Below are 72,089 nucleotides of genomic sequence, written 5' to 3' on the forward strand. Positions count from 1 at the left end.
TTCATCGCGATTAGGAGCAATTATATTCCAGTCGAAAACTGGTTTCCAATTAAATAGGTGTTTTATATGTTATGCTAAAATGACAAGTTAGTATGCTATTCTGGACAGGCAAACATATAACTTAATCCAAATATTGAATTTGTTTCCAAAAAATTCCTTTAGGCTTGTATATAATAGATTAATATATAGATCTCCAAGCACAAGTAGATCATAAATCTATGCTTCTTCACATATGTCAATGGTTGAGGCATCTTTATGTTAATAAGATTTCAATAACATTCGCAACCGTGTGGAAAGCCTTCCTAGAAGAGTTGAAGCTGTTATAGCTGCAAAGACCAGGCCAGCTCCATATTATATCCATGTGCATGTAAAGGCAGACGTCCCAGTTTTGGCCTGGCTCACAGTCTCCGCTCTAATTCATCCCAAAGGTGTTCTATCAGGTTGAGGTCAGGACTCTGTCAAGTTCAGCCACACCAAACTCACTCATCCATGTCTTTATGGACCTTGCTTTGTGCAATGGTGTGCAGTCATGTTGGAACAGGAAGGGGTCATCCCCAAACTGTTCCCACAAAGGTGGGAGCGTGAAATTGTCCAAAATGTCTTGGTATGAAGCTGAAGCATTAAGAGTTCCTTTCACTGGAACTAAGTGGCCAACCCCTGAAAAACAACACCTGAATTCACTGATTTGGATGGGTGTCCCAAAACTTTTGGTGATATAGTGTAAATGCAGATGTTCACCTATTTGCTTTTTTCATTTTGCTTTTCTTTTCTGGGTGTGTTTATATTCTTGGGAATGAAAAGCTTCTCAGCTAGAAAACTGACCTTTCTGATATGCATCAAACCTAAGCTAGTAATACATTAGACACTGCTCTGAGAAAGAAACCACGCCCCCTCATTAGCATATAAGACATTAGGAGACTAGTAAAAGTTGTGTGAGTTACGCAAATCATTATTTTGTTTGTTGTCATCAAGAAGAAATTAGTAAGGAAAAGAGAGGAACAGTCTGGGAGACATGATCAATATAATATGAAGTTAAAATCCAGACACAGATACAGGCAAAATTGTTTCGGTTTGGGACGGACGATATACTTTCTATTCCCTGTCAATCAAAGTGACACTGTCCAATCATGGCCATCATTGAGCTCATGTATGTGGAAGAGGGCCGAGAGCAGTTTTGTCCTGTGATGCAGCATGAGCACCATTAAAAACAAAGCAGTTGACTTGCTGAGATAATGAGAGAAGAGAGCTGGCTAGGAATCAGCTGAAGACCAAATTAGACAGCAAATTAAATCATATTATTCTATCTTAGCTCATGCCAACTTATAAGAGAGAAAGAGAAATCAGTGTAGCACTCCAACGTCCTATTAACACTAATCACACAGCAGACAAACTGCACATGATCCAGTGTTATAATAATACAATCTTACAAAATAATGAAATAGTATACTAACAATGGGTTATTACTGAGTATAGTGTGCGTATAGAACAGTGCATAGTGCTATGAGTAAACTTGGGCGACTTAAAAGTGTGCAGAACACACCTAGATAGATAAGTACACACCTAGATAAATATATGCACATGTATTATGTCAGACCTGTAGGTTGTGAGAGGATCTGCAGAGCAAATAAGTTTGTTTCCAGCAGGATGGAACTAGTGTAGCATGGGACAGTGCTGTGCTGTTCATCCCACAGCAAGACACTATAGTTTCTTACTATAGTTAGTTTCTATTTATAGCATTTCTAGTTTTTTGTTTCTTCTCAATTTGTATGTTTTTCAAAAGAAACAACATATTTCCTATATAAATAAGGTCTCATGTAATTATGCATTGCATTTAATAGAACCATAAATCTAGTTTTTGGATGATGTTGGAGTTACAACGTTAATAAATTATAGTGTCCATCTATCCATCCATTTTCTATACCCGCTTTATTCCTAATTAGGGTCACAGGGATCTGCTGGAGCCTATCCCAGCACACATCGGGCAAAAGGCAGGGGTACACATAGGCCATCACAGGGCCACACATAGACAGACAACCACTCACACTCACTCCTATGGGCAATTTAGAATTACCAATCAACCTAATGTACACTATATTGCCAAAAGTATTCGCTCACCCATCCAAATTATCAGAATCAGGTGTTCCAATCACTTCCATGGCCACAGGTGTATAAAATCAAGCACCTAGGCATGCAGACTGTTTTTACAAACATTTGTGAAAGAATGGGTCGCTCTCAGGAGCTCAGTGAATTCCAGCGTGGAACTGTGATAGGATGCCACCTGTGCAACAAATCCAGTCGTGAAATTTCCTCGCTCCTAAATATTCCACAGTCAACTGTCAGCTGTATTATAAGAACGTGGAAGTGTTTGGGAACGACAGCAACTCAGCCACGAAGTGGTAGGCCACGTAAACTGACGGAGCGGGGTCAGCGGATGCTGAGGCGCATAGTGCGAAGAGGTCGCCAACTTTCTGCAGAGTCCATCGCTACAGACCTCCAAACTTCATGTGACCTTCAGATTAGCTCAAGAACAGTGCGCAGAGAGCTTCATGGAATGGGTTTCCATGGCCGAGCAGCTGCATCCAAGCCATACATCACCAAGTGCGATGCAAAGCGTCGGATGCAGTGGTGTAAAGCACGCCGCCACTGGACTCTAGAGCAGTGGAGACGCGTTCTCTGGAGTGACGAATCGCGCTTCTCCATCTGGCAATCTGATGGATGAGTCTGGGTTTGGCGGTTGCCAGGAGAACGGTACTTGTCTGACTGCATTGTGCCAAGTGTAAAGTTTGGTGGAGGGGGGATTATGATGTGGGGTTGTTTTTCAGGAGCTGGGCTTGGCCCCTTAGTTCCAGTGAAAGGAACTCTGAATGCTTCAGCATACCAAGACATTTTGGACAATTCCATGCTCCCAACTTTGTGGGAACAGTTTGGAGCTGGCCCCTTCCTCTTCCAACATGACTGTGCACCAGTGCACAAAGCAAGGTCCATAAAGACATGGATGACAGAGTCTGGTGTGGATGAACTTGACTGGCCTGCACAGAGTCCTGACCTCAACCCGATAGAACACCTTTGGGATGAATTAGAGCGGAGACTGAGAGCCAGGCCTTCTCGTCCAACATCAGTGTGTGACCTCACAAATGCGCTTCTGGAAGAATGGTCAAAAATTCCCATAAACACACTCCTAAACCTTGTGGACAGCCTTCCCAGAAGAGTTGAAGCTGTTATAGCTGCAAAGGGTGGACCGACGTCATATTGAACCCTATGGATTAGGAATGGGATGTCACTTAAGTTCATATGCGAGTCAAGGCAGGTGAGCGAATACTTTTGGCAATATAGTGTACATGTTTTTGGACTGTGGGAGGAAACTGGAGTACCTGGAGTAAACCCATGCAGGCACAGGGAGAACATGCAAACTCCACACAGAAAGGCCCCTGCCTGTTTGAACCCAGGACCTTCTTGCTGTGAGGCAACAGTGCTAACCACTAAGCCACCATGCTGCCCTAAATTATAGTCTGAAAACTATAAATATACACTATAGTGTGAATATATTGTACATTGGGCCATTTTGTAGTACTATACAATCCTATACTTATAAATTGTTTGGATGCCTTCCTCTGTCTGTATTATATTCCTAAATCAGGTCAGGAATGTACACCCATACATGTAAAATGTATTTACATAAATTATATAGTTATAAAAAAAGTTATATTACAGACTAGTAAGTGTTTGCTTTCAGTTTGTTTTACTTATGTCAAAAAATGTCATAAATTGCTCATGTAAAGCGTTTAATGTGCTTTTCATAGATACATGATACATGATTGTGTTTAGTGGGCGGAGCTAAGCCTTTTTTGGTGTTGATAACTCTGACATTGAGAAATAAAAATATTTAGCAATATTTAATAATAGATTTTTATTACTATAGTCAACTGTAGATGTGTTTTAGATGCAGATTATATGAAAAAATCTGTAAACGATTGCCGTCCTCAGCATTTCTGTCTTTAGTGTCTTGACTCTATATTTAGCATCAGCAGCCTCCTCGACGCAGGGGGAAATAAAATCCTTTGGTTGCACTTAAGTTGATTGCGTGTGACTGTGTTAGTTAATCCTAACAGTGTGAAAGGATCTAGTTTTTGAGGAGAGAACTTTCCAATAAAGGAATTAGGTCTCTCTCTCTCTCTCTCTCTCTCTCTCTCTCCCCCTCACGGTTCACTTCAGTAAGATTTATTATTGACATGACAATATAGATGTACGGCATTGCCAAAGCATTACAGGACTGTTAATAATAAAAGTACTACTTTTAACACTGAGTGTATCTTAAGAAACATGGAGATGTGAGAATAGAAATGAAGCATTAATACAAATACTGGCAAGACAAACAAGTCTGTGGGATAGTGTGTATGTTAGTCCAGGTGTGTGTGTGTGTGTCTGGGTCTGGGTGGGCTACTCACTGTCCCTCAGGCAGATGCATACTAGTCTTCTAAAAGCTGTCCTTCATTTCTGTCTCTCTCTCTCTCTCTCTCTCTCATATAAACAAACATGCAGAAACAAAGCCACGTGGTGTTGGCAGGAACTAAGGATCCGAGGCCATATTACTGCACAAAGACGTGGTGGTGCGGTCTGGTGTTGCTGCTGATCGGAGAAGGATCCCTGTTTGCGTCCTACGCCTTCGCTCCGCTCGCTCTCATCGCCCCCCTCAGCGCTGTGTCTCTTATAGGCAAGTATTGTTCTAACATCTGTCTCAAAACAATTTACAACGCACAGAATAAATTATGACATAACTCAAGCATGAATCCTTAAGTTATATAATACAACATAAGCTGTTTTGTGTGTTTATATATTTCCTTCACAGCCAGCTGTATTTTAGGATTTCTGTATCTGAGAGAAAAATGGAAGCCGAAGGAGTTTCTGAGTAAGTGCTTCATCTTTGCTTAGCTTTCCGCTACAGGATACCAGCAGGATGGTATGCGGACTATTGTGTTATTAAATACTGACAAGTTCTCCAAGTTCTTGTAAGGAAAAGCGGCAGAACTGAGCAGCTTTGCTTCACAGCTCATTTCAGGGCCAGAAATATGTCAAAAGAATTCTGAAACAAAGAATCTAGCAAAGCCCATGATGATACATGGATAAATATATTATCCATGATGATACACTTATGGCAAATATGTTTTTTTTTATATTATTATTATTATTATATAAAGATATTTAACACTTAAACATTGTAATCTGCATTTTTTACATTTTTAAGCACTGAAAGGGTTTAGGGGTTAGATGTAACCTGAAGCGCACTAGCTCCTGTTTTTAAAAACACTGGAGTATTTAAAGAAAGCACAATGAAGACATTCACCCATAATTCCCTGCACCTCTTTTTGTTTTTTCAGAGCGCTACATTTTATCGTTCCTCGGCTGTGCCTTGACTATAGCAGGCACGTACCTCTTTGTCACGTTCGGGCCAAACTCTCACGAGCAACTGAACGCCGAAAACATCGTCAAGCACCTGATTGGCTGGCCAGTCCTCCTGTACCTGGTGAGACTTAACCTCAACGTCCGAAAGCATTGCTGCTGTTGACGTCTCAAATCTGTTTGATTGTTTTGGTTGAATGGTACAATATTGTTTTCTTTTCTATTCCTTAGCTACTAGAGATCATCACGTTCTGTCTGGTGCTGTATTTTTACAAACACCACCACGCAAACTTCCTGGTGCTCATCCTGCTGCTAGTGGCACTGCTGGGTGAGAGACATTCATTTTTTTATTTATGTGTTATTTATTTATTTATTTATTTATTAGTCAGAATGCACAGTTTGCTTATAAAAAGCAAATGGGAACCAGTTCAACCATTTCATTTGCATGATGCTCACCAGCTCTTGTTGTCCTTCATGTGTTGTTAGCATTTTTTTGGATGTATGAAATATTTTTATTTGTAATAACAGATATCAGATTTAATCTTTTGGAATTGCTTTTTAAATTAAGTAATTGTTTAACCTAGTTTTATTTATTTTATTATTTTATTTTTTTTACACGTTTAATGAAATTTCTCCACATGCCCATTCCTCATTCACTGCATTATCTTCCATTAAGACATTTTCATCCTAACCCCTGGAGACTCCAGAGCCACTCGAGTATTATTAATAATATCTGTGTGTTTGTGCATTTCTGTGTGTTCTTTACCCTTCAGGCTCAGTGACGGTCATCACAGTGAAGGCGGTTGCAGGAATGGTGGTTCTCAGCATTCAGGGCTCTCTCCAGCTCAGTTATCCCATCTTCTACGTCATGTTTGTCTGCATGGTGGCCACCATCGTCTTTCAGGCATCGTGAGTCTCTCTCTCTCTCTCTCTCTCTCTCTCTCTCTCTCTCTCCCCCCCTCTCTCTCTTTCACTCTCTCTCTCTCCCTCTCTCTGTCTCTCACTCTCTGTCTCTCATTATCTGTCTCACTCTCTTTCTGTCTCTCTGTCTCTCTCTCTTTCTTTCTTTCTGTCTGTCTCACTAACATCCTAGTTAGTGTCCTGAGATCATGTTTACTGATAGAATGATCCTTTTTGCTAACAAATGAACAGTTAGCCAAAATCTCTCTCTCTCTCTTTCTTTTTGTCTGCCTGTCTGTCTGTCTCTCTCTCTGTCTCTGTCTCTCTCTCTCTCTCTCTCTCTCTCTCTCTATGTCCCCCTCTCTCTGTCTCTCATTATCTGTCTCACTCACTCTCTCTCTCTTTCTGTCTCTCTTTCTTTCTGTCTCTCTCTCTTTTTCTTTCTGTCTCTCTCTCTTTCTGTTCCTCTCTCTTTCTGTCTCTCCCTCTCTTTTTTTGTCCCCTTCTCTTTGTCTTTCTGTCTCTCACTCTCTCTCACTCTTTTTGTTTGTCTGTCTGTCTCTCTGTCTGTCTCTACAAAGAGGATTATTCCAAACAGTAGAAATAAAAAAGACAGAACAAATTGAAATGAAATACAAAGAGAGAACAACAAATAAAATAAAAAATCAATCTACATAAATCCAGGACAATATAAAGGCACTAAACACTGAATATTTTTAGTTTTGAATAAATTTAATATTTTGTTTATTGCAATGTTGCAATAGGAAATACTGGGAAAATTGCTATATTTAAGATTTTTTCACGTGCTAAGATGTGATTTTTTTTTAAATTTTTTTTTTGTTATTTTATTTTTGTTTTTGGACTAAATGTTTTAGAATCTTTGATCTGTCCCTGATTTAGTTGTACAGTTTAACAGTTTAAGTCGATGTATAATGTGTGTTGCTGAAAACACATTCCATGATCTAGCAGCATGAAGTGTCATTATTTATTCATGGTTTATTTGGAATTGCGTTTTTTTTCCTTCAGATTTCTAGCTCAGGCATCCCGTTTGTACGATTCCTCCCTCATCGCCTGCGTTAACTACATCTTCTCTACCGTGTTTGCTGTTGGTGCAGGTAACACACACACACACATCATGAAGCCTAACTGGTTCTAGTGCTTGTTTTCTGTATATTCTGTTTTTATTTATTAGTTTCATAGTTTTATTGTAATCATCTCGTGCACCTTTTTCATCTAGGGGCCATATTTTACCTGGAGTTCAACCATGAGGATGTTCTGCACATCTGCATGTTTTTATTAGGGTGAGTTTGATATCTGAGTGGTGTTCATTCCACATACCCTCCTTTTCTCCAGAAGAGGATTCATCTACATCATCTACATCACATTTGCATGTATGGCATTTAGCAGAGGCCCTTATTCAATTAAAGTCAATTCAATTTTATTTGTATAGCTCTTTTAATAGTGGATATTGTCTCAAAGCAGCTTTACAGAAAATAAGAAACATCCAAGAAAAGTCCAAGATTAATGTTAGTCCAAATCATTCCTTATCCAGAGTAATGTACAACAGTGCTTTGGAGTCTCTATCAGTGAATATCAAGGATAGCTTCAGTCTAAATCTAGGGAAGTGGTAAAGATGATAGACGACTGATCAGAAGGTTATGAATTCAAATCCCAGGATGACCCATTTGCTACTGCTGGGCCCCTGAGCCAGGGCCCTTAAGCCTCAAATACTCAGTTGTATAAAATGAGACAAATGTAAGACACTCTGGATAAGGTGGTAATGTGAAATGCTGTGAATGTAAAACTCTGGGAGGAAATACAGCAAGAAGAGCACACAGACAAGTGATTCAGCAAGAGGTAGGTCTTTACTCGTCATTTGGACACAGCCAGTAACATGGCTGTCCTGACATCTACAGGAAGTTCACACCACCAAGCTGCCAGAACAGAAAGAGTCTTGATGCATACGTACTATGTATCCTGAGAGATATTTGGACCAGTGGAGCAGTGTTGGAGTACCAGAGACAGCATGATGCAGGGCAGGGAATATTTAAAGTTTCTCATTGCTATGTTTTTTTTCCTGTATGGTGTTCTTTCCATCATCGTTGCATCTTGCTTAGTCAGGATTTAATCATATGAAATATTGTCACAGCTCATCATTAGTTCATTGGCACATACAATATACATTCACTCTCCAGAAAAGAATATTAGTTGTATGGACTGTATTGCACTGGTGAGAAATATGAACCTTACAGTGGAACTTCGGCTTATGAATTTATTTCGCTCTGGAGGCGAGTTCTTAAGGCGAAAATTTGTATTGCGATCCCAAAAAACCACCCAAAAATATGACCAATATTACCAATTTCAAAGGGTCAAGTCGTGCCACCAAGCTTGGGCTATAAATAGAACAGACCACCCACAATGAATGATAATGCTGTCTATTTCAAGCATCAATAAAATTAAATGTTAAATATTTTTTATAGTTGAAAAATAATAGAAAATATCATTTACCTACACAAACTGCCTACAAATGAAGGCTAATAATTAAATAATCACTGATTTTTTTTAATGACGCTTGGAAATAGCAGCAGCAGCAGGAAGTTTAATCACATTTGCTTAACGTATGAATGAATATGTTTTTGTTTATGGTGTGTTTTATCAGGCATCTTCGCAACATTTACATCCCAATGTTTGTCTCTTTCTACAGATGCGCTGTGTGCTTCCTCGGCGTCTTCCTCATCACCAAAAACAAGAAGAAAGCCAAACCGTTTGAGCCGTACGTGACCATGGACATGGTGAAAGGTGGGTGAATGACACCCATGATCATCCAGGAACATGCAGTATAAAACTAATAATAATAATAACCTGAAGCATGATGCATTTAATGCATACAGTATAACTTATTAAAGGAAATAATCCATGAGAGAGTCATGTCAAGTCTGTGTTGATGTGAATCACATTTTTATTTTAAAGTTGTTTCAGATCAGTAGATCATTCACAGGGGGTTGATTAATTTTCTATAATAGCAGCTCTGACAGTAGACTTGTATGAAGAATATGCCCTAAACCTAAGGCTAAACATGTAGCAGAAAAGGTATAATTATGTGAATATGTAACATATGTAATAACACATTCATTACGTATGTGTTTTGACACGTATATAATTAGCCAAACTCATGCATGAATTGATGAGAGCTTTGGCTGAATGCGTGGTGTGATGATGCCACTCAACACGCACAAGTCTGCAGAAAATCTGCTGTCATTTTGAAAAATTGCAAGTTCCTGTGAATACTGTTGAGTTCCTTGATTTTGGATTCATTTCTGAATAAATCGAATGAATGAATTTCTTTGTTTTAACACAGGTATTCCAACGATCCATGAAAAAGGCTGGCCTGTTCAGCCGGATTATAACGGCTCTTTCTCCTACGGCACCCTGAACAATGATAGCATCGCACCTGCAACTCTCCCAGTGGTGCATCAGGATACGTCTGTATCTCCCAGCACGGGTCACCCGTACCCGGCAGACGAGATCAAAAAAGACTAGTACAACCTCTGACACCTGAAACAGGAGCTGAGATGAAAAAAGCTGCATCTGACCTTGTTACTCACTTCAAGCTTTCAGTTCTATAGAATACTGAATGACTTGCTGGTCCAGGAAAACTGAATCACAACAATTCCAGAAGATTCTGCAGCAGCTCCACGCCTTTAAAGACATTTCCAGAGATGTGAGGAAACTCTAAAGCATCCCAGCTGGTCAAAACCCAGATCCAGAAAGACTGAAATCTTCATTCCACCCTGCTGTTACTCTTAAACTGTGCTGGTGTTTGTGTGCTTTTCCACGGTAACACACTACTTTACTGCTATTGCAATAACAGCCAAAGAAAATTCATAATAACTTCATAATATAATGAAGATTGTGCTGAGAGTGTATGATTCTCATCCATAATAATTATATTATATATTATAATATAATACAAAGATGCCTTAGAACAAAATTTGTCGTTTCTAATATTGCCGTTCAAGTAGCAGGCAGCAACCAGTTTGACTCTGTGCTTGGATTTCTTTCTGTATGGGGTTTCGCATGTTCTTCTCTCCAAGTTCTCATCCAGGTTCTTCGGGTTTCCTTCCATCTCCCAACAAACTGCCTGTAGCTCAAATCATCAAATCACCAGCTCCAGGCGTGAATGTGTATATACGGTGCCCTGTAATAGACGGGCATCCGTTTCAGGCTGGTGACATTTTTCTGGCCCGGAAATTAGCTCTGCATCGAGTCTATACAGAGCTCCTTATCCCTGTCAGGCAGTTTTAAAGCACAGGATGGCTGAGAGTCGGCTGAGAGGAAAGAGGAAACTCATTAAGCCTTATAAATGACATACTGCTATTTCAAGAGGAATAATTCAGCAGTGCTTTATTCAGTGTATTTTAGTGGATCTGTCTCCACCACCATGCCTTCATTCCTTATCCTAACGCTATGCATCCATCTCTACTCTCGCTGCAGCATCAGTGTCCTCTTGTCAGTATAATCACATACGTGCATGCATCTAGAGGAATGTAGCTCATTCTAGATTGGCAGGATTTAAGGTTTTGGTGTAGAATTTGCAGTATATTGCACAAAGTTGATTCAGAATGGGTGTGTGTTGGGATCAGGACGTTAGCTATGTGTAGATGATCCAACAATTTGCACACGTGTAAACAATCAGCTTTACTCATTCACACTCCAGTTCTGTGTCTAACTTTTGCATCCATCTCTGTTTTTTTGTTCTTTCGTGATTTGGGTGTAGTGTCATGCAGGTTCTCTCTGCTCCATATAACAGCTCTTGGGATCCAAACTATATTTCTGTACGACAGACTCCAGCATTTTAATTTTTTTTTTATTTATTTAATTCACATGGGTTTATGATGATTCCAAGTTGTTGTGTTGACGGTGGAAATCCCATCAGCCCAGCTAGTCTTTAGACACTGTGATTAACCATGTTGCTTATGTGAAGATCACATGGTATCGGTTTTGCCTTACTTGTATGTTGCATTAACTGTAAATCATTTAAATTGACAAATGGGATAATTATCATTAACTGGTTGTAAAGCTTTGCTAATGGAATACATTATGTAAACATGAATAGCTAGCTGGACAACGGTGCCATAAAATAAGGTATTAAATATAGCACAATGACTTGTTTTATTGTTGGAATAGCTACCACAACTAGCTAAATAGCTTTCTAGCTTATTACTGATTAAGTATTAAGTAAAATAAGGTATTTAGAAATTTTCCAGAAAATGGAAGCAAGTCTTGAGCATAAAACTGTCTGAATTTCAGCTGTTTGTGAAAGTTACTGCTTTTCCTAATCAACCTCATTTTAACTCTCGTTACTGTTATTCACTATGAATCTGAATAACGTGTCTTCCTACCAATGACATAAGCGTTCACAAATGTCTTTATGAAGGTATAAATGTGTTATGAATGATTTATGAAACTCATTAGCACTGACCTTACACTGAAGTTTGATCAGTCGAGGATCTCAGCTCTCAGATGTTTATTAGCCCTCGTTGCTTTAAAAGCTTTACACTGGCATTGGCCCTAGTGCCTCTGGTGTGAGCCGGTGGAGAATTCAGTTCATCATTTGTACTACTGATAATTTATTTCCATATTGTGGTCACTTAATTTCTGAAGGTAAACTTGTAGCTCTCTCTCTCTCTTGCGGAAGGAAGTTAATTTATTGATTATTTCGTTTGTGTAAAAAGATTAGAAATCATCAAACTGTCTTCATTTATAATTTGTCCAAAGAAATCATCAGTGTCTGGACCAAAGGGAAAATTTATACTTGTGTGGAAGATGTATGTCAGACTGATGTTTTTTCAGGGTAACACTAATTAATCTTGATTTCAAATCAATAAAAGAAACTGAATACTGCTTCGATATGTTGTTGAAGTAATGAGAATTCAACTTTGTTGGACTTGTAAATGGTACTTTTTGATTTCAGCTTGATTTCTTCAGTGTGAATTTGGGCATTAAACTCTTTACCCTGTATTCCATGTTGTGTGTGTCACAGTGTACTGAGGCAAATGCAATGCAAAGATAATTATTCATTAATAATGAACCTTTAGAAAAGATTGGTTGAAGCCTTATACAGGAAATGTATAGATCTTATAAATTTGACAATAAGGACTATACAATTGAAAAAATGTTAATGTAATAAGATTTAAGTCTTTATTAAGATAAAGTATTTATTTCTTTGGTAGCTCCACTTACAAATTATTGGACATACACTATATTGCCAAAAGTATTCGCTCACCCATCCAAATAATCAGAATCAGGTGTTCCAATCACTTCCATGGCCACAGGTGTATAAAATCAAGCACCTAGGCATGCAGACTGTTTTTACAAACATTTGTGAAAGAATGGGTCGCTCTCAGGAGCTCAGTGAATTCCAGCGTGGAACTGTGATAGGATGTCACCTGTGCAACAAATCCAGTCGTGAAATTTCCTCGCTCCTAAATATTCCACAGTCAACTGTCAGCTGTATTATAAGAACGTGGAAGTGTTCGGGAACGACAGCAACTCAGCCACGAAGTGGTAGGCCACGTAAACTGACGGAGCGGGGTCAGCGGATGCTGAGGCACATAGTGCGAAGAGGTCGCCAACTTTCTGCAGAGTCAATCACTACAGACCTCCAAACTTCATGTGGCCTTCAGATCAGCTCAAGAACAGTGCGCAGAGAGCTTCATGGAATGGGTTTCCATGGCCGAGCAGCTGCATCCAAGCCATACATCACCAAGTGCAATGCAAAGCGTCGGATGCAGTGGTGTAAAGCACGCCGCCACTGGACTCTAGAGCAGTGGAGACGCGTTCTCTGGAGTGACGAATCGCGCTTCTCCATCTGGCAATCTGATGGACGAGTCTGGGTTTGGCGGTTGCCAGGAGAACGGTACTTGTCTGACTGCATTGTGCCAAGTGTAAAGTTTGGTGGAGGGGGGATTATGGTGTGGGGTTGTTTTTCAGGAGCTGGGCTTGACCCCTTAGTTCCAGTGAAAGGAATTCTGAATGCTTCAGCATACCAAGACATTTTGGACGATTCCATGCTCCCAACTTTGTGGGAACAGTTTGGAGCTGGCCCCTTCCTCTTCCAACATGACTGTGCACCAGTGACCAAAGCAAGGTCCATAAAGACATGGATGACAGAGTCTGGTGTGGATGAACTTGACTGGCCTGCACAGAGTCCTGACCTCAACCCGATAGAACACCTTTGGGATGAATTAGAGCGGAGACTGAGAGCCAGGCCTTCTCGTCCACATCAGTGTGTGACCTCACAAATGCGCTTCTGGAAGAATGGTCAAAAATTCCCATAAACACACTCCTAAACCTTGTGGACAGCCTTCCCAGAAGAGTTGAAGCTGTTATAGCTGCAAAGGGTGGACCGACGTCATATTGAACCCTATGGATTAGGAATGGGATGTCACTTAAGTTCATATGCGAGTCAAGGCAGGTGAGCGAATACTTTTGGCAATATAGTGTATATAACCATACAATATACATATACACTATATTGCCAAAAGTTTTGGGATGCCTGCTTTTACATGCACATGAATGTAATATTGAACTGTTGACCGGCCCTTTGTAGCTGTAACAGCTTCAACTCTTCTGGGAAGGCTTTCCACAAGGTTTAGTAATGTGTTTATGGGAATTTTTGACCATTCCTCTAGAAGTGCATTTGTGAGGTCAGGCACTGATTTTAGACGAGAAGGCCCACAGTCTCCGCTCTAATTCCTTCCAAAGGTGTTCTATTGGGTTGAGATCAGGACTCAACCCAAACTCGCTTATCCATGTCTTTATGGACCTTGCTTTGTGCACTGGTGCTCATTCATGTTGGAACAGGAAGGGGTCACCCACAAACTATTCTGACAAAGTTGGTACCATAAAATTGTCCAAAATGTCTTGGTATACTGAAGAACTAAGGGGCCAAGCCCAACCCCTGAAAAACAACACCTGAATTCAATTATTTGGAGGGGTGTCCCAAAACTTTTGGCAATATAATGTAGATATTATAGTCTATATACAATATTTGCACAGTGCAGCCAAAACTTTCAATATACACAGGAAATATTGGTGTATAGTTTACATATAGTGAATTTACAATGTGAATATACAGCTAAGGATGATATTTGAGCTATGCTGTGCCACTCAGTCATGTGTAAACAGAAAGTCCAAAAAGGGAACTGAGAAAATGCAGTCCTGAGGACATCCTGTGCTGATGATGAGAGAGAAGAACTTGAGTTCTGACATTTCAGACCACCTAAAGCCTTGCTGTCAGAAAGTCCAGGATCTAGCTGCAGAGGTGGCTGTCCAGACCTGTCCTTGGTGACCAGCTTGGTGGAATCGAAGGTATTAAAGGCTGTACTGTAATTGACAAACAACCTTCTGACATATTTTATTCACTTCAATTGTTAAATTGTTAAAAGTGTCTAAGGGGCCATGTGCAGTACAAGGGTGATTGTAGGGGGTCTAGGAAAGAACATGTGACGGATTTGAGCATCAGCTTCAAGAACATGGATCATAAGTCATATATCAGTCTTAAAATGGCTTCTCAGACTTATTCAAAGACTTTACAAAGCGTCTTTTGATGTGCATTTTAGAAAAATAAACATTGAAGTAAAAGAAAACATGTAGTGTTAGTCCTATATGTAGTGTAGTCCTACACCGATCAGGCATACCATTCTGAGCACTGAGAGGTGAAGTGAATAAGACTGATGATCTCATCATCATGGCACCTGTTAGTGGGTGGGATATATTAGGCAGCAAGTCAACATTTTGTCCTTAAAGTTGATGTGTCAGAAGTCAGGTTCTGTTGTTCTGTTCTAGTGTCAGGGCTGTTTTGGTAGCAAAAGGGGGACCAACCCAATATTAAGTAGGGGGTCATAATGTTATGCCTGGTCGGGGTATATCGCTCTGTACCCCAGTCTCTACACATGTCCCACAACATTAATCGTTATAACGTCTGTGATCTAAGAAGAATAAAAGCACTTGGCGACACGCTGTTACATGGAAACAACTTTCGTTTTTCCTGTAGCAACACGTCCCATGCTTCATTTTGAACACAAATGTTACATACTGCAGCTTTAAAGAAGCGAACAGGTGTTTGCGACCGCGCGTAATATCACTTAATACCGCCCCCTTTCCTCAAGCTGCACCGTCATTGGCTGGCTCCATCAGACGCGTGAATTTGATTGGACAGTCGTTGTGCTAGTGATTACGCTCAGCATCCTCTGAATCTTCTTCGCTCAGGAGAAAAGGGTTTAAAGGCCGGATCATTAAATTCACATCATTCTGCCAGGAAATGGCGACGAGCGCGAGGTGAAGCCGGTAGAGTCTGTGTCCGAACTCCGAGCTGCCGACTTTACTTTAGATTTGTTTCGGTAAGTGTTTGGTTAAATAATATGTTTATTTTGTCTACTCTGGCGGATTTGGTCCTCACCGGCTCAGGAATAAAGTTGTCGGCTTTCCATGTAGTTTATTGCAGCGCGTTTTATTTAGACATTTTGTTTACTATCCTCTCTATCACTGTTTTGTTTTGTCGTGTTCACAACATGGACAATTTCCGTGATGTAAAATCGATCATTATGGGTCTCTAGGGGCTGGTCCCTGTGTTGTTTGGTTTAAAAATAAGTGTGCATAAATGGAATCCTATTTGTGACGTCATTGTGTGAAAATGATTTGTTTTTATTCAGATTTTGCCTTGGATTAGAATTTAATTTACACCAAAGCTCGCCTGTAATAAGATTAGTGCTGGATAATAGGAAAGTGACCGCTGGATGTCGCTGTTGCACATGCAAACTGTACTCTATCAGGTGTACCTACCATTACAGGTGTACTATATACACTATATTGCCGAAAGTTTTGGGACATCGGCTTTTACATGCACATGAATGTAATATGGAGTTGTCCCGCCCTTTGCAGCTATAACAGCTTCAACTCTTCTGGGAAGGCTTACCATAAGGTTTAGGAGTGTGTTTATGGACATTTTAGACCATTCCTTTAGAAGCGCATTTGTGAGGTCAGGCACTGATGTTGGATGAGAAGGTCTGGCTCACAGTCTCCGCTCTAATTCATCCCAAAGGTGTTCTATCAAACTGAGGTCAGGACTCTGTGCAGGCCAGTCAAGTTCCTCCACACCAAACTCACTCATCCATGTCTTTATGGACCTTGCTTTGTGCACTGGTGTGCAGTCATGTTGGAACAGGAAGGGGTCATCCGCAAACTGTTTCTAAAAAGTTGGGAGCATGAAATTGTCCAAAATGTCTTCGTATGCTGAAGCATTCAGAGTTCCTTTCAGTGGAACTAAGGGGGCGAGCCCAACTCCTGAAAAACAACACCTGAATTCAAGGATTTGGAGGGGTGTCCCAAAACTTTTGGCAATATAGTGTTACATACAGCTATACACACTGACTGGAGCCATTTGAGCTATAACAAACACAGTTTAGTGGAAGTGGAAGACCACTGACTGTGTTCTACAGCAGGGAGCAACCCTGAGGTCAGGTTACCGTCTGTGAGGAGTTTCACATCTTCTCCCACTGTCCCAGTGGGTTTCTTCAAGGTTCTCCGGTCTCCTAAATCCTTCCAAAACATGCTCGTATGCTAAATTACGCAGCCCTATGTGTAAAAGTGTGTGTGTGGTGCCCCGTAATGACCTGGTGTATAATCCAGAGTGTGTTCCTGCCTCACACCCAGAGTTTCCAAGAAAGGCTCAGGCTCCACCTTTAACACTAACTAGAATAAAGTACATACTGAAGACAGTATAAGGTTTGACTGTATCAGGTGTATCAGTGTTGTTGAGCTTTTAAAACATCTTTTTGTGACCACTGGGTTGAGAAACAATCCTCCAACCAAAACCATTCAGCCTTTGTGGTCAATAAGTAACAATAATGACAGCTAGAGTATGATTAACACACTATGCATGGAAAAAAAATGAGCTCTAGTCTCTAACTGTACACCTACAAAGTGGAACATCATAATGTGAGAAGTATTGTCACTACTGTGCTGAGAACGGTCTCACTCAAATCTGGACAGCTTTCCATTAATGGACAGGGTAGAGGTGGACTCTAGGGTAGAAGTGCATGTAGAATTAGATAAGCTACAGTCAGTAATTGGAGAAAAAAATTATTGCAGCTACAAGGTAGGTATACCTAATAATATGGCCACTGGGTTTATGCTATCTTTCCTCAGGTGTCTGTTTAGCATGGGAAAGAAAATAGAGCCAAAAGAATAACTCTCCATACTAGACCTTACTAGAATTTTTTGTTATTTGTAATTTTTTATTCTCCTTCTATGCTTTATATGATTCAAAGAGTCCAATATTGGTCAAGCCTTTCTGAGCTGTTCTTAAAGGTTCGAGGTTTCAGACTGAAATGAAGCATCATGGTTAGACCATATTGCTCCTGGGATGTTATTTAAGTACTGCATTAAACATTACGGGATGTGCTGTGCTTGGAAACCCTAAAGCTGATTATTTTCATATCACAGTATGTTACACTCTACAGTCTCTTAGTCTCTTAGAAATAAAACAAAAAGCTAGTTATTATTATAGAAATGATAACTTATTAACAGACTGATAATATATATATGAAATTTGCATCTCTCAGTGCTGTTAAATAAATGAATTCAAACCCTTCTGAGCGGTCAGAACCAAGAATTGTAGGAAAAGACAAGCATAAAGACATTCACTATAACCAGTAGGAATTCACTTTGTATTAATCCTGATTTTTAGGGATGTTTAACGCATCTGTTCTGCTGAAATTTTTGAAATACAATTCTTATTTGTGGTTACTACTATTACTAGTACTAATACTACTAATAATAACAACAATCAACACCCATCCCTATCTCTGTGTCTATATAGTCTACTGGCCAGGCAGGCCGATGAAGATGATGCGTGATGGACTGAAGTTGTGGAGTAATGGCTCAGAGGCCCACAGCAGTGACCCTGAGGAAGATGAGGATGAGGAGGAGATGTTATTTGGGGAGAATGATGAAGAGTCAGAGGACATGATGGACTTGAGTGACCTGCCCACCTCACTGTTTGCCTGCTCTGTACATGAGGCTGTGTTTGAGGAGGACAGGCAGCGGGTGAGTGGCGCGGAAGTGTGTGTGTGTGGTCCAGCGATGTGATTCTTTGCAGGTTTGCTGTAACACAATTCTATGCTAAATAAACTGAAATAAGGTCAAGCCAAACATATTGTATATTATGCGACACACCTCGTTTTATTTTTAAAGATACTAAACTAAAAGATCTATGAGAATGTGCCATAAAGTTCCAGCTCAGGTTGTTAGTAATAACTGGCATAACTAGCTAGTTCAGTCTCAGATTCTCATCCGCAGGCTAGATGTTCATTGTGTCAGTGTTTGATACTGATATTGACATATTTACTAGTTAGTGATATTCAGTCAGTCAGCACTTGTAGGTTTAAGCAGTTTAAGCAGATAAGACTATACATATATGTTGTGTTAGTAATGATATTGGGCATGATCTATATTTTTTCCAGTGATTTTTTGTAACGTTTCTAGTACAGCGAGGTTACAAACATTTAGCTATACACATTTCTTACTTCTCATTTTAGAGCATTTTAATGAAATGTGAAGTAATGTTATTTACTCACACATACTAATGAGCCATAACATTAAAACCACCTGCCTAATATTATGCCAACAACACAGCTGACCCATGGAGGCATGGACTTCACATGATTTCTGAAGGTGTGTCGTGGTATCACTTTTTGTGCTGCATATCAGCAGACCTGGTATTTTAGAGATGCCCTGACCCAGCTGTCTGTCCTTACGCTTGCCCATTTCTCCTGCTTCTAACACATCACCTTCAAAAACCTTTCAAAGCCTGAATGTGAACTTGAATCTGAATTAGGAAAGTTGATGTTTGAGCCTTTGACAGGTTTCATTGTCATAAAATAATTGTTTTTCACTTTACCTTTCAGTGCTTTCAGTGTTCTGTTTGATCTCTTTCTCTTTCTGTGTGTGTGTGTGTATAACACACATACTGATCAGCATACTGATCAGGATAAATGGGAAAGTGTAAGGATCTGAGTGACTTTGGCTGGGGCCAAACTGTGACAGCTAGACAACTGGGTCAGAGCATCTCCAAAACAGCAGGTCTTGTCTGGTGTTCCTGCAGTATTACCTACTAAAAGTGGTCCAAGGAGGGATCTTGGACCTGGTTCTGTGTTGTTTTATGTAGGTCTGTGTTCTTATATACCGCCATGGTCCTGTAGGAACATTGTTTCATGTCACTATACAGTGGAAACTCGGCATACAAATGGCATACATACTCGCTTATGAATTTTCGCCTTAAAAATTGAAATTTTGCAATAAATTTGCATCGGCACATGAAGCATTTTCGGCATATGAATGAACCAAATGCCGGCTAAGTTGCACGTATGTCCAGGAGCTGTTCAAAACTTTTTTTTGTGTGTCATTGGAAAGGCAACCAAAGCAAATTCATGAATTTTACACATTTTACTCGTTTTGAAAGAGTCAACCCCTGATAACAAAGGTGCATTCAGCATGCATTTAAAAGCTACGTGATTTTCCAAGCATTTTTTTGTTGACAGATTGGTGGCGTGGGTGATCTGTTCTATTTTTAGCCCAAGCTTGGTGGCATGATTTCCTGTGAGGAGCCTTTACATGGAATGCTTGGCTTGGGTCAGTTCTTTGCAAGCAGCCATACAGTTTACATACGCTTCATATTAGGAATATTGGTAATATTTTTGGGTGGCTGGAACGGATTATCTACATTTACATTATTTCTTATGGGAAAATTTGTTTTACAATACAAATTTTCGCCTTAAAAACTCGCCTCCAGAACAAATTTAATTTGTATGCCGAGGTTCCACTGTCGAAATGACAATAAAAGCTTCTTGACTTGACAACCAGTGGACCACTGACAGGGTCATAGGCATAGAGACTCATTGATGCATGTGGGGAGTGAAGGTTAGCTTGTCTGTTCCTGTCAGTGCTTTTAATATTATGGCTGGTGTGTGTGTGTGTGTGTGTGTGTGTTTTGTAATTAGATATAATTTTTACTTTCCTGGACACTGTTTATTTGAGTATTGTTGTAGTAATGAAGCATCTTCCCAGAATGAACAAATGTTTCCTAACCACACACACACACACACTGCCTCAAGCATGTAGGTCCAACCTAGATGGTTTTATATTCTCTGCTAATGCACACATTTCAAATATAATGGATTCTGTGGAAGCAGGAGCTGAGTAACCTGCATTCAGTGATGCCTGAACTACATTTGCAGAGCGTTCCTGTGAATTAACCCGTTCGTGGGAGTGTGTTTTGCTTCTCTGCAGCTGTTACTGGAAATATTTACTGTGAACAGCAATCACAGTGATTGTTACGGGAAACTCTGGCAGTTCTTTTTGCATTAGGTTTGCAGTATGAACGTGGAATGATTTGAATTAGTGCTGTGATGAAGTCCAGAAAGTCCAGTGATGCTGAGGTAGCAGGAGTCTGAGGTGGCATGTATGGTTACATACAGGAGTCTGAGGTGGTATGTATGGTTACATACAGGAGTCTGAGGTGGTATGTATGGTTACATACAGGAGTCTGAGGTGGCATGTATGGTTACATACAGGAGTCTGAGGTGGTATGTATGGTTACATACAGGAGTCTGAGGTGGTATGTATGGTTACATACAGGAGTCTGAGGTGGCATGTATGATTACATACAGGAGGAGTCTGAGGTGGCATGTATGGTTACATACAGGAGTCTGAGGTGGCATGTATGGTCACATACAGGAGTCTGAGGTGGTATGAATGGTCACATACAGGAGGTGGTATACAGGAGGTGGTATGAATGGTCACATACAGGAGACTGAGGTGGCATGAATGGTTACATACAGAAGTCTGAGGTGGCATGAATGGTTACATACAGGAGTCTGAGGTGGTATGAATGGTTACATACAGGAGTCTGAGGTGGTATGAATGGTTACATACAGGAGTCTGAGGTGGTATGAATGGTTACATACAGGAGTCTGAGGTGGTATGAATGGTTACATACAGGAGTCTGAGGTGGTATGAATGGTTACATACAGGAGTCTGAGGTGGTATGAATGGTTACATACAGGAGTCTGAGGTGGTATGAATGGTTACATACAGGAGTCTGAGGTGGCATGTATGGTTACATACAGGAGGAGTCTGAGGTGGCATGTATGGTTACATACAGGAGGAGTCTGAGGTGGCATGTATGGTTATATATAGGAGTCTGAGGTGGTATGAATGGTCACATACAGGAATCTGAGGTGGAATGAATGGTTACATACAGGAGTCTGAGATGGCATGTATGGTTACATACAGGAGGAGTCTGAGGTGGCATGTATGGTTACATACAGGAGTCTGAGGTGGCATGTATGGTTATATATAGGAGTCTGAGGTGGTATGAATGGTCACATACAGGAGGTGGTATACAGGAGGTGGTATGAATGGTCACATACAGGAGTCTGAGGTGGCATGAATGGTTACATACAGGAGTCTGAGGTGGTATGAATGGTTACATACAGGAGTCTGAGGTGGTATGAATGGTTACATACAGGAGTCTGAGGTGGCATGAATGGTTACATACAGGAGTCTGAGGTGGTATGAATGGTTACATACAGGAGTCTGAGGTGGTATGAATGGTTACATACAGGAGTCTGAGGTGGCATGAATGGTCACATACAGGAGTCTGAGGTGGCATGAATGGTCACATACAGGAGTCTGAGATGGCATGAATGGTCACATACAGGAATCTGAGGTGGAATGAATGGTTACATACAGGAGTCTGAGATGGCATGTATGGTTACATACAGGAGGAGTCTGAGGTGGCATGTATGGTTACATACAGGAGTCTGAGGTGGCATGTATGGTTATATATAGGAGTCTGAGGTGGTATGAATGGTCACATACAGGAGGTGGTATACAGGAGGTGGTATGAATGGTCACATACAGGAGTCTGAAGTGGCATGTATGGTTACATACAGGAGTCTGAAGTGGTATGCATGGTTACATACAGGAGTCTGAGGTGGAATGAATGGTTACATAGAGGAGTCTGAGGTGGCATGAATGGTTACATACAGGAGGAGTCTGAGGTTGCATGTATGGTTACATACAGGAGTCTCAGGTGGTATGAATGGTTACATACAGGAGTCTGAGGTGGTATGAATGGTTACATACAGGAGTCTGAGGTGGCATGAATGGTTACATACAGGAGTCTGAGGTGGCATGAATGGTTACATACAGGAGTCTGAGGTGGCATGAATGGTTACATACAGGAGTCTGAGGTGGCATGAATGGTTACATACAGGAGTCTGAGGTGGCATGAATGGTTACATACAGGAGTCTGAGATGGCATGAATGGTTACATACAGGAGTCTGAGGTGGCATGAATGGTTACATACAGGAGTCTGAGATGGTATGTATGGTCACATACAGGAGTCTGAGATGGTATGTATGGTCACATACAGGAGTCTGGGGTGGTTACATACAGGAGTCTGAGGTGGGATGTATGGTTACATACAGGAGTCTGAGGTGGCATGTATGGTTACATACAGGAATCTGAGGTGGCATGTATGGTTACATACAGGAGTCTCAGGTGGGATGTATTGTCACATACAGGAGTCTGAGGTGGCATGTATGGTTACATACAGGAGGAGTCTGAGGTGGCATGTATGGTTACATACAGGAGGAGTCTGAGGTGGCATGTATGGTTACATACAGGAGGAGTCTGAGGTGGCATGTATGGTTACATACAGGAGGAGTCTGAGGTGGCATGTATGGTCACATACAGGAGTCTGAGGTGGCATGTATGGTTACATACAGGAGTCTGAGGTGGAATGAATGGTTACATACAGGAGGAGTCTGAGGTGGCATGTATGGTTACATACAGGAGTCTGAGGTGGCATGTATGGTTACATACAGGAGGACTCTGAGGTGGCATGAATGGTTACATACAGGGGTCTGAGGTGGCATGTATGGTTACATACAGGAGGAGTCTGAGGTGGCATGTATGGTTACATACAGGAGTCTGAGGTGGCATGTATGGTTACATACAGGAGGAGTCTGAGGTGGCATGTATGGTTACATACAGGAGTCTGAGGTGGCATGTATGGTTACATACAGGAGTCTGAGGTGGTATGAATCGTTACATACAGGAGTCTGAGGTGGCATGTATGGTTACATACAGGAGTCTGAGGTGGCATGTATGGTTACATACAGGAGTCTGAGGTGGCATGTATGTTCACCTACAGGAGTCTGAGGTGGCATGTATGTTCACATACAGGAGTCTGAGGTGGCATGTATGTTCACATACAGGAGTCTGAGGTGGCATGTATGTTCACATACAGGAGTCTGAGGTGGCATGTATGTTCACATACAGGAGTCTGAGGTGGCATGTATGTTCACATACAGGAGTCTGAGGTGGCATGTATGTTCACATACAGGAGTCTGAGGTGGCATGTATGGTTTCATACAGGAGTCTCAGGTGGCATGTATGGTTACATACAGGAGTCTGAGGTGGCATGTATGGTTTCATACAGGAGTCTCAGGTGGCATGTATGGTTACATACAGGAGTTGGAAGTGGCAGGTATGGTTTCATACAGGAGTCTGAGATGGCATGAATGGTTACATACAGGAGTAGGAAGTGGCATGTCTGAGGTGGCATGTATGGTTTCAAACAGGAGTTGGAAGTGGCATGTATGGTTTCATACAGGAGTCTGAGGTAGAACGTATGTTATATACAGGAGTCTGAGGTAGCATGTATGGTTACATACAGGAGTCTGAGGTGGAATGCATGGTCACAATAAGGAGTCTGAGCTGGCATGAATGGTCACATACAGGAGTCTGAGGTGGCATGAATGGTTACATACAGGAGTCTGAGGTGGTATGTATGGTTACATACAGGAGTCTGAGGTGGAATGAATGGTTACATACAGGAGTCAGAAGTGGCATGTATGGTTTCATACAGGAGTCTGAGGTGGCATGTATGATTACATACAGGAGGAGTCAGAAGTGGCATGTATGGTTACACACAGGAGTCTGAGGTGGTATGTATGGTTACATACAGGAATCTGAGGTGGAATGAATGGTTACATACAGGAGTCTGAGGTGGTATGTATGGTTACATACAGGAATCACTGGCTGTCAGACTATGGTTCTAGTTGCTGCCTACAATCTTTACTTCAAAAATGGATTCCTGGCATGCCATTGGGATGTGGTAGCTTAGTGGGTAAGGTATTGGATGACTAATCAGCTGGTTGTGAGATTGAATCCCAGGTACACCATGTTGCCATTTCTGTTTTCCTGAGCAAGGCCCTTAACCCTCAGTTGTATAAAATGCCACTTTTTATAATCTGCCAAATGTAAATATGTGCTCAGAAGACTTTTTCTTTCAGAGCCAAAGCAGTGACTTTGGATCTGTCAGCTGCTTCGAATTGTATCTCTCTTTTTCCTTGGCCAGTTCCCCCCAGTTTCGACCAGTTCCCCCTCACAAACCATCTCATACAGGAGTTCTCAACCGTCTTTAAACTGTACCCTGAGGAAAGCACCCTCTTCCACATACATGAGCTCACAAATGCCCTGGAGTTTCTGTGATTGATTGACAAGAGTAGAGAGTAATGCTTTCCCTCACACCCTGACAGTCCAGAGAGCACGAGAGAGTGAACACTTTACTTCTGCACCACTTCAGGGGCCTCTCTGATATTTTAAGGTTGCTCACTGGATATATGCTTGTTATTGTTATTGTTAGGCACACAATACCTCTTTGTGCTTTATGTGTCGTTGACTTCTCCCTGAACTACCCTGGTATTTTATAATTACACTCCATTACAACCACATATTAGTTGAATTCTGATGTTAGCACACTAGGTTAAGCTAATCAACAGGTAATTATGTGATGCTCAACAAGCTGGTGTGTATATATACAAGCTATATATGTATATATAGCCCAAAGTTTTGGGACACCCTTCCAAAGTCATTGAATTCAGGTGATGTTTTTCATGGGTTGGGCTTGGCCCATTAGTTCCAGTGAAATGAACTCCTAATGCTTCAGCAAACCAAAACATTATGGACAATTTCATACTCCCAACTTTGTGCGAACAGTTTGGGGATGGCCCCTTCCTGTTCCAACATGACTGCGCACCATTGCACAAAGCAAGGTCCATAAAGACATGGATGACTGAGTTTGGTGTGGAGGAATTTGACTGAGTCCTGACCTCAACCCCATAGAACATCTTTGAGATGAAATAGAGTGGAAACTGCGAGGCCTTCTCGTCCAACAGTGCCTGACCTCATCATTGCCTAACCTCACAAATGCGCTTCTAGAGGAATGGTCAAAAAATCCCATGAACACACTCCTAAACCTTTTGGAAAGTCTTCCCAGAACAGTTGAAGCTGTAATAGCTGCAAAGGGCGGCTCCATATACTCCATATTACATTCATGTGCATGTGCAAGGCAGGTGTCCTAAATATATGTTTCAGTGAGAGAGCTAGGTAGGAATGGTAGGAAAAATTCAATAAAATGAAATAAAAGAAGTGCTTAGTTTGTTGTATGGACTTTAATCAGGACGTTTCCGAAATTTCAAGAGGGTTTCTGGAGGAACCCAAAGAAACAATGGAGAGAGAGAGAGTGTGTCTTGCTAAAGCATGAAGGACAGAATGGTAATGTATGAAACAGTCAAATGTTGATCAAGCAAAACACTGTGATGTGTATTTTTGTGTCTTGAGTGGGAGGGTATGAGTTAATCCTTCAATATGGAGATAAAAATAACAACACAGAAAGGGACACAGGTAGTAAAGCATTCCGGGTGACCCTGATATACTCACTGCTTGCTACATCATATCTATTCTCTGGACAACAGGCTAAAAATAACACATGGATGTGTGTGTACACCTCTCTCAAAGCTTCCTTAAAGTTAGGCCAATAATTGTAGCATCATCAGGGTCCTTCGGTGGCATCATCATCAAGGTCCTTCAGCGTCATCAAACATCATGACCTCCACAGCACAGTGCATGTGGCTGTTTACCTGCTCTAAGGGTTCAGAGTGTGTGTATGTGTGTGTGTGTGAGAGCGAGAGAGAGAGAGAGAGAGAGAGAGAGAGAGAGAGAGAGAGAGGGGGAAAGAGAGAGAGAGTGTGTGTGTGTGAGAGAGAGGAGATAGAGAAAGACTGTGTGTGTAAAAGAGAGAGGAGATAGAGAAAGACTGTGTGTGCGTGTGTGTGTGTGTGTGTGTGTGTGTGTGTGTGTGTGAGAGAGAGAGAGAGAGAGAGAGAGAGACTGTGTGTGTGTATGTGAGAAAGAGAGAGACAGAGAGAGAGAGAGAGACTGTGTGTGTGTATGTGAGAAAGAGAGAGACAGAGAGAGAGAGAGAGACTGTGTGTGTGTGTGTGTGTGTGCTCTCTGAGCCAGTATTTTATTAAAGCTGCTGAAATTAAACAGTACTATTCTTTGTTGATGTTGTTGTTGCTGCTTTATCTGACACTTTGACCTAACCCCACCTTTAAATCACATTACTAAACCTTTACTAATGTCCTAAAACCTGGACAAGAAATGGACAGTGTTTTAATCGAACATGGATGCACACAATGCATGACTTATCTAAAAGCCAGGCCCTTTTAAAAATAATAAATAATTAAGTGTGCATTTAGTACTGATTTTATTTTAATAATATTTTCCTAATCCAGCTATTCAGATATTAGGCTTATGATGTGATAGTGTACAGTAATACACTTAAGTTCAAGTGAGGCTAATATCTGCAGCAACTAATATAATGGAAATATAATAGCTTTTATAACAGTGGCTTCAAGCACTCTAACAAAATGTAAAGAATCAGGGATATTTTTAGATTCACCTTCACCTCACGTCGAGACGCACGGCTTTAGACCGGTACTTTATGCTGCTTTCCAGAAGAAACGGCGGTGGTGGATTAATTAATTGCAGTTAATTTTAGAAACAAGTTTTCCGAAATGGGAAGCTGTTCTTATCATCCTTATGTAATATATCAGGCATAAATAGACTTGTTTGTCTTCTAGATGTGATTTTAGACAGAAGAGTATGGAGAGCCGAGATGAAAATAGCCTCTGCTGCTGTATGGATCAGGACGATATTAATATATGAACTGGGCATGAAGATGGAGATAATGCAGTGTTTCTGAGTCACCAGGCAACAGGCACACATTGTCTCTCCTTCATTCACATTCCTCTTCTGTTCATTATTTAATTCAGGCTGTTTATAGGAACTGTGGAACTGTTTTTTAAATGTCTTTCCTCTGTGTCTGTTCTCTCTCTCTCTCTCTCTCTCTCTCTCTCTCTCTCTCCCTCCCCCTCTTTCATTCTCTCTGTCTATTTCTGCTGCATCACCCTGCATTCCTCTGCACCTGGACCCTCCCTGTCTCTCTCTCTCTCTCTCTCTCTCTCTCTCTCTCTCTCTCTCTCTGTTCTATAAATATCTTGCCCTAGTTTGCTGCAGCTGCAGTGAAGCCAGAGGCTGGTAGAGCAGGGTGAGATAGCAAAGCAGTCTATACACACACACACACACATTACAAATTTATTCATTTGCACTATATGGAGTGAATTCCACACAAACAACAAACCCACTCAGTTGTTTCCAATAAATTCTTTCTAGTTCTTTAAGCTTGACCCTGCCAGAAACAAGGTGGATAGACCGATACACAGAACAGCTCATACACACCAAGTGACTTACTCTCACACAGCACAGCATGATGTCTATCTCACTCTCACACACACACAGTGCCATTGCTCTATACTGTGTGTGTGTCATTCATATTGTGTTCTATTTATATCCCTATTATTATATTGAAATGTTAGTATTCAGAAGAAATAAAAGAAATGTCAAAACAGTTTATCGCTACAGTGATGCATAGTTCTATGAAAAACTCTTGGGGAGGGGGTGTTCTGTGTAATGTGCACAAACAAAATACCTGGAAGCTTTAACTGTTCTACTGCCCTGATTTTCTTCCTACGGACAAAACAAAAAGATGGTTCTATTAGTTTTATGGACAGAAAAAATGCACTTTCTGGACAAAACAAAATCAAATGGTTCATAGATCTGTAAAGCCCAACAGCAGACCTACTTTGATTATAGCCATTAGTCATGTATGTATTCCCATCTTTGAGGAGCAAAAGAAAGGCTGTAATCTACTAGGTAATCTAAAAAAGAGAGAGAGAGACCGGTGAGCTGCTGTAATGTAAACGATACCAAGAAAATAATGTGTTTCACTGACAATCCACATAATTCTAAAGCAGATGTCATTCGTGAATAAAATTGAAATTTTAATCATTGACAATGTGCTGTGCTGCAAGAGGAGTGAAATCATTTTCCTAGAACACCGCATATCATTTGCTGGAATGGAGCTGCAGTTAACACACACAGTTGAGTATGATGCTGCTTTTGGTTGGTTCTTCCTCTCAATGTCGGTGCTTCGGAATGAGATCACCTCTTCGGGCAAACAAATACATATGATATCCAGAGGCACTGCCTGGCACTTTTGACATCCACACCCAAGAGCATGCTCACATGTAGGTTAGTAGCTACTGAATTACTGTTCACCCAAAACCCTGATCAAATCAGATGTCTGACAGAAAGAAGAGATACTGATGAAAATATTGCAGATATTTAGCAGGTAATTACGTGTTTAGCTGCCGAACATGTGAAATAGACCCCATCCATCCCAAACCCCCTTTAATTAAAAAAACTGAACTCCACATTAGTCCACACCACTAGTTTCCTGTCATCCTCTGTCTCCAATATCAGAAATCATCCTACTGTCAGTATATTGCCTTAAGCACCATGTCTGCCTTGAGCCCAGCTCTTTGTTTTATATTGTTATAGTCCAGTTCAAATAACTACAGATTAACCGTAGTCTGGTTCCTCTTGGGTCCTGTGATGGACTGGCGACCTGTCCAGAGTGTACCCCTGCCTTTCACCCAATGTGCACTGGGATAGGCTCCATCAGATTCCTGTGATCCCCTAATATGGAATAAAGCGGGTATAGAAAATGGATGGATGGATGGATGGATGGATGGATGGATGGTTTCTCTTGATGTTTCTTCCTCGTGTAGTTTCATGGAGTTTTTCCTTCCCCCCTGACCTGCACATTATTCAGAACAAACAAAACTAAGTCTATATCTGAATTTCCTTGAAGCAGGAATTGCGACAGCGTTGTTAGAAGCACTATATAAATAAAAATAAACTGAATCGAGCCTCATAAGGAATCATTTACTTATCACAAAATGTTGGTTTATATGTAAGAGCACGTAAAATAACAACCTTGTAGAAGCTGACACATTAACAAAAGGCAAACTTCATCGAAGCAAAACAGAGAGCAGTGATTGCTATTGGAAAATACAGGCACATTACATTACAAAATGGAATCATTTTTTCCAAAACAGCCTAACATTTGTTTTTAAGGTAGTTACCATGGAGTATCATAGTGGAACCATGGTAGTATCATGGACACCCCTCCAAATCATTGAATTCAGGTGTTGTTTTTCATGGGTTGGGCTCGGCCCCTTAGTTCCAGTGAAAGGAACTCTTAATGCTTCAGCATACCAAGACATTTTGGACAATTTCATGCTCCCAAATTTGTGGGAACCGTTTGGGGATGACCCCTTCCTGTTCCAACATGACTGTACACCAGTGCACAAAGCAAGATCCATAAAGACATGGATGAGTGAGTTTGGTGTGGAGGAACTTGACTGGCCTGCACAGAGTCCTGACCTCAACATGAATTAGAGCAGAGACTTCGAGCCAGGCTTTCTCGTCCTACATCAGTGACTGACCTCACAAATGCGCTTCTAGAGGAATGGTCAACAATTCCCATAAACATGCTCCTAAACCTTGTGGAAAGCCTTCCCAAAAGAGTTGAAGCTGTTATAGCTGCAAAGGGTGGGCAAACTCCATATTACATTCATGTGTAATATGTAAAGGCAGGCGTCCAAAAACTTTTGTCAATATAGTGTATAATGGATACAAGGGTGAATTTTATAAACAAGCCAGAATGTTTCATTTTAGGAGCAAGAAAACTGATTTGGTGTCAAAAGTTGAGTGCTAATCATGCCACCCACTGATAATGGCAACCACCAGAATGGCAACCACCAGAAGGAACGCCTACAAGGGACTCCATAAGCTACTGGCGATCTGCATCAATAAAATCTCTGCATGTTTTAACATAAGGGGGTTTTGTTCCACTTTGTGGTACCCAAGAACATTCACCGGTGATGATATCACTGTAACGCACGCCCTCTCGTGGCTGATTGCTTCATTAAGGGACGGTTAACTGCAGTAAAACCATGGTAGTCTATAGTGGCTTTTCCTCCAAGCAGGTCTTTCTTGAACCCGTGACATGCTCACAGAACGTGCATGAGGGGTCATTTGTGCAATTTCTGACTGAGAAACAAAGCATTTGATAAAAAAGGAACCTTAAAACTCAAAAACAATTTTCAGTGTATCCAGGAGCTGGATGGCGTCAGTGCCGGGACGCGCGCTGATTGGTGCGTTTGGAAGGACTTAGCTCCGCCCCTTGCGTTCAAGACAGCGAGGGTCAGACAGGCAGGAGTCAGCGAGTGCTCAGGTCTCTTCTGTAGCGCATCTCAGGTGATCCCAGTGAACGTAGCACAGAGAGCGGTGCACATTTAACCAGTGAAAAACTCTGAAAGGACCAAGAGAACGAGAGAAAAAGAGGAATAACATCAGATCTGTTTTTAAGAAAAACAAAAACAAAACATCCCACTGCTGATCGTTTTAAGAGGGAATGCCATCGATCGATATGAAACTGGAACTGGTGACGCTCATCGCGTGCGACGTGGACGCTGAGGTGTTCACGTCCGACAAAATGCAGGTACTCATCTTATGTTTGAAAATACATATATAAGACCTTTCTGCGTTTGGTTTAGCTTCTCTCTCTCTTTCTCTCTCTCTCTCTCTCTCTCTCTCTCTCTCTCAGCATGCTCAAGCTTCATAGCTGCATGCTCGCCAAGTGTTCACTGTGTTCTCCCAGGGTCATAGTTCTAATATTTCTTCTCTCTCTCTCTCTCTCTCTCTCTCTCTCTCATTACGCGTGTTTATGACAGCCCCCTAATGACTTCAGCAGGACCGATTTGCCCAGTATGATATGATGAAACACAATGTCAAAGTCTCATCATTACACAGTTGTTTTATTTGATCTATGCGGCGAAGGACGGTTGCTATGGTCGCCCCGACCTGGCCACGCCCCCTGACAACAGCGCTGTGTGAGATCTTTTGAAGTGTTAAAACAAATCCTCTGAATTTATTATTATTATTTTTATTTATTTTTTTAAACTAATTGGCGTCTTGGAAAAAGTATCCAAAACGTAGAAATGAAATGATCTGAAACGTCTCGTTATTTTGGGAGTTTTGCTGTCACACAATTAAACGAAAAAAATATATATAGTGAAGAGTATAAAATAAAATAAAATAAAATAAAATAAAATAGATACAGGGTGCAGGAAAAGGCTGGTGTCCAAAAATCATTCCCTGAATGTTGACTGTAGGGAAGAGGGCATTGTTTGGGACACGGCTCCTGACTGTTTTTTGTGAATGAAGCTGCAGCTCCGCATTAACATTCCGCTGCACGCGTCGGTGACGTCATCGGTGCGCTAAAACGAGTGACGCGCGCGCGAAGCGCAGGGAGGAATTTTATAGACTCGGTAAAAAGTGACCGGAGAAAACCTTGGATTAGACGCATTGGCGAACCCTGCTCTCATACACGTGCACACACCACCCCAACTTACCTACCTTCATACTGCAGGTGTGTGTGCGTGTGTGCGTTAGATAAGGTACACAGAGATGCATGAGCATAAATGCTGTTGCAGTTCATCTCGGCCGCCTTGCAGTGTTTGTAGATCTTATTATATTATTAGTTATTATTAGTAATAATTATTATTTTGCAAGAAGCAGAATGCAAACACTTGTTTTTGGTGTTTGTGTGTGTGAGAGAGAGAGAGAGAGAGAGAGAGAGAGATTATCATAAAGATGATGTAATGCAGTGAATGTCTTATGGTAGAATGTTCATGTCAAAATGTTAACTGATGGGATAAAACTGGGTTTATTTGCGGCAGCAGATCATGACATTACTAACTATATAATCTCAAACACAAAGTATTTTTGAGAAATCACACTAGACTTATGCCAAAGGCTGCCAATGATTTGTTTGTTTGTTTTTTAAATAGAAAATTAGCAGTTGCGAGTCAACGAAATACAACAACATCTATTTCACAGTCTAGCAACTGTATTTAAGGTAATAATCATTATCCAGGATTGCCAGGTTTCAGCAAAAATATCCAGTCCAACTACATCTTAAAAACCACAAAAATACCTGGAAACCAACCCAGGTTAGGCATGAAATATTCTAAGCCTTTTGTGTTTTTGATGTACAACCTTTTTTCCACACAGTCATCTATTATCCTCTCTTCCCATCTGCAATATATCTTACAACAGAAATGGTTCTGTACATCCTAGACACAATGTCTGCACTAACACTTTGCCTTTTGTGGAAATTTATTAGATTTTGCTGTGAGATCCTGGTGGCTGTACAATATATTTAACCCAGCTCTGGCAACCCTGCCATTACCTGTCCTGTCTGCTGCTCCTCCATCAAGCATGGGGCAGAGTGATTCCTGCCCCAAGGGGCTGCTATTAGTGCTTCTTGCAGTTTCCATTTATGACAACTAGCTACAGTAATAACTGTATGGAAGGTAAGTGGGGCAGTGAAACACGCTGCAACTCAACCGTGTAACATTAAAAAGGTGACCAAATCAACAGCATATCTGCTTACATCTGTCAAACAGCAGTCAAATAAAATAATTAGTATTTCAGCTGATTTGAAAATCATATGGAGTTGTTTATAAGGGCTTTATCTGCACATAAGCTGCTACTGTTTATTTTGTTTAAAAGGCTTTATCATGAATCAAAAGGATCTCAAGATAAAACTGAAACTTATAGTCTGGTCCAAATTGTAGGTTATTAGGGGGTGATTATTCAGTTAAATCTAGCATAAAGAAAAAAAAATGTTTAAAGAATTTCCTACAATGCCCTACACCTCTGTTTTTTGCTGTTTTACACACACACACATATAAATACACACACACGCTCTTATTCAGGTCAGTGTTCGTCATTCAGTTCTGACTGCACCACAGTAGCTGTAGCACTGCAGTATCAGACACAGTGTGTGTCTCTAGCTACACACACCCAGGACATAGGTAGCACACTGTTACACAGTGAAATTATCAGCGTTGCATCAACTGTTTGTGTCCAACTAAATGAAGCATATAGCCATCCCTTTGGTCAGGAGATGAGTCATTGTTTGTATGTGGCTAACCATGACTGACTACACCTCCCATCAAGCCTTGCTTCCCCTGGCATGCTTATCCCTAATCACACACACACACACACACCATTTCTCCTGTGTGCTGTTAAACCTTGTTTGTGCCGTTGCTATGTCGATGGTCATTATTTTTTGTTTTTGCTTGTTTTGGCTGCTGGTCAGGGACTGGTCAAGATAGACATAGAAACAAAGAGATAACCACGAAGAAAGGCAGAAAAGTGTCCCTTTGTTCCAAGTTACATTTATTCATTCATTGCACTTGTTAAAAATGTAATCGAGAAAGAGAGAGGCAAAAGAAGAAATATAGGCAGTTTGCTGGAGATTGCTTTGAGTGGGAATAATCATTGTTTCGCTCAGGTTTAAGGAGATTAATAAACTGCACACGGGTTACTGGTGCTCATTATAGAAAAGACAACATCCGCTTCTTTTATCATGTCTGTTCATTTTTGCTTTCCTCTCAGAGCATGCTTTACTGCATATTCATCCTTTCTCTCTCTCTCTGTCTCTCTCTCTGTCTCTCTCTCTCTCTCTCTTACAACATTGTACACCAGACAATATGGTGATATGGAAACAAATCTATGATCCCACACTTTGTCCTTGTTTTCATTGCCAGGTGACCTGTACCATAAAAAAAACAATAGAGACTCTTTTTACCAAGAGCACTGAACTGGGACATATGGTTATAAATACTGCAGACAATAGATAGGTTATTGCAAGTTGTAATTCAAGTCAAGCACCAGACCTAGCGACATTTTTATAATCGTCACCTGTCCTGCTTGGGAGGGTCTGTGCCGAAAGTAGCCACGGCTTCCTGTTCTTGGCTGCAACCCGATGTGCTATTCTGCTGTTGTAGCACATTCAATACTGAGATGCTTTTCAGCTCACCATGGTTGTACAGAGTGAGCTCAAACCAGTCTGGTCATTCTCCTCTGACCTCTGTCATCAACAAGGTGTTTTCATTCTTTTTTTCTTCTTCACCAGTCTGTAAAGTGAGACATCAGCATCAATACTGGTATCAACAATCATACCACAGAGTCACTAAGATCATATTTTTCCCCTATTCTGATGCCCCTATCCATGCCACATGATTGACTGATAGGGTAATTACATGAATGTGTGAGGGTACCACTGTTCCTAATAAATTGGCCAGTGGGTGTATTACCATTTCTTAGTGTTTTACATGAACGGTTAAGTTTGTGCAAAAATTTTGTACATACATTGTGACCTTTATTTACTATGCAATCAGCTTCACATCACTCCACTTCTCCCTAGCATCATAATGTTTATAAAAATAAATCCTGTGCTTTCAATGCTTTCAATTCCTCACTCTTTTTTTCTAGTCTCTCTGTCTGTAAAGGAGAGCCCATCCCAGGAAGACAGGCATGTCCAGCGTTAACGCAGATTTGATTGGAGTGGTAATATTTCCAGCAATACTGAACAATCACACAGAGGAAGCGCTGGTGGCACAGACACGTGTATTTTTATACACAATCTGACAGTGCATAAAAACCTTTTCCTGCTTTTTTTACCGAGCAACATGACACAGAATCATATCATCTTGCAGGAAGCATTTGAATTGTTGACAGTTATCACGGTTTTACACGATCTAGCAGCTACTACACAATTTTTTTGACATGCTATTTAAAGCTTGTGTAGAGATCACCGCTGCTTCGCTCCTATAGGAGTCCTATATCATGATATAAAACAAAGTAAAAAGCTGTTTTTGGGAGCTAGCTGTTAATCTACAGAAAAGGAGATGTATGTCTCTGCTGTCCGGTCAGTAAAGTAGCCTCTCTCTTTACAAGCTACTCGAGTTAAAAGCTAAAAATCTGGATCTTTGTGGGAAATATTACAACCAAACAACTGTGATTGATGAGGAGAAAAGGGGACCAGATACACACCATTGGATGCGTGTGTTACTCCAGGCTAATCGCTTATCCATTTTCTAGTGTCATCACGTAGGCCCACGCTCATTTTCGTAATGAGTTCAGCTCTAATGCAATTCATTTCTGATTAGGAAACTCCTTAGGATATTAGCATGTGGTTTGGGACACAGCACAATTCTGCAAGTTTGACCAGTATAACAATCTTCAACAGTGTACAGTGGAAATTGGAAACCTCTGGACATTCCAGTTGGTCCCTTTATTTAAAATTAAATGTGGTTATTATTAATATTTTACGGACCTAGAACCTCTACATCTATTGCTCTATTGCATCTATTACATCTACATGGATGCATAGAGACCATTTATTTATTTGTGTGTATTGATTTATTGATTTTTTTTTTTGTATCAGTCCCAATACCTTAATGAGTAACCTACTTAGAATAAATTGATCAGGGATGTCAAGTAGCATTTAATTTAACTGTATTTACGTTCTCATGGTGTACACAGTGTCTCTAGACTCGTCCTTTAAAACGTCGCTAGCTGATTTTAAATTAGCTAGCTAGATAAATTACCTCGGCTGGAGTAGGGTTGCAGTGGAGAGGAGCGAGGTTTTTGTGTCCTTTCAGAAACCGCGGTAAGTAAACTACGTTTTTGTTTCCTTTGCGTCAGAACCCCTTTTTGTCACAGAACAATATTGGCAATATCTTGGGAAGACCTGTTACGTTGAGTCACTTAGTATTGACTGTAGACATTTTTCCCCCCTCATCTTGCCAGCATTTTTAGCTAGCAATTGTGTTGTTTTATACTTAAGGTTTTAATAGGTTACTAGTGTTGTAGTAAAGACGCTGTAGTTGTTCATCTTGATGTTTAAATTGAGGATAGTTCACTTTGATTGGTTAAATTATTTGAGAAAAGCATCCAGAATATTATCATATTCTAACAAATGTCCTTTACAGCAACAGCATACACTAGGGATATGTAACATAACCATGTGATATCAGGTTTCTTACAAGAAACCGAGTAAGGTATCCGACCTTGGGATTAATGCATGCATGTGTTTATTTATTGTTTACACTCATTTTAGTGTTCAGATTAATTCAATTCTGAATCACAGTCAAGTGAAAAACCAATGCATTTATCCCTCTACCTCATTACAGTTGGGATGGTGTTGTTCTGTGTCTCATAGGTGTGTGTCTTTCAGTCAGGGAGGATTTGTAACATGAGAGGGAGAAAGGTTAATGAAGTGAAGGACATTACGTAATGTCCAGCTGAATGTTTGGGAGTCTGTCAAATGTTGTTCGGATAATTTCCCTTGTCAACTGTTTGTCAGGGTCAAACTAAATCAAAATAATTTAATATACCTCATCTCTGTGGCTGGGTGGATTATATTATGGTAAGAAAAACAGTTCATATTCTGAGAAACAATAGTTGTAGGCTGGACACAAAGTCTGTACACATCTACGCCTTTTTTTAAAACATCACTTTATTTTTTTTGCAAGATTCTGTTTAAAAGTATTTGCTTGCTGATTTAATGGATCACAGTGTGACCTTTAGTTGTTTTTGTTCAAGGAGTGTGTAGGGGTTTTTTTTTGTCCTAATAGGAGCAGGAACTAATAGCAGGAAGTCACTGCTTGAGGTTTACAACAAAACTTGAATCATATCAGAATGTCACAGGTGAGCGAAAGTATCTGGTGTATGTCTCAGTAGGTCAGAGTGTGGAAACAAAAGGCAAGAGAAAGAAACAACTTTAAGTTGAACTACTGACCTCTGATACAATTCTCACTTTGCTTCCAGAGCCCGATTTTGTGTAAAGTGCATATGTTTGAATAAACAAGGTTTTAATTTTATGAGAATGGATTCGTAAGTAAAAGCAAAAATGAACCCTGCTCACAATCCTAACCTTAACCTTTGTCATGTTTCATGCAAATTGAGCCAGATGTAATGCATATAGTTCACAGTTAACAAGTGATGGATTGCATGGCCTCCTAAATACATTAAGAAAACACCTTATTGATTGACAGGTGGATTAGTTGATTATCCATCTGTCAATCTTTTTCTCCTTCTTGTAAACTGATCATTTTTTGTTTACACAGATCTAAAAAGTCTGCCTTTGGAAGGAAAGCTAGAGCTTCCAGATAAATATGAACGCTGTAACCCAACACTCTCAATAGCACTACATCTGTTTACAGCCAATATATCCAACGTGTTTGTGCCAAAGGCGTCTGTATCAAAATACTGTCATCACCCCAAACAACAGCTTACACTACAGTCCAGATAAACTGGCTTTCTTTGTCTCTGCTCTTGACTTAATCAATACTAGTGGCCACGATTGACAAGCCAGGAGTTAAAAGCCTCTGGGGAATGTTCCATAACCAACATCTATCTATAGATCCTAAGCAAACTCTTACAGTCACGTAATGTGTCCCGTAGTTTTCCAGGGTCTTTTAACAATTTGCAGTCAAGCATCACACTCAGCTGGAGCTCAGTAGTTCTCCATTTAGATCATGTCTGCTTTTATGGTTCGTGCATTAAAATAATAGGCTCTCCATCTCAGATCTGTCTCTGTTATCGCCTGGATATATTACAACCGTAGGTTCCCAGTCAGAGTTCTAATATTAGGGTTTGATTTATTTCCTGTGTAGGACAGCAAACGTCCATGCAGATCAAGTCAGATTTCTAGGCTCTGTTTTATTGTTTCATTCAGACTTCTAGGTGACTCTTGGGGAGAGGAAGCTTAGAGGTTTGGATGCTGGACTATGACTCAGGAGGTTGTGTGTTCAAATCCCTCTAGGCTGCTACATCTGGGCCCTTTAACAAGACCCTTAACCCTCAGCTTCTCAGTTGTATAAAAGAAGGTGTACAGTCTGTAAATCACTCTGGATGAGGGTATCTCTAAATGTCTTTGATTATTACTCTAAGGTAGAACAGTAGAACCAACTTGGCTGAAATAGTTCTGTATGTCAGAACAGTAAAATTCTTACCACACGTTTGGTTCTGTGCTTCTACACATTGCAGATGGACATATTGCATGTCTGATGTGGTTCCATATATCAGAGCAATACAACACCAAGTGGAAGTGTGTCTATGGTCCTCCAGCAGGTAATAGGTGAACCACGAACAGAAATCGGTTCCATTTACTTCAATAGGAGAATCTCATTCAGAGTTCTTATATAAGTAAGAGTCAATGCAAATCTAATTTCAAGGCTGTTATATGGGTTCATACAAACGTCTATGTCATGACAGTATAACAGTAGAACCCAATCAGCTTCTATAGTTCTGGATGTTAATCACACATTTGGTTATGTGGTTCTGTGGTACATTTTGGAGGTCTAGTTTTATGGCTTCATTCATCAGAACCAGAGAACACCGGTTGTTTCTATGGTCCTACCTGCTACACCAGAAGAACCTCAATCAGAATTCTGTTCCATTCACTTCTAGAACAGAACAGCTTTCTGTGTATTAGAACAGTCGGAGTTGTATCATATGTTATTTGTCCAAGCATCAGAACAATAGAACCTCAGTTTTAAGTAGGAGAACCTTAGAGCTCTATTACATTTACTTCTAGGGCAGAACCTCTTCCTGTATATTAGAACTGTAGGAGTTGTATACTATAATTCCATGCATCAGAACAGAACACCAGTTGCACATCTGTTGTTGTGGTCCTACATCATGCCATAGGAGAACCACAATCGGAGTACTGTTTTATCTACTGCAAGGGCAGAACAACTTTCTGTATATTAGAACAGCTTTCTATGTGCATGTATAGAACAGTAAGAGTTACATCTTATGTTATGATTCTATGACCTCAGAACAATATATCCCTTATCAGAGTTATGTCCCCATGGTACAAATTCTGTTTTTATCATCCTCTATAATTCAAATGAATAAAATCCCAAGGTGGAGTAGATCTATAGAGTTCTGCTTTCAGAGGTCAGCTCCTGTGATTCTGTTCTAAAACTGTAGACCCCAATTCTGTCTTACAGAAGTCAAGTCAAGAGTCAAAAGCTTTTATTGCCATTTCAACCACATATAGCTGATGCAGTACATAGTGAAATGAGCGTTTTTCCAGGACCCTGATGCTACATAAAACAACATAAGAGCACTAATGAGTCTGTGTCTATCATCAGTGTCTATTCAACAACATTAGAATAGCTGAAGCTATGTTTGGGATTTAGCCTCACAGCAAGAAGGTCCTGGGTTTGAATCCCGGGTTCGAACAGGCAGAGGCCTTTCTGTGTGGAGTTTGCATGTTCTTCCCCGTGCCTGCATGGGTTTACTCCAGTTTCCTCCCACAGTCCAAAAACATGTACATTAGGTTGATTGGTAATTCTAAATTGCCCATAGTAGTGAGTGTGAGTGTGTGTGGATGTCTGTCTATATGTGGCCCTGTGATGGACTGGTGACCTGTCCAGGGTGTACCCCTGCCTTTCGCCCAAGGTTCTAGACATTAAATGCTTCTCCAAATGAATGTAGATTTGTTGATTTGTATTTACTTAATGCACATCTTAATAGACCAGAAGTAAACAAGTGTTTTTTTTCCATATTCAATTGCAAATATGGAAGTGGAATATAGTAACACATCTTACTGAACCACTGCCACAAATCATAAAAACCAAGCCATAACCTTGAGTACTGTCTTCATCTTAATCTTCACTGACCTTTCCATGAAATTGCAGGGAGACAGTCAGATTAGTCAACATTATAGAAGATGAGCTTGTTTAGGAGATTGTTTGATTGGGGGAAAAGTACAGGAAGTCATCTAGGAGTTCTTGAACAACCTAACAACCAGCACTACTTTCCCCCCTCAATCAAGGCTTAATATAACTTCTCCCTCAGTGAGCACCATTACCTTCAGCAGCTCCTCTACCTGTTTTACATATTTCTATTTGTGCCTGGTATTTGATAACAGTTTATTGGAATTGAGTTATTACATTGCTCTCTAATTCCACTCTCAATGCCACTGGGCCATTAAGCTTTGCCAGAAACTGAAGCTTTGCCAGGTTAATTAAACATCTTTTCTGTTTAACATGTTCGTTTTCTTAATTAAAAACAACTCTTTTCTCAGTCCAAAAGCATTACGGCATCCCAGTAGACTGCATGCCCCAAATTTGTATGATTTTTTTTATTTCTGTGGTTAAACAAGCCAGACTTGTAATTAAAGCACTTGGGAAAATATGCAGAGATTGAAATTTAGTGTTGTTAGAGTAATATTAAATTAACTTTATTTAAATCATTTAATACATACATGACTATAAATGTAAATCTAACAGACTGCACACATGTATAAATGTAAATGCCTATGTTATCATGTTTCTATTTGCACTTTATCAAATATCAAAAATAAAAAAAATCTATATATATCTAGATAGACAGATATGCCACTATCTACTATCTATCTAGTTGATAGATAGATAGATAGATAGATAGATAGATAGATAGATAGATAGATAGATAGATAGATAGATAGATATGCAATGTCTGAATATCTCATAGACTTATAGAAGACTGTGGTTTGACACTAAAGTTAGAATTGATTTCACCCAAAATTCCCAAAATTGTCATTTGACAGTTTTTCAGGGTTGAGAACAACAGCTTAAAGGAGCAGTATGTTATTTTTAGAGCCCTCTGCTGCCTCAGTGGTAAATTGCAATTGCAAAAAAAAACATTGATGAGCCTTTTTCTCCTCCTGTAACTTACCCAACATATTCTGTTGAACTTTGTAGGTTTCTAGGATTGAATTCTAAGGAAAACGGGCAGAATTTAAGTCACTCATCAGTGGTGGAGCTCATTTCCGGGCCTGAAAAATCTCAGAATAAAAATAATTAAAGACTAAAATGAAGAAATTGGTGAGAGCCTTAATATGGCAAATTCCACTTTAAAAATGGATCTGTGATATTATATGATTGTTAGAGGTCTGTAAACAGATTTAAAAATGACATACTCCACCTTTAAGAGACTAGGGGCCTTATATAATGTTTGCCACTTTTACAGACTCTTTTCTAAACCGTGCCTAGGATTAGAGAAAAGAGACATTTACTACTATTTTGTGCTTCATTGCTTTAGCATTTTTCAGAGTTTCTCTGTCAGATTGGAATAATTGGTTCATTACAATAATCTCCACACTATCATTTGCACTTTATCAAGGCTGATGGTGATTATTGCCTTTGCTATTGTGTGTACATTCATCACCCTTGAATAGCTGGTGTTATTTTTAGCTCCAACAGTTTGGCTGTAGTTAATCTGCTAATAGCTACGGATTAGAGGAAACATCATTGGCTACCAAGATGATGTTTTCAAAAGGAGTTTGAAAAAAACATTTTGTGAATATATGTTCATATTAATTCATAGATTATGAATTTCTACACTGTAAAAAGGAAACGCACAGCCCACGCATTGCCGAAGCCTCTAGGTCCTCAACCCTTCTCTCTGTGGCAGCTGTACATTTGCTATTGGAAAGAATGTCCAAAGCTGTACTCTGAATTCTGCGTGTGTGGTGTAATGGTGTGTTATTCAGACATACACCCTGTTCTTCACAGACTAGCACCTGTTCTCCAAAGCTGAGATGTACAAACATCAGTGCCTGGTAGAATTCTCAGCTGTTCCTAAGCCCTCTGTATCCCCAGATGAAGAAAGATCCCAGATTCACAATTCAAACCATTGTATTCTTTTATGTAGATATTCAGAGAAATCCAGTGTATGTAACGATTATAACACGCTTTCCCACCACATCCCAATTAGGATTTTAAACATAGCCTTATCACAAAGGTCAGGGTAAAATCCCGATGTTAGCGGTATTTATCTGACCATCGTGTCGAATTCACGAGTTCAGAATCAGGTTAAAATCCCTGAGCTAATCTCATTGTCATTACCCTAATGAACGCAAAGCTGTTAAATCATTTTAGGAAACTTGCAACACTTTTTATGCAGTGCTCTGCGTTAAGGGAGAATGAGAGTGCTATTTATTTTAAAGTGCTTCACTGTGTGAAAGAATGCAGTAGGTTGACCTTCATATTTTTAGCTCGGCTTTTTTTTCCATTAGCAAGCCAGAAGCAAGCCAAGAGTATGTTTTATTTGGATCCGGGGGAAAAAATGCTAATTCCACACAGTTTCACAATAACAAACAATTCAAGGTTAATACCCCACTATGAAGTTCCACATTAACACTCACATCGTTTTACTCCAGACAAGGTAAACTACACAAGTACCTCTACTAGAGTTCACGCTCAGTGCACAAGGTTTCATCCTCACTTCAAAATTCCCGGCTAGCTCTATATTGTTTCTTGATAACCCTGCAAGATTTCTTGCTAAAGTTAGAGGAATTCATTCAAACTCTACAAGATTTCATGCTAAGAGCAGAGGATCTCACTTTAACACCCCAAAATTTCATACTTACTTTACATGAGACCATTCTAACGGCACAAGAATCCTTGCTAACTCCGCAACGTTTCATTCTAATGCCACAAGAATTCATACAAACTTTGCAAGATTCCACGCTAACTCCAAATTCAAACGCCAGAAAAATTCCAGGGTAAGTCCACATTCCAGAGGAATCCATTCAGATGCCAAGCTTTCATTCTATCTCCAGAGAAATCCATTCCAAACTCCTCAAGATTTCATACTAAGAGCAGAGGATCCTGAGTTAACTCTTCAAGATTTCATTCTAACGGCAAAAGCCTAACCTATTCAAACGTCATAAAAGTTCATGCTAACTCTAGTTATCTGTATAGACACCACAAGATTCAGTACTAACTCTAGAAAAATCAGTGCTAATGTCTAACGTGACAAGGTTCTGTGTTACTCAAGCTCCACAAGATCTTTCTGACTCCAAACACCATTTCTCCATTTCACTATTGTTCTTTACATGTCCTTGTCGACTTTAGTCCTCACCGTTTCCTCTGGGGTAAGGCCTGGACACTGTACTAAAGGGCTGTTCCATTACTCTAATAGCTCAAGAGAAGTTTGTTAGACGGCAATTTAGAGGGTTAAGGGATCGAGTGAAGATAGCAGGAGCAGTTTAATTCCCAGTACTGTTATAAAAACAAAAGTTAGAGTAATGCTATGAAATATTTTCATAACAATGTAACATCTTTAGTCTGATAACTGCAGGCGAATGCTGCTTTTAAATTTAATTTATTTACTCAGTTACATTACACACTCCCAGAACTATTATATTTTCCATGCAGTTTCTCATTTACTCTTCCTTACTTTTTTGTTCTGTCTCTCTCTCTCTCTCTCTTACACACACATCAACACTCTTGGTTCATCTCACATGCACTGTACTTCTGAAAAAGCATACACCGACATGCATGTAGTTTACAGAGTCACGGTATCTGTGATCATGGCACGCGTGTGCTGGTCGGAGTGATGGAGTGGAGCCGGAGTCTGTAAGAGTATACCGGAGTCAGGAAGTGCACTCAGAATGCACCACCATGAATTAGTGATCGCCGCGTCCTCTCTAGTTACCACTCCAGGTTACAAACACATCAGCACTCGTTTCAATATTCTTCTATTTCTTATCCTGTGTTCTCTCTCTCTCTCTCTCTCTCTCTCACTTTTGTTCTCTCTCTGTCGTTTTGTCTGATTCCTCCATATTTTTCTCTGACACTTCCTATCAGTTTTCTTCCCCTCTTTTTGCCACCCCCATCTCTCTCTCTCTCTCTCTCTCTCTCTCTCTCTCCCTCTCTCTTTCTTTCTCTCTCTCTCTTTCTCTCTCTCTCTGATGAGGAGATCATTTAGATGAGTGAAGTGTGCTGGGGCAGCTGGTGATGACATGTCCTCCACCTCTGATGAGACGATAAACACTAGGAACTCGATGTTCCTTTAGCTTTTCAGAATAGATGATGATTAGAAACTGCCAGCAGCTTGACGGCGGCTTCAACCAGTTCAAAAAGGTTCAAAAAAATTCGCAATGAAAAGAAATGTTTAATTCATTACTTATCAAAAGCCATCTTAATTTATATCAAGTGTCTACGAGTTTTATGTATAGAATTAATGATCAGAGGGGTTTTAGTGCAGTGTAATTCTCATAAATGATCCGTCAGTGGTAGGTAAGAAATTATGTAGGTCTAACTAGGAAATGTATTTGTTCTGTAATAAAGACGCGAACATGAAGTTGTAGGTACTTTTTCCTACTCTGGCACTTGCATTAACACTGAAAAATTAAGATTAAGAAGATCATCGACTAGTAGAACCAGCAATTTGCACCCTATGACCAACCATTTGTGACCCATATGTAGGTCTTCCCAAAACTGTTGGAAGTACACAATTATATAGAAAGTCTTCGTGTGCTGTAGCTTTCCAATTTGTCTTCAGTAGAAGTAAGAGACTCAAACCCTGTTCCAGCATGTGGCCCCTGTGCACAAAGCCCCAGAGCTCCATGAAGACATGGTGTGTTAAAGCTGAAGAGGAGGATCTCGAGTGTCCTGCACTGATCCCTGACTCTGACTCAACCCCACTGAACACCTTTGGGATGAACTGGAACAGCGACTGCACCCCAGACCTCCTCACCGGACATCAGTGTCTGATCTCACTAATGCTCTTGTAGCTGAATGAACACTAATCCCCACAGGCACACTCCGACTAGTGGAAATCCTTCCAGAAGAGTGAAGATTATTATAAATCTAAAGCTGAAATTCAACATTCAGTAAATGCATATATGGGTGTGGCGAGCCGGTGTTTACAAACCTTTTGGCCATATGATGGATTTCATTGACCAGACTGAGTAAATGATATAGCAGAACCAGTAGAGAAGAATGGAGGAAAAAACTGACCTTCGTTTAGTTGTTTTCGTCGCATCTTCTGAAGCAAACCCTCTGTGGCAGTTTATCCATTCACATTCATTTATGTTAATTATTTAGCTAAAGGAAGCTCACTGGTCCAGACAACAGCTATAGTCAATTGCCAATGTGGATAATTAAAAATAAGTTGCCAATGAAAACAAAATGTTTTTAAAGATGAATTGACTATGAAGTATGCTTTTACTTTTCCCCTGTGTAAAGTTTGAGGTATTTCATCCATTCAAAGGCTTTACCACTTGACAAAAGAGGTAAATATAGATATATAAAAAAAACAACAACACAGATATATGACCAGGATTGGTCAAACTGAAGCTTTTGTTCAAGTTCAAATGAAAGTCAAGCACAAGATGGTGGAAATTATTGGATTATGGCTGTAGGGTTGAGTACAAGGAGCAGTTGATTAAACAGTACTGCGGCTTTCAAAAAGAATTTCAATCTCCACACGATTTATCCAGATGTTCCCGCAGTTCCTGTAGCGATGATGATAATTATAGTTTGTTCTTATTTCGTGTAATAAAGAGCCCTTGTCATGTGTGCATCTTTTTATATAAAGCCCAAAACAGAAAAGAAAGCATGTGAACCAGTTTATTCCACAGCCATAATTCTCCCAAGGTAGCCAGATGGTATTGGGACAGAAAGGGCAAGACATTAGAGAGAGGACAAGGTTGTCAGAAAGAAACAAGGACAGCTGGGAGGAGGAAGAAAGAGAGGGATTATTTTAGAGTCAGGGTTTATTAACCAGCTTCAGCATTTTACACTTATTTAACAAGTTTGAAAGAATCTTTGTGTGCACATTAATCAGTATCAGCATTAGATTTTTGTTAGTTTTCAATAGTGTCCAATACCAAATAAAATAATACATAATTTTCAATGTTTTTGAGAAAGTATTACGGTTATGACAAATGGTGTTTCTCAAAAAAATATGAATAATAATATTAAATATTATTATAGTATTATTATAATATTAATGATAATATTAAATATTATCTTTTTTATATTATTATAATATTATTAAATATATTATTTAATCTAGTCAATTCTAAAAGATTTCAAAACTTCTCTTATATCTAAACATTTCCTAGTAATGGATACAGACTTATAATAAAAAATGATGGAACATATACATACTGTATGTACAGAAAAATGAACATGTTCAGCACATTTATTCTCAGAAAAAAAGGACAGCATCCGAACCGTGACAACGTGGCATTGCTCAGATTTCAGCTTTCCAGTCAGTTGAACTTCTGACCATAAACCAGTTGAGCATAAACCTCTGAAGCATCACTGAACATGTTAATAAAAAACCCTGAGCAGTTACTGAACAGCTAACAGCTCTGTGTACATGCGGTGTATTAGAAACATAAATAATGTAAATGAAGGTCATTGTTCGGATAATTATGTTCCATTTACTAAAATAAGACCGAGTGGACAAGGTATGAGGAGTCGGTCATGATTTTTTCCCTGCTGGTTAAACGTAAATGGAGAGACTTATTAATCTTCCGAGTCGCAAATTTGTGTGTATGAGGTATATATACTGTATAATGATTTTTAAATTGAGATCACTGATCTGTGCTCAATTGTCTTTAATTATCAATCTTAAAAAGAGGTTTTAGCTTATGGTCCAATTCCGGCTTGTTTCGATAAAGAGGAATGTCACAGGTGCCTATTCAATCTGTTTCTCATCGACTATAATAGAATAAATAGAAAAAGCCTTTATTTGTCTCATATACATTACTGCACAGTGAAATTCTTTCTTCGTATTTCCCATCCTTTGAGGTTGGGGTCAGAGCACAGGGTCAGCCATGATACAGTGCCCCTGGAGCAGAGAGGGTTAAGGGCCCAACCGTGGCAACTTGGCAGTGCTGGGGCTTGAACCCGCAATCTTCCGGTCAACGGCCCAGAGCCCACTTTAATGTGTTATTTCACCTCATTTTTATGACAAACCTTTCACTAACTGGATTTATGAAATACTGCATCTATAAAACTCTACACCGAACCATGCCACATCTTCCCCTGTGTATCTGAGTGCCCCGTTCTGATAAAAAGGACACTCACTGCTGCCTCCTCAGTCTGTTTCTCATTGACTATGGATGAGTTATTTCACCATTCCAACACTTTTAATAGCTGTATTTATAAAATGAATAGTTTACTATAATAATCCTAGAGCAGACCTTATTATAACTTCATAATTCAGAGTTTAGAGGTTCTAACCAGTATGAGATAGTTCTAAACCTATTCCAGTATTTGTTTTCTTTAGAAATCTCTCAAGAGCACCCCTTGAAGAATCCTTAACTAGTTTTACAACACATTAACTTGTACTAAATGAGGATGCACTGTTGTTTTTTTCAGTTTGTTTGTTTTTTTATGGGTCTGTTCCCACCAGTGCGCAACCAGTACTCACCTCTCCTGAGTACTATCATCTGCACCTCATTATCACAGCACTCAGGACCTGTGGAAACACCACAGACTCTCAGACACACTATGTGAAGCCTTGCACCTCCTTTATGCTGGTCTTACTCTATGTCTGTGATACTTGTTAATATCTTTTTAAATTTAACCGCACTAAGTTTCCTAAGTCAGAGTTTTAACCTTGACCCTTGTTTTCATTGTGTACACTGACCTATGCTGATGCTCTCTGTTTCTGTCCTATTTCTCTAGCCATAGCTTATATTATAAGCCTTCCTTATTTCGTTCTAGTTAAGTGCTAGGAAATATAATATAATGTAATAATATATATTATATACAGCATTACACTATTGTAACCAGTGTAGGTCATCTACCACACTTTCTTTTATTTTATCCCTGTTTTCTGCACTTTAAAGTTTTATACAGGAAATGGTCCAGTTGTGTACAATACACCAATCAGCCATAACATTATGACCACTGGGAGGTGAAGTGAATAACACTGATGATCTCATGATCATGGCACCTATTAGTGGGTGGGATATATTAGGCAGCAAGTCAACATTTTGTCCTCAAAGTTGATGTGTTAGAAGCAGGAAAAATGGACAAGCGTGAGGATTTGAGCAAGTTTGACAAGGACCAATCTCCAGAACTGCAGCTCTTGTGAGGTTTTCCTGGTCTGCAGTGGTCAGTATCGATCAAAAGTATCCTTTAAGTCCTATAAGTATGGGCCCCACCTCACAACTTAGAGGAGTTAAAGGATCTGCTGCTAACATCTTGGTGCCAGAAACACATTGAGGGACATAGTGGAGTCCATGCCTCGACGGGTCAGGGCAGTTTTGACAGCAAAAGGGGGATCAGTACAATATTAGACAGGTGGTCATAATGTTATGCCTGATTGGTGTATATCTGTGTGATGGAAGATGATAGGAAAATCTTCTTTAATCATGTTTGTATATAGTATAGTGTATTTCGAATAAATATATATATATTTTAAGCTAATATATGTAGTAGAGTATCACATAGGTCTCATGATAATGTAGTATACAGTAGTTTTTATTCATGACACTGTGATATAGTTTTTACATATTAAAGTCATCATGAGGTTTTTGTAAATAATAGTAAGTGTTAATATAATAGTATATATAATATCATATCATATAGTATAGGGTTCATGAAGTTTTTGTATAATGTAATTATAGTTAAATAATTTTTACATAATAGTAAATAATATAGTCTTACGGTTTTTGTATAACATGGTATAGGTAACATCTAGGCTTATTGTATAGTATTAGTACGCAGTTTTTTTAAATAAAATAGTATATAGTGAGGTTCTCATAATGTTTTAGTATATTAAAGTATAGTTATCATGTAGCGTTTTTAATATGATATAGTTCTAGAGGTTCTATTATATTTTATATAATATATAACAAGCTTTTTTATATAGGTATGATACACATTTCTTATATTAGTTGTCACATATATATTACTGCACACTGGAATTCTTTCTTCGCATATCCTTTCCTTGGGGGTTGGGGTCAGAGTGCAGGGTCAGCCATGATCCAATGCCCCTGGAGCAGGGTGGGTTGGGGGCCTTGCTCAAGGGCCCAACAGTGGCAGCTTGGCAGTGCTGGGGCTGGAACCCTGATCTTTTGGTCAACGACCCAGAGCCTTAACCACTTGAGCTACCACTGCCCCATATGTAATATTATATTACATATAAGCATTAGTAACCATGTAGCTAATTATATATTTTAAATATCATATATCATAGAGATTTTTAAATAGATTAGTTATATAATATAGTTTATTATAGTATAGAGTAGTAATATAGTATAACTGTTTTTAAAAAGAAGTGCAGTTTATAAACAGTTTTATACAATATAAAAGAGTTGTGTGTTGTGGATAGAATCACAAAGGTAATAGACTAATTTGTCTCACACACAGGAACGTTTCGAATCACTGTTTCGGATCTACGACGATCAAACATCCTTCCAGATGTTTAAGAGTTTCCGGAGAGTGAGGATCAGCTTCAGTACACCAGAGGCTGCTGCACGCGCTCGCATCGAGCTACACGAGTCGGAGTTCAACGGTTCCAAACTCAAACTTTATTTCGCACAGGTATTTTTACTTCATATCTATTATACTGGATTTCAATCATTTTAATAATGAGTTTGAAAGCTCAATTGCAGCTTTGTATTAAAACGTACAAGCAGGTAAAAGACAGAACGATGAAAGGAAAAATTGGGTTTTCTTGTCGTTACTCAGGTGCAGAACTCAGGTGAGGATGTGGACAAGGCGTATCTGGCTCCACCCCAACCTGTGAAGCAGTTCCTCATCTCTCCACCCTCATCCCCACCTGTGGGGTGGAGCCAAAGCGAAGACGCCACCCCTGTCATCAATTATGACCTTCTGTGTGCAGTGGCCAAACTGGGCCCAGGTATATACACAAAACACACACACACACACACAAACCTACAAACAGTAGTCAGACCTATATAGCCACTTGTGCCACATTAATTGCCACTGCTTAATGTATATAGGTGCAGTCTTTTAGTGGTCTGTGTGTGAATGTGAGAATTATATCACCGTTTGTGAGAGAGGTACAAGAACGTGAGAATATTTTTTGTGTGTGAATGTGAAAGTGTTTTTGTGCATGTGAAAGGTCAATAGTTAATGTTTTGTGTAAAACCCTAAAGAACTAAGAGCATTTTTGTGAATGAGTGGCAAGGATTGAACAGCGATCTAAAAACAACTAATATGACCTATATTAGTGCAGGCAGCTCCCTCTGGTGGACAGAGCTGAAAGTGCAGGATGCCTGTGTGCACATATCTCATCAGCATTCAGTTACCCTGTCTGGTCTCTGTGGCAACCTTGATCTAGTAGATCATTGTCTGCGTGTCTGAATTTTTTTTCCCCCACAGGGCCTACGCCTTTAATTTGACACAGTGCAAGAAATATAGTGGTATCTGATTTAAGACTTCCTGTTATTCAGAAGCCTGTAAAAGAGTTTTTGTGGCAGTCGCACGCATCTTATTCTCTACTTCAGTCCAGCTACCATTTATTATTCTCTCCTGCTTATTCACTGTGCAATGAAAATAGCATCAATTATTTTTCTAATAAGTGTCTGGTAACCAAGCAAGGGACTGCCAACAAAGAAAGCCTGTTTTCCAGATTAGTGGTTCGATATTAAATTCTAAACATGTACATTTAAGGTTTTATCCGGTTATGAGAGAACTTCCTTACAGCCAGAACAGCACAGTCATCAGAGAGCTTTCCATCAGTCAAAACCAAACAAAAGGGTGTGGTGCACTGACTCATCATGCATTTAGAGCTGATGTGTTTTACTGAACCTCACCCCTTCTATTTCCCTACATATTCATTTTAGGCTTCAGGATTAATAATCTGACCGCTCTCTTCACTCGTACTTTTCGTGCTGTTTTGAGTTTTGTGCTCTCTCTCTCTCTCTCTCTCTCTCTCTCTCTCTCTCTCTTACTTTTTTGTCTGTCTACTCCTCTCTCTCACTCTCTCTCTCACTATCTATCTATCTATCTATCTATCTATCTATCTATCTATCTATCTATCTATCTATCTATCTATCTATCTATCTATCTATCTATGCCATTGAATCAATGACTTTCTCTGTGTGTCTCTCTCTCTCCCTCCCTCTCTCTCTGTCTGGCTGCCTGTCTGTCTATCTCTTTCTCTGTCTGCCATTGTCTCACTGACTCACACTGGCTTACTCTGTATCTCTATATTTCACTCTGTCTCTCTCTCTCTCTCTCTCTCTCTCTCTCTCTCTCTATCTATCTATCTGTCTATGCCATTGAATCAATGACTTCCTCTGTATCTCTCTCTCTCTCTCTCTCTCTGTCTAACTCTGCCCATCTCTTTCTCTGTTTCTCTGCCTCTCTCCCTCCCTCTTTCTCTGTCTGGCTGCCTGTCTGTCTATCTCTTTCTCTGTCTGCCATTGTCTCACTGACTCACACTGACTTACTCTGTATCACTATATTTCTCTCTCTCTCTCTCTCTCTCTCTCTCTCTCTCTCTCTCTCTCTTTGTACTTCCTATGTTCTCTTTCTGTGCCTGTCCAACTCTTTCACTCTCACTCTTCATGCTCTTTTACTCTTTTGCGTTTTGTGCTCTCTCTCTCTCTCTCTCTCTTACTTATTCTATCTATCTATCTATCTATCTATCTATCTATCTATCTATCTATCTATCTATCTATCTCTACTATCTATATATCTATGCCATTGAATCAATGACTTCCTCTGTATCTCTCTCTCTCTCTCTCTCTCTCTCTCCAGGGGAGAAATACGAGCTGCACGCAGGTACGGATTCCACTCCTAGCGTGGTCGTGCACGTGTGCGAGAGCGAGACGGAGGAGGAAGACGAGGCCCGGCCCAAGATGAAAATCGTCCAGACACGACGTCCCGACAGCCCTCCGAAAGTCTTCAACTAAACCCGCCTCTCTGCACGTGTCCTCTGTCTAAATCTGTCTCTCTCTCTCTCATATGGAGGCAAAGACACCCTTCATTTCAGCTCTAATTTAAAAAAAAAAACCTTATAAAATCAGAAAGAAATTTAGAGGGGAGAGCGTTTGTCGCTCGCGATGGGAAAGGACGGACCGGGTTAGTCTTGACTGGAAGAACTGACACACAGACACGCCACCGTCTCACAGAAAAGCAAAAGGTAGCATGGAAAAAAAGGGAGGGGGGTGGTAAGAAACCTCCTGCAATCAGAGCACTTTTCATTCACTCATTCACACACTCCTGTAGTCTCAAATTAGTGTAGCATTAGAGGATCGGTAGAAATCTAAATGTATCTAAATGTAGAAGTAGCAGCTGAAGTAGTGGTTTCATATCAGACTTTATTTCTAGCATTCAGTAACTGATCATGGAGGATTAACACACAAGGGAAAGCAACGTTTTTCTTTTTTCTTTTTTGCATATCTTGACTTCACAGATCAGGTGATGTGTTGGGTTTATACAGTCCACGTGATCAGGATGCGTGTGTGTTAGTGATGCATTAAGATGCAGGCAGATAGCCAGAAGTTAATTGAACACACACACACACACACCACGCGGTTGCTGACTTCTGAAAGGGATAGTTGGAATTTTTTTTTTTTTTTTTACTTATAAACTTGGAAATGTTTGTTTACTAAACTATATGTGTGTTGTTGTGATTAATATTGTTCTTACCATGTATTTTATACCACAAGCATTCTTTGCATGTTAACAGCTGTAGCTAAACACGGAGCGTTTTATACCGAACGGCAGAAATCAAACGATCCTGAAGTTAGCCTTTGATACGTATCCTGCTCCTGCTCAGGAGTCCAGAAGGCTGTAAATGAGGCTTTACGATCAGAAAGGTTGTCTGTATATCTCTAGGGGTTTTTTTTTTTTTTAGAGCTAGACGTGTCCTGCTGTGAGTTACAGAGGAGGAAACCTTTTACTCGTTTTAATTTTCATTTCTTTCAGTCTATTCTAAGCACTGTGCTTTCCGTCTGTTTCTGCTCAGCTTGCTTGGTGTTTTGTGAAATCCAAAATCTCTTTTTTGTCAAAAAAAACAAAAACAAAAAAATAAACCCTGAACGGATGAAAGACGTCACATGGACTACCCTTTAACTTGTAAAATAAGGTGTCATGTGATTAACATTTTGTGATGGGAAGAGACAGTCACATGGAGGGAAAGCAACATGAAAGTAGGTTTTAGGGGAAATGTAATCTTGACCTTATAGGATAAAAAAAAACAGGCTTAAAATCCTGTAAGGTAATCCTAAAAAGCGTTCATTTTGTGGTCTTGAGGCACACCGGTTTTATACTTCGCAGCCAGGTGCACCAGCAGAACGTAAGCTCTTTCATAGGCTGATTAAACCTTAAATCTTAAAACTTTCCACCAATCCCCCTAAAAGACACAACATTCGTTAAGCCAGTTCAAACTGGACACTTACCTCTATTTTGTTTTCTTTGCAGATGGTTTCTTCATAGAGATAGATGTGATTTATGTTCACTGCTTAGGGACAAATCACGGGGAGAAAAAAAGGTTTCTCTAACGGGGATTATTAAAAAGGAAGGGATTCTAATACAATGTGCAAAATGTCATCAGACTGAGGCTTTGGCGTGGAAAATATCCACTACAAGCAAACCATTTTAAAAGGTAACCGTTAAAGCGGAACAAAACTGTCTGAAAAGCACATCCATATGTGGATCAGTGGACTAGGCGTTAGTTATATTTCTCTGGTATGATATGTTAGAGGTGAGTACGTTTGCCTCTCACCTCCAGGGAAGGCGATTCCTGCCTCCACCCCAGGTGACTTTGCATGCTCTCCATGTGGTACTCCGTTTCCTCCCCCAGTATCCAAAGACATGCTTTGTAGGTGATCTCTCTTGGCATCCTGTAGTGTGTGTGTGCATGAGATTATGCCCTGCAATGGGTCGGAACCCTGTCCAGGGTGTCCCCCTGCCTTGTACCTTGAATCCCCTGGGGTAGACTCCAGGTTCCCTGAGACTCTGTGTAGGATAAGCGCTATAGAAGATACATGGATGGATGGATTTTTTTTTACAAAAATCCTGTTAAATTTATAGCATTAGAGCCCAAACAGCAGAACAGAGCAAGTGCATACAAAAGATGCATAATATAATATAATTGAAACATAATTTTATTGTAAGGAAGAATCCTGGTGATTAGTTGTGGGATACCTAACAGGTCTGGTGCAGCTGAAGTTCTCCACGCTGCTAGTGCTTTAAATGAAGTACTCTCAACATATGGTTTAGGATCGACTTGCGTTCAGCTGGTGTAGCTGTTGAGGAATTATTCTTCTTATTTTTCTTCTTCTTAGGATTGTTATATAGATCAGTTTGTTTCTTTGCATGACCTGACAACATGACTACATTGTGAAAGCAAAAAAATCAGCTACAAAGAAAGGAGTAAGAACACAAACACAGATCAGAAGCTCATGTATATTTTGTACAGTGGTAAGAACATCTCTAAATCTCTAAATGAAGCTTGATTCCTGGCAGAAACATGTTGATTGCTTTGTATAATGCTTGTTGTAAGTTGTTCTAAGCAGCGTGGACGTTGTCGCTTTCTATCATTCTCTCTGTCACGGTTGTCATCTTCCTTGCCGTCTATTGTGTCCTTTTACCATGTCATTTACTGCGTCATTCTTGTTGTCATTTTAACACGACACTATGCCTATTGTCTTCTCGTGCCGTTCTTCCTGCCGCCTCATTTGCCGTCTAAATTTACAAGCCTGTATAAACGTCTTGTCTTGGTTTGACTAGTAACAAAGTGCTTCGCAGTGACAGATGCTCATTAATTTCCTTATAAACTGGTCTAAGTATTTTCAAAAAGTCAACCTGACTCATGTGTAGTACTTGAGTGGTTTTCTTGGAAGAGGGAAAATGAACAATTCTTCGTCCATAGCACTTTATGCAGTCGTTCTGTTTATATAGACCATAATGAGTCGGTCAGCAAAGAAGACGAGAGGCAGTAAGACGCAAATAAGGAGCAGGATTAATGTAACAGTCAGATGAAAGAGCACATCAAACCAACCAGGTGTACAAGACAACATTATGACAGTGACAAAGCAGTGGCCTGAGAGCTCGAACATATTTTGTTTCCTGGCTTTTATTTATTTTTTATTCGTAGTTGCCAGGTTCAACAAGAGAAGGAGGAAAATAAACCCTACGTCATACCGATTTATGTTGATGTCCTAGAAAATAAGGGCTGTGGCTACACAGTCATCTACTCCTTCCCCAGGAATTCATGTATATTATATTTCTATTAATGCCCTTGTTTTTTAACCCAGTAAATGTTTAAATACCCTGGAGCTTCCACTTGCCCTGTGGCTAGCTAGAATTCACTTCAATTCATTTTAATTCTATAGCACTTTTAACATTTTATTGTCTCAAAGCAGCTTTAGAAAATGTAGAAACATAGAATAAAAATGATAAAGTTTAAAATTAAGTTACTAGTTGTCTCTAATATTTATGCCTAATGAGCAAGTCTGAGGCGACGGTGAAAAGGATAAACTCCCTAAGATGATATGAGGAAGAAACCTTGAGAGGAACCAGACTCAGAAGGGAACCTCCTCTTCTTTTGGGTCACACTGGACAGTAAATAATGTAAATGTAAATAAATGTCCACCCCTTTACATCAGTATTATACAATACAGTCAACATGTTTCTGGTTTAAATCTGGCTTTCTCCCAGAAAAGAATGGGAAAGTTTTCCTGTGATCCCAAAGCCTTTCGATAACGATGAGGATTCATACAACTTGTCCTGTTTTTTTTTTGCGAAAGACAAGTTTCAAATGTTAAAAACGCACATGAACAAATCCCACAATACTCCACGTTGACCAGACGCTCTGCGGGAAGCTGGGGGAGCATTTCAGCATAACCACATGCAATTTCTAATGTGTTCTTATGTAAAAAAAAAAAACAAAGGATGCTGATGCTTTTAGCATGTTTTATCCGATACGAGAAATCCGACAAAGTCATCACGTGCACGTAGGCAGATAAACTGTGATTTGTCACCTGCATCAGACGTCTGTGCTTTGGCTGATCGCTTCATGTTGTCGTTTTCCTCCGTGTCAAACCAATGAAAACCGAGCCTTTTCTGAGAAGCCAAAAAAAAAGTGCATGTTTAAGTGAATCGGCTAACCTCTGAGGGCTCGCGTCATGAAAGCACTTTATTACTGCTGAAGTTGTATCTTTGAGCTACCAGCTTTGAGCTGTACATCGTTTTCATTTTGTTTGTCCGGTTGTTTTTCAGGTAGCCTTGTCACCAGCAGAATACTGATTTTGAGTGTACTCAGTGTTGCTGTTTTACCTGCTTGTTTTGTCTAGGCAGCGTAAGGACGGTGTGTACACAGAGAAACAATGTCGTGTTGTTAAAACGTCTGGGGCGAGCGAGTGTGTGTATGTGCAGCGGGTTGTTTGATGTTGCAAGCGTACACCTTAAAATAGAACGCGAGAGAACCATAACAACAGAGCATCCAACTGATCCCGACCTATCCGATGCTCCACAGGCGATAATGCTGATGACAATGATGCTTTTTTTAGTTTGTTGGTTTTTTTACTTTTTCACGTGCGGCTTCACTGTTTTCTGTACTTTAAAACTGATACATGTTGGACTTTGTAATGTGATGAACTTTATTAGCTTCATTAGTTCTTTTCTTTTTCTGGAATTGCACAAAATTCTGTCAATTCTGTCACTGTTGAAATATTACTATTGTCTTGTACCGTAGCTAGTACCTAAAGGAAAAGAAAAAAAAAAACACGTAGCATCGAAGCAATAATTTCTCTGTTGTTTATCTGCGTCTCTTCTCCTATAGGTGTTTCTTTGATGAATTGTATCCCTAACTGTCTAACTGCTTATGTTTGTGTAGTTATTATTGTCAGTTGTTTCACACAGATATATATATATATATATATATATATAAACAATAATTCCTAAAACATTTTATTGTTTTGTTCTCCTTGTATGTTTTTTTTTCCCCCATTTGTCCCTGAACCTGTAAAAAAAAATTATAACATACAGATTTTTCCATTCTGATTGGTCAGAAAGTTTACATTAATTTCCTTTTAAAAAAGCATTAAAATATTTCCTATGTATATTAATAGGCTTGTTCAAAATATGTTATCATTTCTGTAGTAATAACTTCAACGGGGACTTGTGGGTGTTTCACATAATCATGACGTTTTCTGTAAGGAGACTTTAACTTTAACACTTATGGAAGGAGTCTCCAGTGTCAGCGCACTGTACCAGTGAGTTTTCTGTCACAGAATGGTCTTCATCTTTAACTAGATTTTTTCAAATCCTTTTCACTAACTTCAAGAAAGTTAAAAAGAGATTTTGGTGAGGAAAAGGCTGTTTATAGCTACTTTCACATAAATAATAACAGAACTCCTTGTACAGACTTTACATGACATTAAATCTACACCGATCAGCCATACCATTCTGAGCACTGAGAGGTGAAGTGAATAAGACTGAGTATCTCCTCATCATGGCACCTGTTAGTGGGTGGGATATATTAGGCAGCAAGTCAACATTTTGTCCTCAAAGTTGATGTGTTAGAAGCAGGAAAAATGGACAAGCGTAAGGATTTGAGTGAATTTGACGAAGGGCCAAATTGTGATGGCTAGACCACTGGATCAGAGCATCTCCAAAACTGCAGCTCTTGTGGGGTGTTCCCAGGCTGCAGTGGTCAGTATCTATCAAAAGTATCCTTTAAGTCCTGTAAGACTTAAAGTTTCTGCTGCTGACATCTTGGTGCCAGATACCACAGCACACCTTCAGGGATCTAGTGGAGTCCAAGCCTCGACGGGTCAGGGCTGTTTGGTCAGCAAAAGGGGGACCTACACAATATTCAGCAGGTGGTCATAATGTATAATGAAAATATTATTATAACATATAATATAATAATAATATAATATAATATTATGTGTGTGTGTGTCCTGTGATGGAGTGCTATAAAGCATAATCCAGAATAAAGCAGTCTGTGAAGATAAATGAATGAAACTACATACAACTAACACGTACATACTTTTACAGGTTCCACTATGACACTAATCACATCAACTTTTTCTGACTCGAGTAAGTACACAAAAGTATCTTGACATTCTCTGACTTTCTCTGTCAGGTATTTACACATGTGTAACAGTGTCAAGGTAATCACATTAATATGAGCTGTTGGTTTTCTGATAAGATTGTATCAGGAAGCATATAATTACCAGCTTCTTGAGGAAACTGCTGGCTTTGCTGGGTTGGCATGCAACAATACAACACTGTATATAGGCTTTCAGATTAAACGAGAGATCCTGTATAGTTAGCATGTGTGTAATATTCCTGCCACCAGTTCATAAATATATTACTTAAGAATATTAACTGTTATGTTTCATCTATAATTGAGGGACAGTGCACAAGAAAAGCATTTAGGAGTGTTTTAAAGTTACAGATCAGGTTGTTCACCAGGCAGGTTATTTGTACCTCCCAACTCAAGAAACACCCTGTGAATCATCAGCTATCCAAGGCTATGGTATTAAAAATAAAATAATAAAACACACACAGATCATATTAACACACAGAGGAAGATCACTTTAGAAGCTAAATGAAACATGGAAATGAGAAGCTTCTGGGCCTGAACGCAGTAACTAGGTTATTTCAGGTCTTAGGTTCGTGCGTGTAAGAGCAAGACAAAGAGCCACGACTCTTGTGTCCAGGTTTACTTTTTCCAGGTTTATCTGATTTGTCCTCATGCTAGAGGGAGCAAGCACGCATGGAGGAAAGTCAGGGCTCTGTTTTCAGCAGACAATCAGCCGTTTGTTGGTGTTAATGGATACCTTTCATCAGTCCTCATATTGACTGTGTTAGGGAGAGGAATTTAATCTTACTTCTTGGTGGATGTTTTTAATTTAAAATGTAGTGTAATAATAATAATAATAATAATAATAATAAATTAAGTTATTGTCAGTTATGCTGATTAAAATTAATTGTGCCAAAGTGTTTACACTTTTTCTATAAACATTTCTAATTATTTTGTTAATTAATGTATCATTAGATCAATAAATAATTTACATTAATATAGATAGATAGATAGATAGATAGATAGATAGATAGATAGATAGATAGATAGATAGATAGATAGATAGATAGATAGATAGATAGATAGATATTATTATAGAAGTTACGTGCAGGGTGGATAAGATAACAAACAGAACTTATAGATTACTATAAGTTCTGTTTGTTTTGTTATAGTAATAACTTACTTTATTGCACTAATTTGGTTATTTATTTATTAATCCATTTAAATTTCAGCAAATTATCCACCACAACTGTGACTGAACAGCTTTGTCTTGCAGTCTGCCACGTAGTTTAATCCTTTTATGAAAAGCTCATTTGTACACTCCCCTTTCCCTCCCATGAACACGAAGCTCTGCCCCCATAACCTACAGTAATTCTAAAATTAAAGCGAGCATAAGCAAAGACTGTCGACTGTCATCACTTAATTCATTGAAAGCTTGAAAGCCAGGTTCTTACACCATAAACACGCACCAATCTAATCCTATGTCCATGAACAAGATATGAGGGACTTTTTCAGAAATTTCCTCAAATCATGTTGAAGAAATGTGGAGCAGGGAGAAATAAAGGTCTAGACACACCTTTTTATATTCTTGCAGAATGATAACGGTATTGTGGGGCTCCTACATGGTCCTTTCATTTCCTCCTTTCTTTTAAACAAGGGTTTCTTTCTGTTTCCCTCTAGCCTCCAGGAACAGAGGAAGCGGTGATACTTTCAAGGAATGTTTAACTGTGACTTCAACTGTAACTGATGAAACTAAACATTATTTATTTATGTGTTTGTTTGTTAATTATTATGTAATTCAGCATTAGCCAATGACGTTTGAGAAAATTTGTCTACACAGAACACTGCTACAGTCTACGAGGTAAGATGATTGTTGTTGCTTCTCGCCAATTCGCACTTATTCTTCTAGTCGATGTGCAAATACGTGGCTTTAAAAATGTCTATTATAGACTTTTTGTATTATTATTTGTATTATAGGTTTCTTTATTTTGTTTTCTATCAACACCCAGTGTGAATGTGACAGTCGCTGTGTACTGTAGGTTACCCTGTTTGAGCTTTTGAAGCTTACGTCTCCGCTGTAAACTCTCTTTTTTTTTTTCTCCCTCTCTGTCTCTGTCTCTCTCACTTTCCTTTCTTCATTGTCATTGTGTCGCATGAAGCCGAGACAATGACACACTTCCTCCTTTTAGTCAGACGATAGCTATTTTGTCAGCTCACGTAGACATCCTTCCACTTTGGTTCCTTCCACAACACCTCAGAGCGTCTGTGAGTGCAGATGTGCATCAGGACGTGTATTGAAATTCATTGTTTTATATTATAAATCAAAGTGTGTGCTAAGTGTTTTAAATTTAATGTGCTCCACCCTCTCTCCAGGGTTGAATTTATAGTTTCACATGCTTGAGAGCAGAAGAAAGTGTCTGTATTAAAATAACATGGTTTGGTAGAGAGATTGGTTGTGCAGTTTAGACTGAAACCCCAGAGAATTATGGGAAAGTGTAATGTACATTATATTAAATCCCATGCGGACTTCATCTAGCAGCGACCCTTTGATCCTTGTTCTCCTGTTCAAGGCTTTTATAATCTCTCCACCTCCATACATGAAAGAGAGGCAGCTTCTCTTCTCTCGTTCCCTCAAAAGCACGTCTTTCTATACTGCTCACCTGGATGTGTTTTTTCCCTGAGTAGATTCAGTTTGATTCAGAGGTTTTGTGCTTCACTAGATCAGGATTACAGCTAGAACATGTAGACATTGTTTTTGAGTGATCATGTGATACAGTGTACTCATAGAGGTGAAGCGTTTGTGTGCATTCCCACAATGCACTGCGAACATTGATTAGTTTTACACTTTACAAGCCAATATTCAAATGCAATAAAGCACGACTTAGCTGTGTTTAACGTGTCAGGGTCAGCTAGAGTGCTAGAGATATTTTGTACTTTGTACAACTAGCCAACGTGTCCTGACCTCAACCCGAACACCTTTGGGATGAATTAGAGCGGAGACTGAGAGCCAGGCCTTCTCGTCCAACATCAGTGTGTGACCTCACAAATGCGCTTCTGGAAGAATGGTCAAAAATTCCCATAAACACACTCCTAAACCTTGTGGACAGCCTTCCCAGAAGAGTTGAAGCTGTTATAGCTGCAAAGGGTGGACCGACGTCATATTGAACCCTATGGATTAGGAATGGGATGTCACTTAAGTTCATATGCGAGTCAAGGCAGGTGAGCGAATACTTTTGGCAATATAGTGTATCTCTGATTGCTGATTAACTTTTCTGGGTATTTTTGTGACTTGATATCTGTATCAACAAAAAACAAATATCAGTCCTGCTGTTTTTCTATCCTGTCTTCTCTATTTTCCTTTCAGCAATAAAGGGGCAATAATAGACCATTCTGGCTCTGCAAATAGCCCTAATCTATTAATTTATTAGCCAGATGTGTACATGAGCAAAGGTTACTCTTTATTAGTCAATTAGTGGAGAGAGAGAGAGAGATTTCTCTTTCTTGATACAAATGTCAACCTTCAAAAAAATGAACAAAACATTAAGATGTAAAATATCTCAGGATGCACATGATTGTTCTGATTTGCATGTTCATGCATATTCATGAATCCTGGCATTCATTAGAGCAATTCAAGTTGAAAAGATGTTCTTTTAAGGGACATGTTAAAATACTTTATTATGCAACATTCTGATTATTCAAATAAGACAGTCATTTTTTATTCAGAATTTCTTTAAAGAGTAAATTTTATGGAAGCAGATTGAATCACTTCTGCTGCTGCCATCACGTCACCTTGTCTGAAACCTGAGCCTGGGGCTTGTGAGAGACCAGGTTTATATAACAGTAGCCATAAAAACAATTTTCCCTAAAAAAACAACGCACTATTATTAGTCCTTTGCTGAGTCACAGAAGCTTTTAGATGAAGGGAAAGAAGTCAGAAATGTTCACTCATACTGTATAAACTGTGAATTCTTCACTCATATAACAGTATAGTTACTTCTTAAAACAAATACACAGCTTTAATTCTCTTTTTCTCAAAGCAGAAAAATATCAACTCCTAAGTTTGTGAATGTAAAGGTATTTAAGTAAGAAAGTCTAGAAGTACAGGAAAGACTGACAAAAAGGAAAAAAGACATCACAGAGACTGAGATTTTGAATTGTATTTTGTCAAATATTCTTTAAAATCAAATTCAACTTCTTTAAAATCAACAGATTTACCATCTATATTTATTAGAAAGTAATGCAAAATACTTCACAAGGTGTAAGAGTGTAAAGCATCAGAGTAACACAAAACCATATACTACATAATACGATTAGCAGCGTGGCTATGGTTCATCCTGAAATTCACTGATCTTTTACATATCTAAGTTCATTATTTTCATCAAAATCAACAGCTGAAACTTCCCTAATCCCTAAAGGAATATTCGAGCATCTTTCACATTGTAATAGTGTTTGTATTTATGTAGCATGACTTTTATTTCTATACGTATTCATATCTTGATTCCACTTGATGCCGTTGCCTATTGTCTTCTCTTCTCCCCTTTTGTAGCCTCAGTATTAGAAAGAGTATCAGTGCGTCACAGAATAAAGCAAACTAACCCTGCTGTGAATCGCGTGATTCAAAAGACGTGTGTGAAGAGATTATGGTTCAAAGCCATATAATCCAACAACATCTGGCCAATCGACATTTAATGCATATCGGTGTTAGATTAATGGAATTCTTGAGAACTTTCAAAATTATTAACGTCCATCTGTAGTGTGTGTGTGTGTGTGTGTGTGTGTGTGTACCATAGGCATACAACAACAGAAAACCTGTTTACACGTTACACAGTGACTCTGACCAGGATAAAGCTTTACTGAAGATGAATGACGGTATTGATCCAGTGCGCTGGCATCCAATCCAGGGTGTGTTCCTACCTTGTGCTCAGGTTTCTTGGGATAAGAACAACGATAAAGTCTTACCGAAGAGTAACGAATAAATAAACAAGTGAATGGATGGATGGAAGGTCATTATTGTTAAGCTGGACAAAACGACATGTCTGAAACATGTATGAGATAGCAATAACCTCTCTATTGTTGCATGTGAAAGCTTTGAATTTGTCATGGTGCTGTTTATCTTATACTGAAATAATATTGACAAAACTCATCAGCTACCCTTAGGCTGTGTGTTAAGTAAAGTGGCATTAGTTTTCTCAGAGGATGGAAATGTTCCGGTTATTTTCTTAGGGAGTGATGTCAATGTGCTGGATTTTTCCTTCAGAGTCTGTGTCCATTTCTTTGTGCCACTTGGTCAATCTTGGTCTTGTCGCGCCCGTTCTCGTATTGCCCGTTTAAGCCTGAGTGATAACATCTGTCAGCCACTGGTAGGGGAAATCTGTGTGCCATCAGTAAATGAGTGTATGTAGGTGAGATCAGTATGATATCTGTGTGTGTGTGTGTGTGTGTGTTTGGTGTGTGTGTGTGTGTGTCTATTGTATTCCTAGTGCGGCACGCCTAGGGGGCCAGGCCGGACCTGAAAAACCAGCCTTCTCTTCGATTCACCACAGCAGAGTGCGCCACACACACCTGTCAGCCAGGTACACACAGCAGACGTGAACACACACTTTTCTCCAGCTCTTTCTGGTAAAGTGCTTTACCTGGTCCTTTTCTTTGGAGTTCTTCTCTCATCAGCTACGTAGTCTTACTGGACTATGCCCTGATCTGTGGACTGAGGGGCTCGTACTGCAAGGAGATTTTTCCACAAGCAGGTGTGACTGAACAGGTACATTTAACCAACTCATAATCACGATCTGACTCACTAGGTCTAACTCTCTCCTGCATGTAGACTGTGTTTGCTTCGATTGCTCCGATCAACAGAAGTGTTGTTGAGGGGCTTTTCGTGCTGTGTGTTGTGTGTCGGTGTGTGTGAAAACTGAGGCGCTGGTGGAAATGAATAGTTAGCATTCCTATAGGCTGACGTTAACAGATGTGTATTCACAGCTTTATTACGTTTGATGCTGCTCCTTTTCTCTTATCGCCAACGCAGCCTTTTTAAGCCTCTTAAAAAGAAACACAATCTACATGAGACAAAAAAATGGTGACTGAACCTGCGCTGAACCTTGAAAAACATTTTGTGAAGGGATTAAATTCCAAACAATCTGATACCGGTGTCCTGTTGTGACATTTTGGCACTTTCGTACAAAAATAGATGGCAAATCCAGATGAACAGATTATTGTTATATTACTACAATATAACAATCTTTGTTACAAAATAGATTGTTGACATCAACTTGAGTGAAATATAGAAAACTCTTTGGAAAACATTGCCTTTGTGTTTTAATGACTCTACAAAACTTTACGATCCATTTAGATTAAATCCATCAGAATGTCATCAGAGCACATGCTTCAGTAGAAGAGATTAAACATGAGAGAAATCGTACCTTACGTACAATGAAGTTCAATATCACATAATTGCTTACATTTAAGCTAGAAACAGTGCAAAATCATACAAAAGATCTTGAACATTGGCTTTCTTTGTTTTAAGCTCAAATTGTGTTAAAGAGAATTTCAAAAATCCTAAACCTTCTATTTATTTCCAGTCATAAATGAAAAACATCCCAGATTGTCAATGTATTTTCAGCTTTTTAGACCCTACTGATCTTTGATCAAATTCCCACATTCAGTAATTATTGTAACAAAACTGCAAATAGTTCATCAACGGCTAAATAAATATATAATCTATAAATATTTTTATTTGTAATAATGAAATTTGTTGTTAAACGGTAAATTACTGCATGTCACTTTAATCTGAGTTTAAACTGGAATTAATGTATTGAAAACATTCCTCTTCATTACTTTTGTCACAAAATAATTTAATCATTTTAATAAGTGTTTAATTGAAAAAAAATGTCTGGTCCTTTTGCGCAATGCGGTAGTGTTTGTAATTAAGAGCAAAACATTTTGAAAAAATTTAGGTGACAGGCCTTTATTTGATTTTCCAACATTGGAGTAATACAGTAAAAATCTACATTTCTTAAAGGTTCTGTAGTTACCATGTGCCATCAGAGTCACACAATTACACTGCTAAACAAAAAACCTCCCTCTGAAACAAGCAGACCCATCTCTGTAAAGATGAATAATACAGATTATGAAAAATTCATTTACACATGTCTTCAATAAGCGAAAAAATAAAATTGGCAGGTTTCAGTAACTGCCCTTAGACTCTATTATCAGCAAATTCGCATTAAACAGGATTTTTGTTCTTTTTTCTGTACAGGAAAATGTGTTAAGTGTGAAGTGTGTTAATGGCACATGGCACAAGAAATGCTCCTGAACATGATTATCCAATTAAAAAAAAGCAATGGAGTACCCTTTAATGCAATATTCCAACTAATCTCATTCGAAACACCTCATTTACAAGGTCTAGTTCAGATGGTTCTCAAACCCTTTTACAGTCAGTGACCTCTTTAAAACAATCAGCCATTATATAAATGTTTACAACAATAAAATGTTGTCTGTTTATTGGAGTCAAATAGTGATTTACTCCCTCACTCCCTCACAAGTTTACAATCATGGTCAGGGTTCCTGTGGACCAGGAGCCTAGAGAGAGAGAGAGAGAGAGAGAGAGAGAGAGAGAGAGAGAGAGAGAGAAAGTGAGAGACAGAGTGAGAGACAGAGAGGGGGGGACATAAAGAGAGAGAGAGAGAGAGAGAGAGAGAGAGAGAAAGTGAGAGACAGAGAGTGAGAGACAGAGAGGGGGGGACATAAAGAGAGAGAGAAAGAGAGAGAGAGAGAGAGAGAGAGAGAGAGAGAGAGAGAGAGAGAGAGAAAGTGAGAGACAGAGAGGGGGGGACATAAAGAGAGAGAGAGAGAGAGAGAGAGAGAATTCATTTCAGAGCTCTCTACACAGTTTTATAAAAGCTGGCATTTGGCCTGCTGACCTCAGTACCAATATCACTATAAGACTGTTGAAGGCTCTCTGTAGTTAAATGCAGAACAGTACTGAAAATAATTGTACTGAAAATTAAACAAATTAAATTTTTCAAAGGTGGCAGGTAAATATTTCTGCCTAGAGATGGGAATCAGATCCGCCTCAAAGAAACTTTCCTGTTAATGAATGTAGTCGTCGATAAAAACAAAATAATTTCTGCAAATGTTTCAGGCCTGAGAGTATTTAAGTAAAGACTTTTATGATCAGGCTAATCTGACTGAGAGAATAGTTTTCTTCCTCATGGTTTTTATATTTGTGTCGTCTCAGGGAATTTTTCTTTTCCATCACCTCTGGTTTGTGCATTAGGGATAAATCTAAACCTAAATACATATATTGATAACTGTAAAGCTGCTTTGTGACACTATTTGTGCACTACACAAAGAAAATGAAATTAAATTTTGGTTTATAAGCTACTTTCTACTCATTCCATGTTCAAGCTGTCTTTTGTCTTGCACTGTTTACACTAGGTTGCACACGATGCACTTTACGAGGCTAGGACAACTTACTTTTTAGCCCTGAGCTCTGTGTTGTTTCACATAGCGCTGTGTTGTTTCAGGTAGCACCAGGGTCCTGGTGAAACGTTATTTCATTTCACTGTGTACTGCGTCAGCTATAAACGGTTGAAATGACAATAAAAGCTCCTTATCTTGACACTACATTTCGTTATAATCATACTGTATATTTGTAAAATAAAAAAAATATGAGCTTGGAGTTGATCGAAATTTCTAACAAATTTAAAGTGTAAAAGAAAGAGTGAGGGCTAATACTCATCACTGTAATCTATCTGCTGCTAAGTACTCTTTAAATCCATCAAAACAGTTTTGTTCTTTTAGCATTTTGATAGTTGGTCTGGTCCGAGTTATTATCATGCTAGGTAACGATTTTATTTAAATAGAGCAATGGGCATGATCACAAAGCAGCTTTACAGAAATTCAGTATCACAATTTTAAAAAATGTAGTAGATTAGATACAGAGAGATCATCATGTGTCATCCGAGTTATTATCATGCTAGTTAACATTTGACAGATTAGGCTAATCGTTGGTTAACCTTATCTAATGTTTTCTCACATTCTTAGTGAAAGGTGAATTTATCAGCAGTAACTAACATTATTTCTGTGAATCTCACTTCTCCTTTTATGTTCATGCTTTAAGTAAATTTAAGAGTTGACCATTTTCATGCTAACCTAGGTGAAGAATTTAACTATACTTCAAAGTTTAACAGAATTTATTCGGATGAATAATTGCACTTTTCCTTGAGAATAATGTTTTATCAACCTCTACTGAGATCTGCATAAACAGTTGGTTAATTAAATTGGGTTGATAACAGCCTCCAATGTAGTGGTTAATGTTGTTAATGGAAATTGCTATTTTAATGGAATGCTTAAGTTTGTATTTGTCGCTTTCCTAATGGTTTAAGCAAAAGTCATGTGACTAGTAATAAAAAAAATCGAGTAAAATATTTAGAATTTTCACTTCATTTCCATTACGTTTATTTCTGCAAGAAAATGCTTTGCAATATTATACTTTCTAGCCGAAACATTTGGCACATTTTGTACGTGTTTTCTTTTGTTACGCTTCTCTGCGGTTTTCCATTACCCTACCGACAGGTATGGCGAAAACCGACCTGACGCCACTCTTTAATATTGAGCTCATTCTTGTCATTTTTCTGTCTCATCTAATCCACACAGTCTTGCCATTCTATAGGTTGTGTGATAAAGATGACAATCCTGCAAGCAATCTACAGAAAACCCACGCAGTGGTTTGTTTTTTTTTTACTTTGCCATCGTAACATAATGATGATCTAGTCACATGACTTGTTGATGAACTCAAGTTATGTTTCCTGTAAACGGCATTTTTACTGTCGTTTGTTTTTGCAGCTTTTCATGCATGAGCGAAGAACCGTCAGTTCAAATATGAAAAAGTCATAAATTGAAAACATTGAGATAGGTTATTGAATAGGAAATGTGTATTGTGTAGCGGTAATCACTGTTCCTGTAGATGATTTACCACTGTGGTGGTGATGGTGCAGCAGTTAGCGTTGCCACCATAAAGCTCCAGCATACACAGAATTCAGGTTATTATCTCTGTGTGCTTCTGCATGTCTTCTTAGGATTCTTCTGTGTTCTTTACATTCCTCATACCTCTCAATACGATTGACTTGTGAAATTGCCCCAATGTGTAAATCTGTGTATGCCCTGTAATGGATTGGTAGCCCATCTAAGGTATATTCCAGATCCACTACAACCACAACTATGGGGTTCTGGTAGCTTAGTGGTTAAGGTGTTGGCCTACTCATCAGAAAGTTGTGAGTTTGAGTCTTAGATCCACTATACTGCCATTGCTGGGCACCTGAACAAGGCCCTTAATGCTCAGTTGTATAAAAAATTAGATAAATTATAAGTCACTCTGGATAAAGGCATCTGCCCAGTGCTGTTTTTTCTTCTTAGCTTTAACTGTCATTTGTAATTGTCATATATTGCATGTTTGTGTTGTGAATAATAGTCCGATGGCACTACTGTAACACGATCTATAAATCAGTTAGAGAAGAATAAATGAATGATCCCTCAGATGAAAACCAGCCTATTATCTGCCTTGTGACCTTCTTAATTGAATATTCATCTCTATGCACTGCGTAAAAGCAGAAATTTAAGCCCAAATTTAAGCCCAAAACGTGCTGAATGAAACGTGCACAAAAGCGACTCGGCTATTTGCATACACCCATCTAATCTGCATCATGGTATTTCGGTTCAAGTGTTCATTAAAGCAACGTGGCACAATATGCACAAAATGTTAATTGTTACCATAATTATGTTCAATGCTAATATTAGCATCAAGGATAATTATGATGCGATTGAAGATATGCGTCAATGTAACCATCACAGATCTGTTAGGGTGCTCTGTTTATTATAGAGCTTATGTTCAATTATTGTGGATTATAAGTAGTAAAGTTGCAATAGGTTTTGCTTAATCTGCTTTGTTAATGCTTGAAATCGCATCAGATGTGAACTTCAGCTAATTTTGACTCTCAAAACTAAAGTCTGAAAAACATGCCACAGGCTGGAGGTGTTTGATGAATGGGACCATTGTCTGATCAAGGATGAACCAAGGTAGAGAGAGAACTAAATGGTTGCTACTGAAGCGAAATTCAATGTGATGACAACACAGTAGCTAAAAACACTCACCGCACCTGTCCTGTAATGAATTTCCCAGCTAGAGGTTTACTAGTTAAATATTGACCAGTGGAAACCGTGTGTGTGAGTGTGTGTGTGTATGAGTGTGCGTGTGTGTGAGTGGTTTCGTTCAGCAGGAACTTACAAAAAGGAACTCATTTGCTGCTTGCGCAAGACCGAATGGAGTAAAAGTCAGATGGATAAATACACAAATTATTGTGAAAACTGACATAAAATTTATAGGCTATATAATGGCCCGGCAGTTTCCCACACCAAGAATGACTATAATCTCAGAATACTTTATATGATTATAGGCAAACTTTACAGAAGTTTTATATGTGCAAATGAACTCTAGGAAATAACCTGCAACCTCAGATATACAGATGTCCTAGGTATGCAGAAAAATGACAGCTAACATGTCCAGTAAAGATGTTTATAAAGTAGTACAGTACTTGAAAGTCACTAGAAAGTAAAATGTATCCTCAAACGTGTAATAGTGGTTCTTGGTGATGAACTTTGTACCTTAAAGGAGTTGCAAAGGTATGTTTTATCTTAATCTACAGGAGACATACCTTTAAAATTAATCATCTAAAAGTTCATTTTGGGGGGTGGAAAAAAATATACATAAACAATAAAAGACAATATATTGTATACAATATACTAAAATTTTGTATAATGAAGTAAATCTGGGTTTCAAGTATGATTTTGTGAATTCCAGGTCTTCAGCACACACACACATTGTGGCTTGATGTCACAATGACCATTATATAACAAGGTGCTGTTTTGTATGTGTGTGAGACACAAAATTGTTGCCAGATCTTTTAGTTACCTGCACTTGTGTATTAAGTTCCTCTCTGGGAACTCCAAGTGGGTGTGTTCAAATTCAGCCATTAAAATAGAATTCATCTTTATTTTAACCCGGAGTAGAAAAGATGAGTCATCTGTGTTGGGCTGTTTCCTTTACGCACAGCAGTTATGTTAATTACTTAATGATGTTACACAAAACAAAATAGACACAAATGAGTTGCTGGGGCAGTGTACCGGAAAGGTCCAGATCGGTAAAATAAACTAGTCAAAGAAATCATTGTGACAAAAGAAATCTGACCCTACAGACCCTACAGAATACACACCAAACCCTGCATATAAAGCAAACAACAATAATGAATCTGTCTAATAATGTACTGAATATTAATAACAAACACCTTCTGTAGGCAGAAATCTACAAACTAATAAGCTAGTGTGATTTCCCAGGAAGTTGAGTAAATTTACAATATGTTTATGAATAGATCTTTAGTTTTGTTTCTGAGATCGAAGCTATTCTGAAAATATTGTGGCAATATATGATAAATATAATATATTATCCTTTAAATATTATCCTATAAGATATTTATTATACTATAAATATTAGCCTTTTTAGGCAAGTGAAGGTTAATATTTATAGGATAATAAATATTTAATAGGATAATATTTAAAGAATAATATATTATATTAATGATATATTGTGCCGGTTTCAAGTGGTATTATATATCCATGACACACTCTGTTTAGTTTAGTTTAGTTTCAGAATATGATCACATTAAACATGGATAGTGGAAATAATAATGACTTGCCAGATGGGCTAGTTTGACTACTTTAGAAACTATTGACCTCTTGGGATTATCAATAGTCTCTAGAGTTCCCACAGAATGGTGCAAAATACATAAAACCTCCAGTGAGAGGCAGGTCTGTGGGCAGAAACAGCTTGGTAATAAAAGAGGTCAATGGAGAGTGACTGGTTTGTTATAACAGGAAGGCTACGGTAACACAATTTTTAAAATGTTTTACAAACATAGGGAGCAGAAAAGCATCTGAGATCACAGAGCATGCTCAATTTTGAGCCAAGAACAGGAATCTAGTCAGGGATACACTCGGCACAGGCTTACTCAAACTGGACAAACATTAGCATTCTTTTAAATCTTCAGCTGCCCAACTGAGATTCTTTTCAGTTTAGCACAGTTATAAAAAATGGCCTTCCTGTCAGCTTGAACCAATCAGAAAATTGTCTTCTGACCTCTCATATCAACACTGTGACCTCATCTCATCAACGCTGTAATTCTTGATACACTTATGCTTAAAAATCGCAAGAGATCTGCAGTTTCTCTAATACACAAATCAGCCCATCTGGCACCACCAAGCATGCCATAGTTAAAGATCATTCATGATTTAATATAATGAGCTGATGTTATGTGATTGGCTGATTGGATAATTGCATGAAGGTTCCTAATAAATTAGATGGTTAAAAATGATTGTACTATTTCTATCGTCATTCTCACAACTCCTCACCTCACACACACACACACACCACCAGCCAATGAGAAGGACAGTAGGATCACATAGGATTAAAAAGTCAGCTACTAAAGGTCCGCTAGCAATGCACTCTGTCGGCTCTGCTGATAACTAAAGCCATAAAGGTTTATGGTGTCGGATACAGAGAGAGAGAATGGAGACTAGACCTGTGACTTGCCTTCACAGGACATCCAAGTTGTCTTTTATGACTGTTTGATGTTCTGGCTCTGTTCTGCTGCTTGTAGCTAATCCCAAAACA

General features: G+C 39.2%; 3 protein-coding genes across 5 annotated transcripts in view; all 3 read left to right on the forward strand.

Moving 5' to 3' along the window:
• Positions 1–12,318, forward strand: part of nipal3 (NIPA like domain containing 3) — a 13,004-nt gene extending 686 nt beyond the window's left edge. Inside the window, exons 3-11 of the mRNA XM_058399485.1 lie at positions 4,540–4,715; positions 4,851–4,906; positions 5,376–5,521; positions 5,629–5,725; positions 6,171–6,306; positions 7,324–7,412; positions 7,535–7,598; positions 9,002–9,096; positions 9,656–12,318. Of these exons, the coding sequence (XP_058255468.1) occupies positions 4,540–4,715; positions 4,851–4,906; positions 5,376–5,521; positions 5,629–5,725; positions 6,171–6,306; positions 7,324–7,412; positions 7,535–7,598; positions 9,002–9,096; positions 9,656–9,837 (1,041 nt within the window). The 3' untranslated portion in view covers positions 9,838–12,318. The remainder of the gene's footprint in view (positions 1–4,539; positions 4,716–4,850; positions 4,907–5,375; positions 5,522–5,628; positions 5,726–6,170; positions 6,307–7,323; positions 7,413–7,534; positions 7,599–9,001; positions 9,097–9,655) is intronic.
• A 3,223-nt stretch (positions 12,319–15,541) lies between these two features.
• rcan3 (regulator of calcineurin 3) lies at positions 15,542–56,227 on the forward strand. Of its 2 annotated transcripts, XM_058399210.1 has the most exons (5): positions 15,542–15,701; positions 18,182–18,408; positions 49,726–49,899; positions 50,047–50,218; positions 52,087–56,227. In XM_058399210.1, exons 2-5 carry the CDS (start codon positions 18,202–18,204, stop codon positions 52,239–52,241), a joined length of 708 nt encoding a protein of 235 aa, XP_058255193.1. In that variant the 5' UTR covers positions 15,542–15,701; positions 18,182–18,201; the 3' UTR covers positions 52,242–56,227. The 2 variants fall into 2 exon arrangements, with proteins under 2 accessions (XP_058255193.1, XP_058255194.1); XM_058399211.1 differs by lacking the exons at positions 15,542–15,701; positions 18,182–18,408 and adding an exon at positions 30,885–31,187.
• Positions 56,228–59,586: 3,359 nt separating this feature from the next.
• ncmap (non-compact myelin associated protein) overlaps positions 59,587–72,089 on the forward strand; it is a 23,817-nt gene continuing 11,314 nt past the window's right edge. Inside the window, exon 1 of one of the 2 annotated variants that reach the window (XM_058399213.1) lies at positions 59,587–64,113. The gene's annotated coding sequence lies outside the window, so the exon portion shown is untranslated. Of the gene's footprint in view, positions 64,128–72,089 lie in introns of both variants that reach the window. The other variant, XM_058399212.1, reaches the window with a different exon arrangement.

The sequence above is a fragment of the Hemibagrus wyckioides genome, linkage group LG09 (assembly GCF_019097595.1).
Source record: "Hemibagrus wyckioides isolate EC202008001 linkage group LG09, SWU_Hwy_1.0, whole genome shotgun sequence".
Classification (NCBI taxonomy): Eukaryota; Metazoa; Chordata; class Actinopteri; order Siluriformes; family Bagridae; genus Hemibagrus; species Hemibagrus wyckioides.

What these genes read in the sequence shown, in the direction of transcription:
- rcan3 (XM_058399210.1), top strand. Translation starts at nt 18,202, where the DNA reads ATGAAGATGATGCGTGATGGACTGAAGTTGTGGAGTAATGGCTCAGAG. An exon ending in TTGAGGAGGACAGGCAGCGG is followed by an intron (nt 18,409 to 49,725) that starts GTGAGTGGCGCG and finishes TCTCACACACAG; the next exon opens with GAACGTTTCGAATCACTGTT. An exon ending in TCAAACTTTATTTCGCACAG is followed by an intron (nt 49,900 to 50,046) that starts GTATTTTTACTT and finishes GTCGTTACTCAG; the next exon opens with GTGCAGAACTCAGGTGAGGA.